We start from the raw sequence: 72,089 nt of genomic DNA on the forward strand, positions 1-72,089 counted from the left end.
TGACCTTAAAAGCTAGAAAATTCATCTAAAAAAATCAAAATTGGTCTTTGGTAATTTTATGTTTGATTCGTCATCTTCAGGTCTGTATATAAAAAATTCAGTTTTATACTTTAATATATTTATATACAATTTAAGATATTTTAAAATATATATATTATATATATTATTTTAGATTTATAAAAGCACTGACGAGGTCTTTGACCGAAACTTAGTTTGCAAAATAAATTTTTGAAAGAATAAATATATTACTTCTCCTCCAGCAGTTGAGATCTCTCTATTTGTTTTCTTAAAACCAAAACATATAATATATATATTAACATATTTTAAATATATAACTTAATATATTTTACTAAGACTTTCCTTGACAACTTTGAAAAAATACTAGTGTGCACAAACTTCGTGTTTTAATGGTTAAATGTTATAGTTTTTACAATTTCAATAGTTGCTTATTTAGTAGTTAAATGTTTGTTTGGTTTGTTCACAAAAAATGACCAATACTTTATTTCATTTGATTATTTAATTCAAATTACATGAAATAAAAACGTTATTTAAAAAAGTTTCACTAAGCATAGTTATATAATTTTGTGACATATAATTTTTATGTTCAACAATTCTTTCATATAAAATCTTAATAAGAGCTTCGAAAATACTTGAAGAATAAGTATTTTTTTCTATGAGTAACAATCTATTAAAACAGACATTATTTACTGTACGCACTCTGACATATACTGAATAACAGTTTAAGAACCGGTGTAGTAATTTTAGAAAAGTGTAAATTTACTATATTAAACTTTGATAATCTTCTATGGTAATAAAATTATCTGCCTATTAAAATAAAAAAATGGTAGTTTGACTTATAGTTAGTTTTAAATAGAGATATAACAGTATAGTATTTCAACAAACTAGTTGCAGAAGTTTTGAAAGAAACTACTAGTTCATTTGTCTGCGTTACAGACCGTACTATTTTGAAGCGATGTATTACTATTGAACATTATTATTTTTAAAGTTGTTTTAATTGTGAAAAATTAAATTTATTTTATTATTTTAATTAAGTACCACAAATATTTTTGGTAGTTTAATTAAGTTTTAATTTAAATAAAACTTAAGCATAAGTAAAACAATAAAATTTAAAGCAAAAACAAACTTTAAAATAAAAGAAGTTTCTTTGCTTTAAAGTTTATTGTTTTACATAGAATATTAAAGTTTTATTGCGAAATTTTCGTTTTTTCTTGTCTAAACTGTTGGACAAAAATATTTTTATTTTTTAGATTTTTTTTTGTTTAAATAAACACTTGAAATTTGTAATGCATTAGATTTTCAAACAAAGTAACCTCTTCTGTTTAAAAATATATTAACAGTAAAAATTTTTCTATTCTTCTTTTTAATTGTGCAACACAGTTTTTTTGTTTTAAACATAATTTTTGTTTTAAATATTCAAAACTAACTCGCTAAAATTTTGATAATAAAGATCCTAATGAAACAGGTTCGTTTAAATATATAAAAAATATTGCACAGTAATTGCTTTATTTAACTGCAAGTGTGTTGAATAAAGTAAGTAATGCGCAAGTTGTTGTTTTTAGTTTCAATTTTATTTTACAAACTTAAAATAGAATAAACGCTTGAAGAACTAGTCATGTTTTTTAATAAACTAAATAAAACTTTAAACTAAAAATCAGCGTTATTAAATAAAAAAAGCTAAAACAGTTGATAATTAAAACACGAAGTTTGTACGTACTAGTATTTTTTAACGTTATCATGAAAAAGTTTAAGTAAAATATACGCCTGAATTTCTAAACTACAGACCTTGAGAAAGAGGCCCATATTACTTCTAAAGATTAATTTTGGCAATAATAGTAGTTTCTGACAAAAAAAATCAAGACAAAATTGACGTATTTAAAAAAACAAATGAATATATTTTTGAAACTTTAGGGCTTAGACCTTTAAGAACTAGAAAAAGCAATTTATTTACGTTGTTAGTTTTTTTATTAAAGAAATAATGTACTGAGTATTCGGCGGCTACTAAACCAAATTCTAAATCATGTGCAATGAACTGTAAGAAAAAAACTTTGAAAATTCTATTTTAAACGAAAAAAAAAAAAAAAAAAATTCAAAAATAATTGCTAAACATATAGTTAAAATATACATACTATTGGTGATATAAGGTACAAATTGGTTTTTAAACTTCATAAATTCCAATAAATGAAATGAATTATGTGTACATATTAGAAACAGTATTTATTACGGCCATCATTAAAAAAGTTAAGATACTTTGCTCAATCAATAATAAATAATGAACTTAACCACTCGACCATCAACAACAGTATCCTCAACAGTATCACCTCAACTTTGTTGATGATGACCGTAATAAATACTGGTTAAAACTGATAAAACGAGCGTTGACTAAAATCTCACTATATGCTGACAATATCTGAGACGTTGGGATGTGAACGATTTGGCTGCGTCAATTTTTTGAACTTTACCCACAAACTGTCGCTTCAATGCATATGTATTTAAGCCACTTGGTTTAGGTATCAACAGCGGTTTCTCTCGACTATGCCTATCTAATGAGTCCTAATAAGGACGAAACCGGTTGTAGCTTGTCTTGGGTACAGTTGTTGATGGTCGAGTGAAATACACTAAATCGTAGTACCGTAACAACCATTGAAAAACAGTAAACTGCTTAAATAAAAAAAGTAACCAAGTATTTCTAAAGGTTACGTTATAGAAAAAAATTAATAGTTTTAATTTAACACGGTAGTTTAGTTATTAATCTTATTAAACAATAGTAAAATTCTGTATCATGAATATATACATACCGTATATTTTTATTCTTTTAAGAAAAAACTAGTTTACTTGATAACCATTTTAAGAGCCTAAATATTTTTTACTAATTAAAGTATCTATTTAATGAATATTTGACTTAGTATTTTGTTTTTCAGGGATTGGAAAGCGTTGGAAACAGCAAATAACAACTTTTAAAACTTAATTTCTTACTTAGCGATTCTACGGCATTGCTTCGTAAAAATTTCAAAACCTTAACACAGTATATAAACTTCACTTATCAAAGTATTTGATACATCAAACAAACTTTTGCATTAAAATAACAAATAATTTATTTTTTGTTGCAAACAGTTTTAGTGTTAACGATTTGGCTGCGTCAATTTTATTTTTTTAGTTGTGTTTTCAGTTAAAAGTATCTCAAGCTAAAACTTAAATATACAGTACTAAAGTTCTTGAAAATTTTAAATATACAATTTAATTATTCACATTTTAAACAATCTCTGTGTCTTAAAAATGTATTTTTTATGTGTGTATTGAAGATATGATTTTTGATGTATATAAGTCTAAAAGTACATGAAAATTTTAATTTATTTTATTGGTACTTAAAATAAAACTATCATTTATAAACTCTGATAAACATTGTATAATTTCAAAAGTATTAGTAACTGTTTTAATTTTTTGTGGAAAAAGCTTAAAATTTTTCAAACTATAATATAATTTTATGTTTAGATAAAAACTCGGTTTATAAATAAAGTTTATTAAAAGTTGAATTCCATCAGAAAAAGTAAATTTATTGAACACGATAAAAAGGCTCAAAACTTTAGAACAAAGGACCTGGTGTATAACAAATGACTTGAAGATTTTTTTAAGTATAATCAAGCTATTTATTTTAGCTTTTAGAACCAGTTATAAAGTTTTTTAACTCTAAAAGGTGTCAGATAAAACTATAACTTTTATTTGTTAGTTCAAAAATTATTTTTTGTTATTTTCTTAGAATAAAAGTTTACTGAAAGTATTAAACAAGTTTATAAAGTATATTAAGCTTTGTATTTGTTTTTTTAAATTAAGTGTATACATATATATATATATATATATAGATTATAAAAAGCTCTTAAGTAAATATTTTTTTATTTTTACTTTATTCATATAGTTTGAAAACAACTTGATAAAATCAAGCTCCAACAATTTTTTTCATTATCCAGCTTGGAGAGGAGTATATAAACAGCACAAGCAGAGCTAATATAATGACGATGATAATGATTTTGATTATTAGCCACTTATATCTTGCACAAATAAGGTACCTCAACGACTTCAATGGATTCATAAACCACACAAAAGATGTGTCTGGTCGACTGTTTAGTATAAATACATAAATATTTAGCGATATCTAAAACAAATCACATAAAAATATACATCTTGGCATTTTCATCGTTGTAAAGTTAAAAAAAAAAATCAATGTTAGTTGAAGTTTGTTCACTATGATAATTGTACTAAGTTTTTATTCGAGCTTAAAATTATTCGATAAAAAGTAAAGGTATTATCTACCTATTTAAAACTATAGGAAATCTTTAAAATTTAGATATGTTTTTAACCCTAAGCTATTTTATCAAAAGATACAAACTTTGGTTTTTCTAATGGATCTGGCTCATCTCTACCTAGCCCGGCTGGATTTTTTTCAGCATCTTCTACTGTCAGTAAAGAGATTTCCGCTTCAACTTTACCCTAAATAAAACATATATAGAATTTATTTATCTCATTATAGTTTATATTTTTTTTTGTTTATAATTGAAATATTTAAAAGTTCTTTAGTAACATTGATATTAGTATTTTTTTTCCTATGGTAAAAAGTCTGATAAAATAATTCGTATATCTCATTTACAACAAAAATTTAATTTTTAAAACTTTTATAAAAATCAAGTTTAAAGTTCTTAGTAGGAGTTTTAACTTTTCAACAGTTTTAGAACTAACCTGAAACTTTAATGAAAATTAAATTCTATGAATTTAAAATCAGTAGTTGATAAACTTAAGTGATTAAAGTTCGCTTTTTGTTTTATGCTAGTATAAAGATAAAAAACATACTGTTATTTCGAGTTCATCGTGTTCATTTTTAGAAGTAAATGGCCACCAGCCTTTTATTCGTCTTTGTTTAAACAATGAAATCATCGGAACATTTGAAGATAAATCATCTTCCTCTGAAGCTAAGTTTAGTGTGCATTTATTCGAGCTTTTAGCTCCTCGTGGAAACCTTGTAAGGTCTAATGTAAGGGATCCTATAATACAAAATACTATTTAGAAATTTTATTACACATTACTAGAAAAAAATAAGTATAGTAAACTTACTCCTCAAAAAAAAAAGCATTTTGCTACTAGTATTTAAATCTATATTTTATTTAAAAGTTTTTGGATTTTAAACTTTTAACCAGGTGACTTAAATTTTTTTGTTAGCTTTTTTAAAGTATATAGCTGGTATAAGTTCATGAATTTTGTTTTGGAAAAATGATAAATATTATATACTAAAACCGAAGTAAATTGTTATAAATTACCTAGTGTTTAGTTAAAAAATAATTACATGTTGAATTTTATTTTACAAATTGTTTAAAACCTAGAAAATCATCAGCTGAAAAATGATCAGCATCCCAAACTTGTAAGTTTAGTCTTGGCGGCACTTTAAACTCTGTTTCATCCCAAGAAAATACAGATTCCTGTAAATATTTAGGTTGATCCATCGATTTATTTAAAAAAATTATTTTTTTTTTCAAATAAAACATGCATATAGAAAAAATTTGGACAAGAAATATATGAATAAATACAATAAAATTAAGTATTATAACTTGCTTTTTTTGTAATAACGCATTTTTCTTCTGCAATAAGATAGTCAAACGGAAATATAAATCTCCAATTAAAATTTCCTTCGCCGGTCAAAGACCTGTAATGTATGTCCGTCTCTTGTTTGTCATCTCCGAGTAACCATCTTTTTTATTTGTATTTTTATTTTTTTTGCAAAAATACTATGTAAAAAAGGTAAAATTCTGCAGGTATTCAGTATTAGGTATTAGTTGATTTTATTTTTTTACAGTTTTGCCCATTTTTAAATTAGTCGATTATGACCAGAATTTTTGTTCAATTTAAACAATGAACATTTTAAGCGGTTTGTTTAGCTTTACAGTTCTACAAACTTTTATCACGATTAAATACTAAGCCTCATAAAGTACTTCTTACTTTAAGTCTAAATAATATTTTACTTGTTTGTTCTTTGTAAAAGTAAGTAAGTTTTTTCTTAAATCAACCACGCTTACAATTATTTTTTAAAATTTAACAGTAAACAATTTAGAGCTGATTTATATTTCTCACGCTGTCTGTTTAGATTGCATATAGAAACCGAAACACTATTTTTACAACCCTAAAGTCAAGCTAGCTTTTACTTGCGTTTCACAGTTAAAGCTAAATTTTCGTATAACTTCTTTGCCAGCTTCGATACAATTAGTAATCTTTTATTTAAATTTTAAAGACATTATTAAGCTTAACATCTCTATGAAAAAATATAGTTAATAAATTCAATTTCTTTGTTTTAGTAATTTTTTAATATCCAGCACTTAAAAGTTTCAACTGAACTTTGAGTATAGCTGGTATATAAATGAAGAAGAAAGCTAAGAATAGCCCAAAAATCAATTTCAAAACAAATGCTTTATGACAGAATAAATATATATATATACATTTTTAAATGTTTAAAGAAAAAACCAGGACAGGTTATGGAGAAACGCATACACTTCAAAAGTAAAATAGAAATAACATAAAATTTAAGGTGTTTTTTGTCAAAAAAGTTATATAGTGATAGCTTTCGGGGAAAAGATGTATTTCATTTAGAACAAGCAAAACTTAGCTTATCGTTAGAGTTTAAAAACATAATTTTTCGAATTTTATATATGATCTTAACAAAAAGTGGGAGAACTACTAATTTCAAATTACCGTTAAGGTTTTATTAAGTTGAACAAAAACTGTAAGCGTAATTTATTAGAAAAAAAAAGTTTTATCATTAATAAATAAGTAAAAGTTTAACTTGACTTAAAACTGCAAAATATGTTTTTTTTTTTGAGTTTTTTATTCAGTCATAATAGAAAGTCTGTTAGCTACAAAACTTAACAATCAGATTAATGTGTTTAATTTTTTGAATTAAATAAGGTGTTTTTACGTATCTAATAATTCAAAAACTAAAAACAATTTATCAAAAAAATAATCTTCAGATAAAAAAAGGTACTTAAATTAATGAGACTACTTTTGTTTAATTTTGTTTTCGGAATTTAAGTATATTATTTTTACCTAAAAAAAAGTTCTTGTAAACATAATTGTAGCCTAATTTTGCAAACGATTCAAAAAGCTTACCATTTTCATTGGTTAATTGAAAAGTTTTTACTGTTTATTTTAAACCAAGGCTTCAAAAAATCATTTTCATTATCGCTTCCTTGGCAGTGAATAAAAAAACACAATCGCCCCCTTTACTAGGTATCTCTTCTTTAGTAGTTAATTATTGATTTACATTTTTTCCTCTTGCTAGTTATTTCACTCTTATAGTTTAAATCGCCCTTAAGAGGCGATATATGTAATAAAAGAAACCCTAATATTAACGTTAACTAAAAATTTTAAAAACTCGATTTAAGAATTTAGTGATAGTTAAGTTTATAGTAATACTCAACTTATGATTACGAGCTAGAATAAAAACTATTGCTACAACATATATTGTAAAAAAACAAGCTGTAAAACTGTAAATAAATTTGATAATATCTACATAATACAGACTAAAACTTTTAAACTACTTTTAAACGGTACATTACATAAGTACTTAAGTAAACTATTATATCTTTCACCCTTTTACGTAGATATCTGATGCCTTATCTCCAGTAAAAAAATCATCATCTTGTAATACAACATCATCCGTGTTCCAAATAATTACTCTTAGTTGAAAACTGCAGTTTATTGTAAATAACAGTAATGTTTTAACATGTGTTGTAAACTTGTAATTTATTTATAAACTTCAAGATTTTTAATATAGTTTTACCTATTTAAATTACCTATATGTAACAATATTTTAGCATCTTTATTTTTATAATATGATAAAAGCATTTTTTATAAAACACATTGACTTGTCAGTAGCTAAATCAAATTAACTCGCATATAACAGTTTTTCACAACTTTAAAAGCAAGTATTGTAGGAAATTATAACTTAATTGATTAGGTTTTCAGGTTTTTAACTAGATGTTAACTAAAAAATAAAATATAAAAAAATTATGATAAAATCCAAATGTTGACTTGAATATTTTTCTTTCAGAACACAATGTATTACCTTTTAGGTTTTCTTGGAGATATATCTACAGGAGGACCTGGTGGTGGCATATCCATTGGAAACATGTCAACCCAAACCTCAACTCTACCCTTTTATTTTCAACCATTTAAATCATTTTATTTGAAGTAAACTATAAAAAATGAAATATATTTATGTATAATTACATCTAAAACATCTAAGTAAAAAAATATTTATATATTGATAATGTTTATTTTTCAAATTACGAACTTGTTCTATACCAGGCTTTTCTGGAGAATACAGAGATCTGGTTTCAACATGTTCAGGAACCAATTCAGCTCCAAATTTTGGAATTTCAGACCAACTTCTCAGAGCTATTAAAGCTACATGCTCATCAGTTGGCTTTTTGTGTCCTGTGATCGTCATAATTTAGACAAAAGTAGGTTGTTTAAAATATTAAAATAAAGTTATGTAAATAAGATTGTTGTCGACGAAATATTTTAAACTAAACATCTTTTTAAAAAAGAGATTTAAGAACTTCAAAAGATATAAACAATATGCGTTAAAAAAAAGGATAATACGAATATTTTGAGTTCGATAGTAGTGAAAACTGACCGTTTTCATCTTCAAGTTCAACTGGGCCCGTAAATATTTTTTTACCAACTCTTACTTTTCCTGGTGTAAAGTGTGGACCGTCTATTTTCATGTCCTTACACAGTTTTTGAAGAATGTGAGAAGGTTTCATAGGATCTCTCCACTGATTGTACCCATGACTAAAATTAATTTAAAAAATCTTGAGTTAAAATAACAAACTTTTTGTTCTAAATGACTATGTTAAATACATAATACTGTATGTGCTTTGTAGGGTGCACTGGTGCATCTATAGATTAGTTTAACTTTTTGTGCATGAAAAATCATATAAAAAACAGAACGAAGAATATTAACTTCATAGCTTTTACTACCGTCCCGCAAATTACATTTTATGAAAACCACCCCTATGTAAATTGTATGGGATCTTAAATATTCGACCTTTAAGTTTTTGGCAGAAATTTTTTGTATATGTAGCAATCATCACAAAAACACATTATACGCGTTTTAAAACGGTTTGAAAAAAGTCTTTTGGATGCACTTCTTGATTTTCTCAAAAATACTTAAAATTAGCGAAAAATGATAAAAAAGTACAGAAAATTAAAAACAATCCTCTCTTAAACTATTTTTAAATTGTCTTAAAAAGCGTAGAATTTTTTTTGTAATGATACATGTACAAAAATTTTCAGCCAAAAGCTTGAAGGTCGAATTTTTAAAGTCCCATACAATTCACATAGGAGTGGTTTTCAGAAAAATGTAATTAGCGGGACGGTGGTAAAAGCCAGGAAGTTGATATTTTTTGTACTGTCTTTAAATATGATTTTCCACGCACAAAAAGTTAAACTAAGCTTAACTTCGCAGTCAAGGCAACAGATGAACCTTTATATGCAGTGCAAAGTGTATTGCTGTTTGATTTAAGGCGAAATATGTTTGTAAACCTTTAAATGATAGTATGGAGTACTATACATAGATATTAACTTAAAGTTAAATTTTATATAGCAAGTAAGTTCAAAAAAAAAATTCTATAACAACTAAGTTGTAAAATGATCAGCTTACATAGCGTATTTTTCAGCAATGCCGCATGTTGGTCTATGTTTGCTGTAGAATCGATTTTCAAGATCAATTTTAGTTTCTCCAATAAGATCGTCTGCACTCAATAAGTCCCAATCAAATATTTGTATATTCAGAACACTTTCCATGGGAAACGTTGCTTCAAAATCAAAAGCTCTGAAATAAACTTCTTAAATCTGTGTATTATAAAAATTTAATCAACAGTACTCACTTTCCAAAAATAGGATTTAGCTGTTTTGAAATATAGTTTTCTTTATCGCTTATTTTGTTTCCACCAAGACTTACTACGACGTAAGGGTCGGCCTTTCCGTTTGGATCAGTCGGGTGCAAATCAGTAGCTCTGACAATGTAAACACGAACGAGTACGTGTATAGGTTCATTTGAAGGAAGCCCCTGTTAGTTTTTATGTAAAAATATACTCGTAATAAAGTTAAGAAAAAATAAGTAAAGCAACATCACAGATAAAACAATCTTGAGAAAATAATTGCTTTGAGGTTAAGAACGTTTTAACAAATTGAGCTTTAGTTATAAATTCAATTACAAAAAATGCATAAAAACACTTTTTAAGTTATATTTCAAATTAACTAGCACATTAAAAACACTAATCAGCTACAAACTTTAAACATTCCGTATTGAGGGTCCGGCTGTTCCACATTGCCGGGAAGAGGATGTCGGTAGATCTTAAACGCCCCTTTGAACGTTCCTACGATGCGTTTTAAATCTGAAAGCTCGTCAGCCATCTCTTCACGTTTTCCCCGATATAAGTCAAACGTGTGCAAAAGATCAGTAAAGCTTGAAAAATCTGATGTTTTTTCCAGCTCCGTATCGTATATCTTAGTTTTATTTAAAAAATAAACGTGTTTTGTAATTATATGATTTTAAGTTTAGTTAAAATGCATAAATTTATAAAACTTATATTGAAATTATTATATTATAAATCAAATATATTCTGAGATTTTCTTTTGATACAACAGTAAGTTAAGTTTTAAGTTTTATTTATGTCAACCTTTAGTTCATCGATATGCTCCTTTTGTTTTTTTATTTTCTGAATAGGAGCTGCAAAATTCTTTTTAGCTTTTAGGACTGCACCCATTGCTCCGGTAAGAAATTTTTTTCCATACTTTTTATCTTTTTGTGCTTTAAAGTATTTAAATTTTTTTACCATAGGTTTTAGTATTTTATAGACATATAGATAGAAACCTACTTATCCTAAATACCCTTAAAAAAACTAAAAAAAGCACTAAAATTAGTAATTAGTACTAGTAACAGACTTTGTTAGTCTATCAAAACTAATGTTTGTTGTTACCTGTATATCAAAAATTAAATTACCATTTATTGGATACTTTTGATTTTCATTTGTTATAATCCCGAGTTCATTTTCGACACCACAATCTTCATTATAAACTGCTTGAAGTTTTTCTTCTTCTTGTCTTTTTTTTTCCTATAAGAACAAATCGAAACAAAGATAATTTGCTGCTTTGTTAATGTTATCTTAGTTTTTATAATTCTTCATACTTTTGTATATTTAGTTGAATCTCGAACTGTTTTTAATTAAAAGATGCTAAAACTCATTCTATTAAACTTTGCAGAACGATCATGTGATAAATCTTTTAAAAATAAACCTTTGCGATTTAATTAACTGTTTTTAATTTGTTTTGTTTAAAAAAATTTGTAAACTAGTAGTTGGTTATATCTAAAGTAAGACCTTAGTACGATACTTCGACGATACTTTAAATGTCTTTAAAAAATTTGTGAAATTTTATCGAACCTTTAATTTCAAACTTATAACTTTAACTAAAACAAGCACAAAAACAGTTATATTTGTTAATTTACTTCTGCTAGAGTTTCGACCGAAGCAAAATATTTACTCCACCAGTCAAGAGCCGTTTCGTCTAGCGCATTATTTTCTTTCTCACCGTTTGTCGCAGGTATATTCTCTTTTCCATTTTCACCTAACTTTTTCACAAATTTGATTAGTTTATGTAAAAAAAATAATATAGAAAAATCTAAAAAAATAGTTTTATATACTAGCGCTATGTTTGCCTTATAGAAATACCTGACAGACAAAACATAATTTTGCGAACTTTTCTTCTTTTTCACTAGATATTTAAAATTTTTTCAATTAACTTGTTTTAAAAATAATTATTTTGAACTAAAATTATAAAACACAACAATTGTTTATTTTTTTTATTAAATATTTTTATAACCCGTGTTCCAAAAAACACTTAGTGCAGTGTACCTATCTGTTCAACAACTAAACAAAAAAATTGCAAAATTTCCGATAAATATGCAATAAAAAGTCCGTTACTTTACTCTGAATACTACTATTTAGAAGCTTAAAAAAGAACCTTTAATAATACAGTTTTATATTCTTTATAAGCTAAAGTTTAAACTTTCTTACTATAACCTGTGTTTTCTATACAAGTTTCGTTTGATTAAGTACTCTAAAACTTGTAAACTAAAAAGTATGCCTTTGAACTAAAAAGTCTACAAACTTTAATTTCAAATTCTGAAAAAAAACTGTATGCTCATTACAATTTTTAAATTATCAAAAGTTTTGGTGGTACCATTTAGGACCTTTAAAAACAATCTATAAAAGTGTAGAGAATTATGAAACATAAGTTAAAAAAATAATGTTTTATAATAATTTCAATAGATGTAAACTAAACTGTTTAAATAAAGTAGTCGTAACTTTTATTCTCTATAAAATATTGTTTCGTAAACATGTTATTGAAAAGGGATAAGGGAACATAAAGAAAATAAAAATTGAGTTATTTACAGCTATCTATTTTTTAATAAAATAAATATATTTTCAGTTTATACTGTTAAGTATAAGTATATAGATAAATATTAAATATTAATATACAAAATCAAAGTTTTTAATATAATTACATTTTTATTTTGTAGTTAAACTCCTGTTTTATCAAAATACTACTAACAAAAATGTATAAAGTTAAAAACAACTAAAATACGACAGTTAAAACTCTTATAAGTTTTCTAAAATTCCATATCTTCAAATTCAATTTAAAGTTCAAAAAAATGCTCATGAGGTCTAATTAGAAAGATTTTTACGGTAATTTGTTTTTATTTTCTTAAAAAATATAGTTTATTTTTACTAGATTAGTTCATTTAAATAAATTTTAGTTTTCTTTCTTTTAGCGATACCTCAAAAAGATTAAACCTGATAAAGTTTTTTTTTCCAAGGTTGTATTAGACTATTATTAATAAAAAATTATAATTAAAATATATAGTTCACAATAGCTCAGAATTTCAAATGAATGACTTTGAATTATCAGTAGTTAATTGTTGTGCAACAATTTTATAAACATTTTAAAATATACGCTAACATGGTTGTCGTAAATGTCTCGATTTTTGCTTTCTCGACCTTTTCATTTGAAATATTATACTTGAAACATGTTATAAAAGTACGGTAGTTATTTTTATGGAGAAAAAAGAAACCTATTTATATATCAATTATCAATCCAACATCTTTTTCATAGAATCTAGTTTAAAGTATTAAATTTAAGGCTAAAAAATTTAAACAATTAAAAAAAAAAAAAATAACATACTGTAGTTAAGTCAACTTTCGTATCATTAGAAGCAAATGTAGTCTGATCAATCATTTCAATAACTACATCGTTGTTCTTTTCAGTTGCATTGTTTTTTAATACTGAAATAATTTTTAGAGTTAAACAATTATTAAAAACAAACTTACATAACACCCTTAAAAAAATTGTGAACGATTAAAAAAATCTAATTTTTTGGTTTAAGTTTAATGTTTAACATAATCAATAAAATCTATGTCTAGAATACTTACAAATCAAGAGTTTTATTTGTAAAAAACTGAAATATAAGTTAATTATATAAGTTTATAACCTAGATGTAATTTTGAGTGACTCTAAATTAAATATAAATTGCTTACAATAATTATTAAACTTGTTTATTAATTCACTAAAAACTATGTTTATATAGATTAAAAAAAGTAAAGGTTTTTTAAATTAGAGAGAAAAGGTAAAAAATAATTTTCAAGTAAAGAACAATTCATTATACAACATGAAAAAATATAATTTGAAGATATAAAAAGGAAAACTTTAAGAAATTTTTGATTTATTATTTTATCTAAGCAAATTATAGATATAATTAAGGCTTTTAAAATTATTGAAAAAATTAGATATACTTTAAATAATTAAAAAAATAGTTGCTCAATTTTAGCTGTTAATGATAATTAAAGGTGATTTCTTTGCAAATAGTAAATACTCTAGTTCGTTTTTTGTTATACTTCATTGTGCTACTTAAAAAATTTTTGATTTAGCGTATATTAAAATGATGATGATGTTAGTCTTTTAACAGTAAAAGATAAAGTCACCAAAGTGAAACATCATAAGCAACTGTTGTCAGAAACACATTAAAAAATTTCAGCTTTAAGTTTTGTAAAATTCCAATTTTTTGGTTTTTATCTAGATTTTAACTTTAAAAAGTAAAAAAAAATATAGCAAGTTTAGATAGACTGCACAAGCTTAAAAAAAGTTTTAGTCAAGAAGAAAATTTTACATCAAGTATTATATTTCTTTATTATAAAACTGATAAAATAAAAGTTAAAACTGCTTCACTAACCTGATAGTCCATCTGTGAAGACTTTACATGCAGCTGATGACAAATAGTATTAAAATTATTAAGATTTAATGAATAATGATAATGATTACAATAATAAAATCACGCTCATGAACTATAAATTTTTATAGTTATTAATTTAGTCAATAAATTGTAAGCCAGTGATTCTCAAAAGTTTTAAAAGCTGTGAACAGCAAATAAAAAAAATTGGTGCGCACTAGATAGTTTAGGAAAAGCTTTAATCAAACAAAAATACTCTTTTGCATTATATTTTTGTTTTATATACTAAAGTATAATAAGATTTTTTACAAATCATCATCAATCATAATTTAAAAAAAAAGGTGTAGTGTTTTAGTAATTTAGATATAACTTTATTAATTACTAAAATATATGTGCACAGGTGCTCACTTTGAGAAATACAGTTCAAGTTATACTGTATTAGTTGAAGTTTCAAATTTAAAGATGATTAGTTATCTAGCTATGCATTCTCATTAGGTTTTACAACTATCTTGCTAAAATTTAAAAGCATGCATTAAGTTGAATCTTAATTGTTGATGTATATTTTGGAATTAATAAAAAGCAATGATAAAGATTAGTTTAAGCCAGGGATCGGCGAACTGCTGTTTACATGCGACCTATAAAAGGTAAAAGTGCGGCCCCGAGAGTGTTTTTATTATAAGTGAGATGCGGCCCGTGTAAGGTAAAACTGCGGCACACAAAAGGTTAAATGCGGCCCGCAAGCAAGAAGTATTTTGAAACTTATACTAGAGATATTCGGGATCTAAAATGTATAGTAAAAAAAGGTCGCATATACAATTTTCGGGACATTTAAAACTTACACTGTATATTTTAAGGAATAAAATTTTCGAGACTTATCTTAGATACTCTGGGATTTGAAATAAAGAGCAAGAAAGTCGTATATAAGATTGACGGGAGATTAAAAAACGGTGACGTTGTAACTAAAACTGCAACTGCAATCTGCGCAAACCGAATGCCTGCCGACCCCTGATCCAAGCAAAAATAAAAACAAATAAAGGAAAATAGGCAAAAAATATTCTTTCATTTATACTTTAATTAAAACATGTGTAAGTTAAAATACTAACTTCATTGTAGTTATTAAAAAACTAAAATTAGAAATAAAGTCTTAATGACAAAAAACAAATCACAATGATAAAAAGTTTAATGTTAGTAACAGTGGGATAATAATTATACTTTAGATATTGAAATTTATAATAGCATTAAAAGAAATGACAATACTCAATAAAACGAAAAAAAAAACGTTTGTAATAACTTAAATTTGTCTAAAAATTTAAAGAGTTTGAGTTACGTAAATAGAAACAGTTTTAAAAGCATTAGTAGTACTATTACTTGAACTTGTCAGCTCGCATAGTTATAATTACGCGAATAAATTCGTTAAGTAACAAAGCACAAAACATAATAAATATTTGAAGTTTCCGTTAAAAAATAAACAACCAAAAATGGAATTTGTGCCTGAATCGACCTCTTTATGTTGTAGTTTAGCGTTTTTATAATATAATTTTATAATATATAATATTAGTTTATTTTGTATTTTTGAATTATAATACTTCTATTGATACTAGTTTATATCTTAATTAGCTTTTAATATAGTGTTATTTTGTTGATTTTAGGTTTATTTTAGATTACAAGTGATACGTATTAAAACAATTTTTCTTTGCATATCTTTTCTACGACATCATTTACACAGACTTTGTTGAGCTGTTTATATTTTAAGTGCAGCGAAACGCTCGTAGTCTTATTAAACAATTTTTTTAAGTATTAACTGTTATAGCTTTAAAAGCTAATCAATTATAATAAGTTTTGATAGTATTGAAATATTTATACTCCTGAATTAAAAAAAAAACATTTTATATATTTTTTTGAGTATAAAAATCTTTAAATTTTGTTTTGTATACTTATAATAATTTTTCAGCCTTTTATTAAAAAATATTAATCTTTTAAGACAGGCTTGAATCTTTATCCGGTTAAACTGTAAAGTTAATATCTAAACAGTTACAAAAGCAAATCTAACATAAGCAGGCTATCTGTTATTAAACAGTAAAACTAAATAACTATGACAATTTTTAATTGCCAAGGCCGATATATTGCTTATTTAGAAACATAAAAACTTATTAGATTTCTAAGGATGTATAATGCAGGCAAATTTTTTGAAACTTTATATAAAATATTTCTTATCAAGCATATTACATATTAATACTTAAGAATAAACAAGTCCAAAATTATAAAATTTAATAAAAATTAAATTTTTAAATATTTTACCACAATCTTTTTTTTAATTGTTTATTTTTTATGCTTTTCAATAGTTGGTCAAACTGATAGTATCAATGTACATGTCTAAACAGCCAACTTTTCAGTTATTTCCTGATTTAAATCTAACCTAACTCTTACCTTTTGTGTAACGACGTAAGAGCTTTAAGCGACTAGGTTCATCTTGCAAATTAAATAAGTTATATTTTATTTTAATTATACTACATAATACACAAAAAAAAAACACCTTAAAAAAGATAAACATAATTTGTTTTATAATAGCACCTGAAAAAGTTTTCCATAAGAATTTATTTATTTGTTTTTTGTAAAAAAAAATTATATTAGTTTATAAAAGTAGTGCCTTCGATAGACATTATCAAGACTCTAGTGTTTCAGTACTTTTAAACAAATAATATAACTAAGTAGAAAAAGACTTGTATCCATAAAAAGAAGAAACCTTTACTCAAAAATGACTTCAAGTACATAAAATCATTCCAACTATACTTATAAGTCGAAGTTTTTTAAAACCTATTTTTTCCATCAGAAATCAGAACTTAATTGTGCTCTAATCAAAAAAACAAAAGATCTTTTTTTTCCCCGAGAATAGCTATTTTTACACTTTAGTATTGTGAGTTGCTATCAGTTGAATCAAGTAAAATATTCAGACTACCCTTAGTAATACTGTATTTAAGAAACAATCGTACTCACTAAAAAAAAAAAAACAACAAGAACACGTATTATTCCTAAACTTAGTCTAAAGGTAAAGATAAAATTTTTCGAAAAATTATAACTTTGTAGTTTTTTTTTATTTTGTCATGTTAAATCTGGTAAATACAACTATATTAATATATATAATAAGAGAGGTTTAAAATTTGCTTAGATAACAGGTTACCAGTTTTTGATAAATTTATAAACGTAAACTCTACAAAAAAAATGCTTTGATGAATGCTATAGAAGGATCTTTAATAACTAAAAACAGTTTGGTAACATCATATGCAACAGTTTTTGTTTTTTATCTAATTTGTCTTTAATTTACTAAATATGAAAATTTAACTGGTAATAAAAAAACTTACGAGAGTAAGTCCTAATTGTACCAAATTGTAACTATAAAATAAGTTTAAAAATTAAAAATAATTGTTTGTTTTAATTTCATTAACTTTTATTGCGCGTACAATTTTTATAAAAATTAATTTTAATGTTTGCTGTTTCAAAGTAAGTTTCTTGACAAGAAAAATATTAGTTATATCTAAAAATGATATTAAGTTTCTTTAAATCGTAACTATTTTAATCGTAAATATAAACAAATACTTTGTATAAAATATTCTAAAACTAAGAAATATTTAGTCAAAAAGTGGTTTAAACATTTTAATTATAAGTTAAAAAATAAAATTTAAATTTTGTACGCGCGATTTTTTTCTAATTAATTTTTTTTTTGAATTACAAATAAAAACCCTAATCTAATTAAAAAAGCATGAGTATGAAAAATTCTAAGAAGTCAAGTTTTAATTATTTTAAGTTATATTTGTATGATTTCAACTTTCAATTTTAAAAATAAGTTAGAAAAAATCAAGTAACAAAATTTAAAAAATCGTTAATGATGGTTTTTACTAAAAAAAAAAGCTGTTTGAATAAAATAAATGAATATTTCTACATATTTTACAGATTAAGTTTATTTTAACTTTATTTAAGACAAAAAAAATTATAAAACGAAATGAAAGTATTGTACCGTTTTAACCTAACTGCGGCTCTTTAGACCTTTGATTTCGTTGTAAAATAATCTTTTTTGAAAAAGTTTAAACTTAAAGCTTTGTTTTCGAAATACCTTTAGCTTTTCAAAACATAGTATGTTAATGTAAAATGTAAAATAACTTAAACAGACTGATAAGTCATTTTTAAGTTTTATTTTCGAAAGTTGAGACTTTGTTTATAACTAAAATTTCGGTTGTTTAAACTTTATCTAGTACTAAAGGTATAAAATTAGCAACTTTATGTAATAAACTATAGGTTTTTAAAGTGAAGCTTTAATTGTTAAAGATATTCTTGGTAATGAAAGTACAGTATATATTGAAAGTTTATTAAACACTCCACATTTACGTATCTGTATAAAAAATTGTGCCTGGGGAGAATCTTTACTTGCAATATTTTACATAGTTCTCAAAACATACGCATTTAAAAATTAAATACCAAAAAATTTTTAGAAGCCTAAAAATCCCACAAGAAATTAGTTTTATATGATATTCGAATAGTTTTCATTTCAATTAGAGAATTTCTGAAGCAAAAAAAAATTGTCAGTATCTATTACCCTGTTTCGATTACACCAATGGCCATATAAAAGGAATTTCTTTCCATTTTAAATTAATAATTTTAAATTAGAGCTTACTTTGTTTTTCTACTTTGTTTTTAGTTTTGAAAGAATATTTCTAATACTTAAAACTATTTAACTAACTTCCAAATAAAAAAGACCAAGTAGTAAACTAAACAAAGTTAATAACTTTTATTTGCTTCCTTTGCCATAAAATATATTTTAGTTAGTTTCTTATTTTTAAGGATCAAAAAACTCAGGGCATCAAGCCTGGAGCCATCCGTGGTAATAACACTTCTATAAATAAAAAACTTAAGCGTATATTACTACTAAGTTAAATATAGCTAATTTTAGTATTATAATATCATATTTACTTTTTTAATTATACTTTAGTTCTCACCTGTAAACATCTTTGACTTGTCAGGTGGCCTATAAACAAATTTGCTAATATTACTGATTATATGAGTACCTATCAAAGAAGTTCGACCAAAAGCTCTACAATCAACAGCTGTAATGCTAATTGGTGGACACCAGTATTCTATTTCTGGCAAATCAACATCCTATATTTTAAATAGCTTTAAGATAGTTAAAACGGTATCTGAATAAGTTTTTAAAAAGTGTAAACTAGCAAAAATAATTATCATAGTATAAAGTACATATATTTTTTTTCAAGAAAGTTATTGAACTATGTTTTAAAGCTTTTTGACTTAAAAATTAAGTCTGATTTATGTTATCTAGTGTTCTTTAAACATTATTAATTTAAATCTTAATATTTTAAGGATTAGCTACTTAATTTATTGATGTTGATACTGTGTAAAAGTATAAGCAGGTTATAAAAAAAGTTTGAGGTTTAAATTTGTCTTTTGGCTGGTTTTCAATAAGGTTATTTGTCATTAGTTGTACTAATAGCACTAATCAACCTAAAACAATCAAAATGTATAGCTTATAAGTATTAGAAAAAAAAACAATATTAATAAATGCAAAAAATCATTTACAAATTTTTAAATGAAATGTAAAGCAACACAAACAAGTTGTTTTAAGTTTAATATACTATGAATATTTTTTAGTAAAATTACTTAAGATATAAACTACATAACAAAAGTATAAAATAAAAAAAAAGTAATGAAAACTTATAAATTTTCTTGATTACAAATTTTATAAAAAGTTTAGAAAAGACAGTTTAGATAAGTTGTTATGAACGGTTTACGATTAAAATATTTAAATTGATAGACCTATAAAATATTCTTTTGAAAGAAAAAAGTTTTAAGTTAATGAAAGCTTATATGATAAAAGCTAATCAAAGTTAGAACAATCAATGTTAAAAATCACAACTTAAACACGATTTGAAAATAAAATTTTTATATAAGGATATAAAAGTTTCAATTGTTATATAGTTTTATGGAGGCTGTGAGAAATTAAGTTTAAGAATTAGGAATTAAATTTACAGTATTGTACTTTTTAGAACTTAGAACTAAATACAAGTAAAATAATTGACGTAGTAAATTCAATATGAAACTATTTTCACAGAAAGACAACAAAACAAAGATACTTCTAGATAGCTGCTATATTCTAGAAAATAATATACAGTAAATAACTTTGTTTCAATCAGCAATATGTCTGATTAAAATTTAAACGTTTAAAACAATTTTATTTAATTTTTTTTTGACCTTAGTTGATGATTAAATGTTTTTCAGTTTTAAAACTATTTTAGTTAGCAAAATATAAATTTATGATTTTACTTATCAAAGTAACCTCAATAAATTTTACAGGATCATTGAAGTTAGGATTCTTTTTGTAATTACTGATTATACTAGAAGAAATGCACCTGCCTGCTATTTCAATATCAACTCTTGGACGATCAACAGAAATTAGCTGAATTCTTTTCAAATCTCTAAGACCCCAAAACAGAACCTAATAAAATAGTTTTACTTACAACTTTATTGAACATATATCCACATCTTCAACAAAGTTATATATATATATACTCAATAATAAAAAAGTTTATTTCAAGATGTTAAACTCGAGTCCTTTGTTATTAATAAAGCCCTTAGGGTGGGCTCAGTGTGAAAAATTTAATTTATCAAGTTAAAAAACTTAATTCTATATATACTCATTATTGAACAAAAAAAAAAAGTTCTAAAACCTGCTGTACGAAAAAACCTTTTGGTTATTAGATCGTACACCACATGGATACCTTAAACGTCTTGTCCAGGACATTATAATATAAGTAATATGAATATTATAAACAATTGTCAAAAAGTTTTAACTTAATAAAAATAATAGATAACTAGTATTTATTTTTTTATTTTCAAAAATATATCTTACGAATAATTTCAAAATACAAAGAGTTATTAAACTGAAACAAGAAGTTAAGCATACAAAGTTTCTTAATCTTTTGTTTCATGAATGTAAGTAAAACTTTAAGATTTAAAACTAATTGTTTATTAATAAATAATGTTTCAATTAGTTATGTAAAATAAAGTTTAATATTATTACCTAAAAAAAGTTATTTATAACTTTTATTAACTTAGAACTTTTTGACAATTGTTTATAATATTCATATTACTTATATTATATTGTCTATAACTATTCGAAATTGTCGTACAAATAAGTTTAGTTTCAGATATATAAATAAAAAATTTAACTATTTCTGTAACACACATTTATATTAATAAATTTTAAGTAAACTTCATAAGTCTGAAGTTTTTACATGGTTTCTAAGCGGCTTAAATTCTAAAAATAAAAAGTAAGATACTTTAAGTATAAGGAAGGGTTTTTGTTTTTTTATAAAGTTGCTTATTAAGTAAAACTCTATAAATACTACTACAGATATTGTAGATAAAATTATGTTAACGAGAATATTATTATCCTAACATTGATAACAGTAATATATTTTTTGAAAAGATGAATGTTTGTCTTTTTAAAAATTTTCTGATTAGTTTGAAAAATAAAAAAAAAGTGTATTGAGTAGAATCAACAGGTAACTTGAAAAAAATCGTTTAATATTATATATCTTTAAATGAGCCAAAACCCCAGCATGTTACCTAAAAAAAAATAAGCTAGAATATTTTTTTTCCTAAATAATTTAATCTAAACCAAACAATGTTTACACATTTAAACAAAAATTATTGACTTGAAAAAAAAAACAACAGAAAGTCTATAAACTAAAAGCAATTCATAATAAAAAATCTAATAAAACTTAATTATTTAACAGCTTTTAATTAAAGTCTTTTATTAGCTTTTTGCTTAATTGAGAATATTTGTATGTATTAAAACACTAAGTTCATAACGTTTTTATAATTATAATTTTTACAATAGAAAAAGTTTATTGAGAAACAGTTTCAAAATATTTGTACGGTAAACCATAAATATTTTATGAAAAAACTGATTAAAAATAAAAGAATCAAAACATTTATTTACGTAAACTAAGTTTACTAATATTTTGTTAGATTTATTTACTTAAAACAAGTATATAAAAACTATTTGTAATTTTATTTTTTTTACCGTACAACTAGTTTTTAGATGAATATACAAAACCTTTTTTGTATAAAACTTATTTTACCATACTACAACAACATATAACTATTCACAGTATAAGTTTTATCTTTGAAAAAAAATATCCAAAAAAAAAACTACTATAAAGACAAGCATACTACTCGAAATAGTTACTGTTAATTGTAAAAAAATGAAAAAGTTCGAACAATTGTAAGCTTTTATATCTTATACGATATAAAATTTAAATTAATAAAGCTTTGGATTTTTGTAAAAATTTTTTTATAACAATAAATATCACAGCTAGTACAAAATATACTAAATAAGTGTTAAAGTTTTAATTAAGAACTGTAAGAATTTAAGTTTAAACACTATCTGTGGTAATTTCTAATCGTTAAACGTAAAACTTTACACATTGTTTTAAGGCAGCTTTGAAATTGTCAATTAAGTAGTAATATTTCAGTATCGATAAGTCATTTCAAGACTTTAGTATTAAACGCTACCCAAATACTAAAAAATTGTCAACTTTTGTTTACTTTTTACATACCATTCAGTAATCATTGAAAAGAGCTGTTGCGGTGGTCAGATAACCTTTTTAAAATCAAAGTTTAAAAAATAATTGAAATAATTTTATTTAATTATTAATTTATTATTAATTATTAATTAAGAATCAATTAAAAAGATATTCGACAAATTTAAAATAAATTGCTTTAGTCGTATCAATTTTAACTAATTCAGGAAAATTTTAAAAAATTGTTAAACTGATAAAATAGTTAACTTTAAAATTGTTGTGGTTAATACAGCTCATAAAAATTTATAAAAGTCGTTGAGGTTACAATTTATTAATGCTTAAACATTTATAGTTTAAGTATTTTTTTCTGCTGAATGACTACTTAAAGTTAAATGTATAGATAGAAAAAATTTAGCTAACTAAGACTGAAAGTTTTAAAACAAAGTTATGTGGCTTAAGCATGATGTCTAAATCATTGGTGGTTTATTGAAAGAGTGCTCGGTCATTTTTCATATAAAGGGAATGAATACATCAAGTAGTTTTAAATGTATAAAATAGCTAATATGTTGTAGTGCCGCGAGGTAAACCTTACTCCAAGCAATGACTTTAAAAAGCTAATAAACATCAGAAGAAGATCAATTTATAATTCAATATATGTATTGTCATTGGTACAAAGTTGAGAAAAATTTAATGTTTTTTTTTATAGAAGCTGAGTATTAGTTGAAAAATATTTAAGCCAGTATATATGTATAAATTAGATGATTTATTGATCATAGATAGTTTGGAAATCAAATTATATCAAAGTTAATAAATATTTAGATTATAAGGAATTATATAAATAAACATAATAGATACAAAACAAATTTTAAATTTAACTAAATAAAAACACTTTATTGTCAATTTTTCGATTGCAAAGTTCTAGCTTATTTAAAAATTTTAAAAATATTTTAATATAACTAGGTCAAAAGCTATTTCAATTTTTTAAAATTATCCATTATATTAAAATAAATATTTCATTTAATTATTATTTATAAAGTTAGCGAAGTACATGCAAACAAAAAGAACTTGAATGTAAAAAGACTTTAATCGGTAAAATTGATCATTTTAATTCTATTACTTTATAGTTGATTTAATATTTTTTACGTTGGCTATTATCTAACTCATTTAGTTTTATTAACTACATATTAGTTTTAGAATAGTTTTATAGTAAGACATTTTTATGTTACTTAAGTAAAACGTTATTCTTAGTTAATTTAGTTGAAAAAGGATTATAAAGCTTGTTCTATAAAATAATATGCTGAGTTATTTTACTATTAAGTTACTTTTGACATTAAGTAAAATACTTAATCTAAGTATTTTAAGTATTTTCTTAAAGAAAGTGCTGACCTAATCAAAACCAAGTTTAATTGCAACGTAACGAAAAATATAAAATATTAAAAAGTACTAAAATAAAAACTTGCTACCATTAAGTTTTGTGACCGTATATTGAACAATAAAAGTAAAAACAGCCGCATCGATTGTTAATATGACGATTGTTAACTTATACCAGTATAATATGTACTAAACACAGAATTAAAAAATAAAAAGTATTGCTTTTTTTTATTAGTAATGCAAAATAGAATAGAGTTATATTTGGTATAAATGTCAAAGTATTTCTCATAATATAAGTAACTTTAAAAACCTTGTGATCAAACTATGCTGCTTAATTAACATAGTTCAAAAACATTTTTACAGTCTATCGACTTTTTGATTTGGGTTTAAAGCTTGGGCTTAAATAAATAAGACTTATTGAAAATAATTTTTACTGTTACAGCATATAACAGCTGATTTTCTTTATTAAAAACTCAAACAATTATATAAAAAAAGCGTTTCACAAAGTAATTTAAAAAAAGCTAGTACTTCAATTATACAGCTATTAATAATTATACATTTATAATTGTATAATAAATGGTAGACTACGAATCTGTTAAGTTATAACAAACATTTACAGAAATAAAAAAAAGCATTAATAAGAGTTGAAATTAGATTTTTGTTTTTCGAACAAGCTGTTTACTATAAATTTTAACAACTCTCTTTATACTATTAAAAGAGAGAACGGTACATTTAATTAAGTCATTCAATAAAATATTTTTTTTAGCTTATGAAACTAACTAATTTCTTTGTAACCAGAAATGAAAGAAAACAACTCGAAAAAGTTTTCTTCAAAAAGTATGTGTATTAAACCAAGTCAACTTATTTTAGTATATTTGACTATAGTAAACATACACGAAGTAGAAACAAATCATCTCCAACAAAATGATGCTGGTTTTAACGAATGTTTAAAGTTATGTTCATTGTCACATAAATTTTATTATTACGAACAAAGATGCAACTTGTGTTTGGGTTATTACAGCAAGAACTTGGGTCCATTTTTAAAAGATTCATTGTTAAATTTTTTCAGCAGCAACAAATGTTGCCTTATTGACAAAAGTTTTTATAGAGTGAGTTTATAAATGAATTGTAAACTTGTACAAAATGTTGTATACAATAAAAGTTGTTGGAAATTTTGTTTTATTTTTTTTTAATCTTATAATTTTTTTCATTTATTTTAGCTTGGTTACACATAATATCTAAAAACATATAACTTAAATAAATGTTTTGCATCTATATTACACTAGTTACTATATGGAATAATGTTAAGCTTTAAACTTTCAGATACCATTACAAAATAAAGTAGCTAAAACTTAAATAACTAAATTAATTTAAGTACAACTATAACTAATTATCTTATATGTAAAGTACTTTAAAAATTTTTATAACTAAAGATGTAGATAAAGTCGGTAACTTTGTTTGTGAATTTTTGTGTTAGCATAATTTTCGTTTTAAAAGCTTGGTCTTTTTCGTATATCATGTTCTTCTAATATAAACAAAATAGATTATAAACAATAATATTTTTTTTAGCTGAAAGAATTTGCTAATATAGCTTTAATCTTAAGAGGCTACAAAAAATGGGATCAACAAAATCATAAAAACGAAAATTGTCAAGAAAGTACCATAGATGAGTATAGCAATTCTTTTCTCAAAAGTTTAGCAATAGAAAACTGCAGAAACTTAGGATTTCAAAGCAATCATAACCAAGAAATAAAAAGTGATGCTATCATAAATGAAAGAAGTAAAATTGTTTTAGACATAAGTACAAATTCTAGATTTATTGATGAAAATGAAGTTAACAAATTAAAGCAAGAATTGTTTGATGAACATAGAAGTTCTACAAGTAGAATTAGCAATGAAAACAGTATGAGGCTCTGTCAAGTAAATCACAAGGTAAGAATTTTTAACAGTTATTAAATTAAATACTAAAATCGTTAAGTTATCATATATTTATGTTACAAAAAATTTTTGAAAAAAAACTTAAAACATGTTTGCTTGGTTGTCTTTTATCCTTAATAAATTGATAACTTAATATAAGTAATAGTTCTGAAAAATTAAAATCTATTTAGAAAACTAAAAGCATTGTATGTGTTTAACATATTAAAGTAACATTTTGATTTTGTATATGCTTTAATGAATAAAATATGTTGGTATAATTCCAAACTTTAAAGCTAGAACTTATTGTTTCAAAAAACATCAAATTTTAAAAACGGCAGTTTTTATTTCTCGTTGAACCTAAAGAAACACTTTACTTTAATTCATTACTTCATTAATCTTTGTTTTTTTGGAAATTTAGAACAAGCTTAAAAACCTCAAAAAGTAATGAGAATGTAACTATACCTATAGAAACATAATTAAACAAGTAAAAATATAAAACGGATGTTTAAGCCTTAGTAAAACAACTACTACAATCTTATATCATTTACTTATAGTACATTTATTTATATAACTTTGTTTTTATAAAACTAAGTCGTATGAAAAAAATAAGTTTACATGAATTAAAACCAAAAGTTAGTTAATTCAAAAGCTCAAAATAGGAAATTGGTAAAAAAGTAATAGATTAGAAATTTATTAAAAGCTGCTATGTTTTTATTTGTAGCAGGCTACGAAACATGTATGTGTAATAAAAAATATACATAACTCTCAAAACTATTTAATAACTAATAAAAAAAAACTAGAAGGTGTTGTTGACCTTTAACTATTTTCTATTGTTCAGTTTTATATGGAAAGAAAAATGGAAGCTTCTAATGTTTTAGTAAATTCTTCATTTAAAATAGTAGACAATTGAAATAATTTTTTTGTGTTCTGTTTTGATAAATACATAGAGTTACATCATACAAGGAAACTTAAAAAACTATAAAATTTTTCAATTAAGGGTATCGATAAGGTACGTAATGTACGCACTAAGTACCAAAAATAAGTGGGATAAGAACAATTGAATAAAAAAGTTTTTATGAAACAACTGAAGTTAAATAAACAAAACATGTTAATATGATAGAAAATATAATACATTTAAAGAAAAAATATCATAATAAGATGTAGAAAAAAACGTATTTATGTTAAAATTAAATAAGGTAAGAAGAAGATACTAGCTAATATTTGTTGTTAAAAGGATACAATTTTTTTCAAACTCATGTAACATATGGTACGCACTTTTACTTAGGTTCAAGGTGCTCTTTTTTAAAAATAGATTCAAAATTTTGAAATGTTTTAGATTTTAGAATAATTGTCTCTTTATATTCGTGTGAAAATAAAATAATTTTAAGTAGATGATTTTTTTGGTGCCAAGTTAAAAAAAAATCATAATTTACGTTAAGGTAACAACGCCATCCGAAGCTCAACATTACAGTGGACTTTCTGTTAAGTTGTTTACTAAGGAGTCTACCGGCAAAATATTGCGTCAATACTTTTATGAAACACCATGTGAAAGGGATGAGCCTATGATCAATACTTATCCTAAAGCTAAATGCAAAACAGTAAAGTCTATGCATAAAGCTTTGTTTTTTATTGATGAGCTTCAATACAACAATAGGAAACCAAAGTATAAAAAACTTTGCAGACGCTATGAGAATACTAAAAATTTTTTATGCGATGATTGGATTTATTTGCAAGGTTCATGTGCTCTTTTTGTTGAGGGATAGAATAATTGTAATTAGCTTATAAACAGCTAAAAACAATAGCATTCCAGTACTTTTTTGCAAATTTATTAATTTTCTAAAATTTATACTGCCTTAATTAGATGTCATCAGTTAAGCCTTTTAAAATCTAGCGCTTGTGTATGCTATGTATTCACTCAAAAACTATTTTGCGATTTATGTAAGAAATAAGTTAGCATTTTAAAGCGCTCGATTTTGAGAAACTTCATTTATAACCATTTTGCTTTTAAGATAAATCACAATTAGCTGTGAAATTGCAGCCAAATGGCAACTACGCTGCCATTAATACATTTTTTCTGTTTAATGCTGTATTTGTAAAACATGTATTTAATTTGCACAAACACCTTAAATTATATTTCATGGCATAAATATATTTTTTAAATTTATATACAAAAGTAAAAAGTCAAAGTGCGTACTATTTAATTGTAAATTAGTTTTAATCGTATCTTAGGTTTACCTAAGATTTAATTGAAAACTAACGAAGCAAATGTAATGTAATCTTTTTAAAAATTAAAAGTGAATTATCAATGTTTTTTTATTGTACTTAAGTTTGCTACAAAAAACTAAATTGTTTTGAATTGAAGTCATACTTAAAAGTTTATGTTAGAATATAATATGAGTACAAACTTTATTTACTATATCTGACTTTAGTAATAAAGTTATTTCTTTATTTTTAAAATAATGATTAAAACAATTGAAAGCTTTTCGAAATTCAAAGACTGCTTTACTTTTTTTAGAAAAAATAGGTAGAAACTTTAAACCAGTATTAATTTATAAGTAGGTTTATAAAATTATTATCAACATACTAAATTTCTTTATAACAATAAATTAACAAAATGAAAAACTTTTTATTTTGCTTTTAGATCTAGTTTACTTAGCGACTCTTTTTAAAAAAAACTGCAAATGTCTTTTTAAATTTGTATTTCGGTTAAAACGTATTTTTGTGCAGATGTGCAGTTTTTATTTATGTCTTTTTTAACTTAAACTGTATAATGATAATTTGTCATCTATAAATACAGATACAGATAAACTTTGGAATTATAATAAATTATGAACTAGTTTTTTTTTCTCGAAGCTTGTGCTTCATGTATTTCTTTTAAATTACAATTTTTTTTAAAGTTTTTAATGTAAAATAAAAAGCATGTTTATGATTCTTAATTATTTTAAAAGCTATCAATAAGTAAAAACACAAATTAAAATAGTTCAGTGATGGTATAGAATTTTTAGTTAGGGTTCGCAACAGTTGCAGATTTAAAAATAATAACTGTCATAAAGTTTTACTTTAATTTTTTGCAAGTATGTACTTAACTAAAGTTAATCACATTAACTATGTTTTACCGTAATTGCTACCTATAAAAAAATAAAAATTTTAATCGAGAGTCTAGAGCAACTGCTTGCTACTTGTTCTAAAATTAGATTTTATCTATGTTTTTGGTTTTACATACACGCGTTATTATAATCATAGTTATTTTTACTTGAATATATAATACGTTACGCCAACTAAACCGGTAACTTCAATGATTAACAAAAAGATAAGTAATTGGTTTATAAAAAATACGTAATTTTTTAATTAAATAACATTATATCTAGATGATTGGTACAAAATTTGTTACATAAAAATTTGTGTATTAAAATTTCAAAGAAATAAAATGTTAGATCATTCCTAAACTAATTATTATATTAGTTTAATATATGCAATTTTATTGTATTGTGTAGTATATATTAAGCTGTACTGTAAAGTAAAATATTTTATAAAAATAATGCTTTTAAAAAATTAAAAACATATTTTTTTTAATAATAGTTTTCAAACGATAGTTTTTACATTTTCTATATTTACCTTATTTTTTACAATAACCAGTTTTTATTTACCAGCTTAAGAACACTTATCAAAAAAAAAATTAAACGAGTTATAGAAATAAAGTTATTTATGATTAAAATTAAGAAAAAAAGCATTTAAGTTTGAAAAGTTTGAAAAGTATCATAAGTACAAGCAAAACTGTATAAAATAATTTAAATTGGTAATATAACTGGTTTGTCTTTTTATATTTGCAAAACTACTATAATCACATATACAATAGACATCATTATCTAAAAAAAGTGTTTATCTACTTATCTTGATAGTCTATAAGATATTTAAAATATTCTAAGAAGTCACAAGATATGCTTAATGCTTGTAAAAAAAATTTTTTAACAAAAAAAACAAGTTTTGAAATTAACATAGAATTGCTGTAAATTACAATATTTTAGAATGATAAAATAATAAAAAATATATCTATCAAGTAGTTAAAGAAAACGTCCACAACGAGATATATTTAATTTCTTGTTGAAATATTTTAAAGTTTATTAGTTTATGAAATAAACTTTTACACTAAAAGTAAACTACCTAATAATTTTATAAATTGTATTTAAACAAGATTTGTTTAGCTTTAAATTAGACAATTTATCACATATCAAATATATTTCCAAAACGGTCCAGGGCACAACTAGTTCGATAGCTTTTTTAATAGATTTAACACCTTAAGCAGAGTTATTATATTAAAAAAATAATCAATTTTTTAGTCTGATACTTTTTAGTTAACTTTTAGTACTAATTGAAAACTCAGACTAATTATTTTATAAAAAAAAAAAAAATATTAAAAAATTTAATAAAAAATCCTTGACACATTCCACAAAATTCAATTTACAAACTAGAGACTATTAATTGAAATAACCAATTAAAAAATAAATTTAAAACTTTGACACTCGATACACTTTTTCGCAAAATTAATTCATAGTTATTTAATTTTATCATTTTTCAGTCGTGAGTTGTCTTGTAAATCATTAAGCCATAAAATTAACAACTAAAAAAACAAAGTCTTTTAAAAATTTTAATAAACTAATACATCTAGAAAGAACATCCATTACTGAGAAATTTTTAATGGGAGTTTATAACGTATTCACGGTTAGACTTATAAATATTTTATATGTCGAAAATTTTAGTCTGTCATTCAAAAATTACTAAAAGTTTTCTGTCACATTCTAAGTAAAAAATCTAAAATTAACAACTAAATTTATTTTAATACAACATAACTTCTAATAAGCTTTTAGTTGACTAATTCAAAAGTATAGATTATTAATAAATGTCTATACCGCTCAAATTAACTTAATAAACAGTTCTATAGCCAAAACTAACCTTTTAAATACAATTAAAAAATTTTTATTTTAAAACTATAAACTATTGAAATTTTGTTAGAATAAAACAATATTAAGTTTGTTTCTTTTTGTTTCAAAGATAAGCTAAGTCAGTTTTATGAAACAATAGTACCTTAGCTTAATTTTCTGAATTCATACTGATCTATAACTTAAACATCATAACAGTAACAAATTTCATTTAAAAAAATCACAAATTTAAAAGAAAAAAATATGGTTGTATAAAATTTTAGTCTATAAGCTCAATTAAAATTGAACAAGTGTTTGAAAGTTCATATTCAATAAAAAAAAACATACTTCGACAAATAAGTAGTATGAAGTAAACAACTATCTTTTACTTATTTACAAAAAGTACCTTCGTTGTATTAAAAATGTAGTATATCAGAAATAAAACACTTAGTATTAAATTACTTAAAAATTGTAATTGCTAAGATTTTAAAGTGTTGTGTTCCAAACATATATATATATGTTTATAATAAAAATATTATAAGCAATCTATTTTTTGACGTAAGTCTGTAATAAAAACTAAACCTAATATAACTTTTTGATAAAGCTTGATTACTTACTAGTGACTTCGTGCGGTCTAATTTTAAATTAACAAACCTCTACTCTATGTTTTGCTAGTATTGGTCGTATTCCTCTTGGAACTGTAAACTTGTGACCTTGTGATGTTTTTATTGATTCAGTTATTTTTGATGACTCATTCAAATCAACTCCAACTTTGATCTAAATTGTTTCACATCTAAAATCTTTTTTTAAACCATTTGTTTAAAGAATTACTTTAGATACTACTTAATTATTGGATAACTTAAATTCTACAAAAAATATTAAAAAATTAAAATTTTACTTTTGGTTTGTTGTATGTTAGTCTTTAATTATGTTAATTCAAGTAGTTCATGCGCAGCGCATTCTTATTTTTGGTTTTAAATAGTTTTATATCACTCTACAAGTTTTTAATCGAGAAATAAATAACTAACTTAAAAAACAGTTTAAAGTTCATCTTATATTTAATATAAGTTACTGGCATGTCATTATGACAACTACTAATTAAAAACATATGAGATATTATGACAAACTTATTTAATCTGAGATTTAAAGCTTAGCTTACTTTGACAATAAACATTTTATATAATTTTTAGTAACAGTGTTTCTTTATGTTAGTAACAAAATAATTTTAAATTTGTTATCTATACTTTTATTTTTCTCTGCATAACTATAACTAAAACAATTAAAAATGTACTAAACTTTTTAAGCAAAAACCTGTTAAATAAACATTTTATGTTTTGTTTTATCAGTTCAGATTAAACAATAAGTAAATGATACACACTTATAATTTATCTGTTATGGTTTTAAAGTTTAGTAACGATAAATAGATAGAGGTCTCTAAATAACTATTTATTTTCTTTCTAAAATAAAGCATTTTTGTTTAGCTACTCTGAAGAAGCTTTACTCTAAAAAAAGAAAAGGTTAACAAATAAATAAAACCAAAACAACAAAATTTAAAATTAGGAAAAACTAGATTTATATAATATTATATAAAACACTCTGTAAAAAATCCAAACATACTATAAGTCAATTAAAGAAAAATTAAAATTTACATTCGATTTAAAGCTTTGCTTTGTTTTATGGGTTTCAAAAATAGGTTTAATTTTTAATTTAAACAAGTAAATTCTTAAATATTTAATATTAATTTAGCAAATAATATATTAGGCCACAACTGAAAACTACTTTAAATAATTTTTTCTTAAGTGTTTAGTAAATAAACTATAGTTGTAGCAAAACTGTTGTGTCAAAAATAAAACGTCGTTTATTGAACAATGGCAGATATAATTAACTTACTTCAAAATAGTTATAACTTTTTTGTACTAGTATGTTAGTTTTAAAATTTGTAAGTACAATTTGAAGTTAATACGTAATCAATACTATTAAAGCTGAAAATATTTACAAACAGCAATAATAAAAAGGTTAGTGATTTTGAGTAAAATCAGACATTGTTAGTTGACATATATGTTAAAACATTGTAAGCGTACTACATATATTTTTTAGTATTTATGTTTTCCACAACAAGCATTGAAGTTTTTCGCCTAGATACAAAGTAGAAAAATATCATGTTTTTTGTTTTTTCTGGCAATATAAAAGTTTAACTTATTGTTAGTATTAAGTTTACTAAACAACAAAAAAAAGCGCTCAAAATTATTAGTCCTAGGACTTAGTGTAAGAAGAATCCTTTTAGTTATCGTTTTGTACACCACTTGGATACAGTTTTCCGTTTTATCCAGGACAAAATAAAAGTTATGAACGAACAAGTAATAGATAAAACTAAAAAAAAAAAGCTATAGAAATAAGTTTAATATTAAAGCTTTTAAAGTGCAAGTAAAAAAATTACAAGGGTTAGTTAATCTTTTATTAGTCACGGGTCGGATAAAGTAGACAAAGTCTTTTTTGAGTCCAGTAAGCTCGATAATTATTTTGTGGGGCTAAATTTAGGGAATTTATCAGATACAAAAGAACATAAAAAATGAAAGTTTTAATGAAACTGTTATTAACTTGATACTATTGCCTCCTTCAACTAAGTTAAAATCATATTTCTAAATACCAATGAAAAAAAATGGTTTGTTTTGCACTAGCTGTTCTAATTTAAAGATCGGCCCGCGAGCCAAAGCGTGCTGACCATAGTTTAAATGGACGATTACTTTGTAGTCATCTAATCGCAATGCCTGATATTAACCGTGTACTTTTTCTCAAATAGTGAATCTAAAGTTAGGTTCCTTAGGCCTAGAACAAGAACACAAAACTGTTTTACATGACGGTAGCTTTTTTCATGCACCCTTTCAGCTAACTTACCTCGTAAGAACCAACTAACGACCGCTTTTTTGCTTCTTTCCACAGTCGCAGCAATAAGTCATCCATTTCGCGCTGACTGTAAGGAATCTGATAACGTCAAGGTCACCATAAGGTCATAAGTGTGACAAGTGCATATAAGTGTAGACTAATTTAAAAGCAACTTTTTTCAAATTTTCTAATATATGTTGTTTATTGAACGACAAAAAAAAAACGCTCAAAAGGCTGGTGTACAAAAAACTTTTCGGTTATCGAGTCATACACCAGAACAGCTTAACTTCATGCCCAGGACTATCAGTAAATAGATAATCCTACCACGATAAAAATGAATTCATTGTTTTTTTGTTTTATAAGCAAACATTATTTTTTACCAGCTGTTAAAATCACTCATTATAACTAGTTTTTGTTTTTATAGAAACCTAATTAATTTATGCTTTTAATCTTTCATCAAATATAAAAAACCTTTTATATTTAATGTTATAAAAACTTAACAAATTTAAACTTTGTTTATACATTTCTTATGATTTAGTCTTGAGTCAAACACTTAAAATGATAAAATTATTCTAAAGTTCCAAGAATAACTTTTTCAATATGTTTATATTTTTCTAAACTTATAGTGTTAACTGTAGACTGTAGGAGACTGATAATAATTTAAATATAAAACATTGAAAACACTTATGTTATTTTGTACGTAAATTGATTGAACTTACTTGCAAAAGCTCAAAAGATGCAAGAATTTCTCCTGCTTTATTTGTTCCTCTATAAGTTTGAAACCAATCAAGTTTTGGCGGAAACTTTGGAAGTTCATATGGTTCGTCATGCATTTTAACTACAGGTTTTGCTACTGCTCTTCCAATAAACTCATCTTTACCCTAAACATATTTTATTTAATTGATTTTATGTCATTAGTTTAGTACTCATATTATTACACGTAAATACCGTAAAGTAACTCTATATTTAAAATATATAAAACGTAAAGAATTTAAAAAAAAACGTATAACTAAGCATCTTTTAATAACTTTTCTATAAAGATAAAACTTACATTGTTTTGTGAAAAAATATACCTTAGTTAACAATTCAAAACTAACAACAGTGTCTCTATCAAAAATTTCAACAATTATCATTGGAGGATCTTCTCTTAGCTCATCTGCTCTCCCAAATAATGTTATGTTTGGGATAATTAAAGTTTGATCCCAGGTTGGATTTAATGTCTCATCAATTACCTTAAAAATAATAACTTTCTAAGACTTCAATATTTTCATTCTACATTCTTAAACTGATTTTAAGTTAAATAAACTTATTATACTCAAAACTTTTAAACATCTTAAATAGTAAAAATTGCTTAGTTATCTATCGTAAAAGTCAGGGGTTTATCTTTTTAAACTGAATATAATCAAGTAAGGAACTAGTTTTGTACCAATACAAATAACAAAAGTTCAGTCGAAATTTAACTTTTGTTTAATATACTTTAACGCTCTCTATATACTTTGAAATTGCAGACTATGTTGAATAAGTTGATTACATACTATAACAGTTATTTTTTCTTTGTTTTTATAATTCATCTCGTAGAATAAACTAAAACAACTTTAAATAAAATAGATAATAAATGTCTCAAAAAGTTTGAACAACTTGTTGTTAGCAATACATTCGTGTTTTTACAGTAGTTTGATTTAAATTATATATGTAAAATTTACCTGTGTTACGTCACAATGAGTGGAAAATATTACTTTTGCAAAAGGATCAGATAAACCACTATCATCTGAGGCTATAAGACCTCTACCTTGGTACAAATGGGCTCTTAATTCAAACTGTTGCCGATCTGCTTACAAGCAATAACAATGATAAGAATGAAGCATAATTTTTAGTTTTGTTAATTCAATTCTGACAATATAGTTTGGTTTTTAATTAAGATCATAAACAATTAAACCTAGAGTTTTTTCAATTCGTGCTTTAAATAAAGTTAAAATATTTTTTGTTTAAATTTCATTAAACAGTTCTAAAACCAAGTCTATCTTTAAACTTATTAACCTTCATAACGTAAGTACATTGGTGGAGAGTTTTGTTGTGAACCTGTTTTTATGATTTCATAACCATTTGGCAATCCACACATATAATCACGTTTATTTTTGCTCAATCCTAACCATAAATACATTTCAATTTTTGCTTGAATTGTCCAACCATGTGTTCCAAGCCGCTTTTTCCCAGGAAGCTTAACGAGTAACAATTTGAAGTTTTTTACATACGTAAGTAATCTAAATAAACATTTATAAACTTGATAAAAACTATCAATTACTAAACTCTAACATTTTTATATAAAAATTTGAGACAACAATTCATTTTGCAGTATATTTTATTTTTGTTAACTAAAAATTTTTCAATCTACCCTTTTCAATAGTTTTTGTAGATAACTAATTATTTTATTAATAACTAATAACTAATTGATAACTAATTATATCAGTTTTAACTATTGAAAAGGGTAGATTGAAAAATTTTTAGTTAACAAAAATAAAATATACTGCAAAATGAATTGTTGTCTCAAATTTTTATATAAAGTTAGTACCGAAAAGAAATTATCTAACATTTTTCGTAACTAGAACAAAAATTTAAAGTATTCAATTTAACTTTATACATTACAAATGTATCTGTTAGAGTTTTACTTTAAGAAACAGTGTTTGTATTTTAGCGCAATGCTTTCCACTTTCTTCTGCACACACAGAATGGAGAATATCCCTAGCTGTTATTCTACTATATGCAACACGCCTCCTCCCAGACAACATCCATACAAATATATCAGGAAGAGAATGCTGAGGCTGTTAATATATTACAATATTAAAATACATTGCTTTTATTAAAAACATTTCAAACTATAAAAAATATTCTTTTTTAACTAATGATAAAGCCATAGCTAAACTGAACTACGAATTTTACTATATTCTAGTCTGTTTAAATACAGCAATCACATTTAATACAAAAATTATGTAGTAATATCTAAAAAAATTAAATATAAAGTAATCACTTACATCTTCTAGAATACTTCGAAGTCTATTTAATATGGCTTTTAATTTAACAAGCTTTTCTTTGTATGTGCTCATTTTCAGCCTTTTTTTGACTTTTTTGACTTCATTAGCCACTCCATCCTTTATATTAATTATTTCATTTAAAGTATAAACCTTTTAGTTATTTTAGAATTCTAAATAATCAAAAAGTTAAAGTAATCTACGACTATCTTTCTAATAATAATCAAGTATCGAATAATGCAGTTATTTTACAAACTTAATTATTTCATACTAATCATATTATTTTATTTAAAAAACTATTACAGCTGATGTAAGATAATATACTCTAATTCGCCTAAAACTTACAATCTCTCGTAAACAGATTTTATGTCTCTCTTTATCTAGTTTAGTCCTACCAGCTTGTGGTCCACCAGTACCTTTAACTAGCCTTGAATAGCCCTGACAACCGTTTATTAGTTCTTCTGCCACCCCTCTTAATCTACGATCAGGGCGGCTTTCGTTTAATTTTATCATCTCTTGTACATCTTGTATACCTTCATCCTAAAAAAATCTTTAAATGTTAAAAAATAATTACTTTCATTTCTAAATCAATTAAAATTCAGTTTAAAAAAATTATACTTAACATAACCTATACCTATATTTTAAAACACCTAGAAGAAGCGTGAATTTATTGTAGATCGTAGCTTGCTTTTTTAAGAGATAAAAAGTAAAACATTTTGGTTTGTATGAACTTATATTGTTTTCTAGCAGTACGAAAACTTTTATTAATTTTGTCTGTGTACTTTTTAAATATACCATTTAAAAGTGCTGCCGTTAGAAACATAATATCTTGTGATATTAATAAGTTTGAGCTAATAGTAATAATAACAGTAAAACTCTTGTTTTTATAAAAAAGTCATATTAAAAATAAATAGATCACTTTTGCCTACTCTCAAATTTTAAGTTATCGCATAAAAAATGAAAAAGAAATAATTTAGTGATTGAACTTAAAGATACAAACGATATAGAATGTATATAAGTAAATGACTGTCTTTGCGAGTACTTCTTTAAAATGAGTTAACAATTACACAAGTTATTTAAAAAAGCTATATATTGTAATTTTCTTTTTTTATAAAGACTATTAAACTTATTTTTGTAATTCTATTAACTTAAATTTTCAACATAAATCATTTTAGTGCCAAGATTAATAATGTTTTGAACATTTTTTTTAAAATATAAAAGCTTAATTTGTTTTATAGAACGTAAAAAAAGTCTAAATTTAAAGCTATAAATTGTAAAACCCGAACTTTGTAGCATCTAACGATTTTGTTATTAGTTCAAAGATATTAATTTTTTAAAGTTTTGAAAATATTTTTCTAAAATAAAAATTTACTGCATACCAATTTGTCAACAATCTTTTGAATAATGTTTGAGTTATAAAGTCTTCTTTTGTGGTCATGCCAGTAACTTGTTAAATAGACACAAGGTTTTTGCTCTAAAAATGGCATGTGATAATAATACCTGTTTGTAGTTTATTACGTTAGTAAGTTAATAAACATCTACTATATATATAAACATTTCATAAAATAGCGAATATTAAAAAAAATCAAGGGCTAAAAACTATTAACAAAACTAATACTGATGAACATTCTTATAATGCTATTGTATCTAACTTGTCATGAGTAACTGGCTTTGCAGGAGGAGTAATAGTACGCATGTTGGGATTTTTAAATGTTTGTTTATCTTTTAACAAAGCCTGGTCTTCTTCATCAAGTGAGTCATCAGACTCAGCTTCTTCACTACTCGAATTTCGATTTCTTCGGTTGCTCACATTAGCTCCGTCGATACCATTTCCAAAATTACCTAATTTAGATATTTAGTAAATAAGTTAAAGTTATATTTTTTGACTAATACAAGGCTCAAGTAATTGAAAAATGAATTTGTTTTGTTAAATTTTGTAATATATTTGTTATACTAATAACATTAACAGTCATAAAAGTATTCACCATTATAACTACTTTGTGGTAAAGAGAATTCTTTATAAATTAAACACACTTCGAAAATTCACTTTTAAGTTATAAAAGTAACAACACGCTTTTAATGGAAGAGTTATTTTTAGTGAAAATATGAAATTTTATGATGATATAAACAATTTTTTGCAATTTTTTTTTGTCTTTAAGAAATGTTCTAAGGACCTCTTTTTATTTATTTATAGTTTAATACTTTTTACTATAAAAACTATACGTTAAATTATTGTCGGTCTTAAATTTCCAAGATATATAACAAAAGAGGTAAGCTGAATAAAGCTAAAGCATAAATCGATATAAAAACTCAATATGTGAAATGCTTTAATAACTTTAATTAAGACTACACATTAGTCATACAGTCAAAGATTGTTAGAGACTTTTCATGGTCTTAGGAATCGGTTAAAATATTATCAAAACAGATAGGTAACATAACTTTACTATACTAGACTAAAAATGGTAACTAATTTAGCCATACTTAGATTTTTACGCAAAAGATCATTTGAAAAATATTTGTTTTTAAATGAAATAACGCCTTTATTTACAGTGATGTTATTTTAACAAATATCTGTAAAGGAGTATTCAGACTAAATTTCAAGTCCATAATTTTAGGTTTAATTACTAAATAAGAAAACTGCTTCGAAAAACTAAGTTATGTAAGTTAGAGGTAATAAAGTATTAACAACTAATACTTTCTACTAAAATACATATTTAACTTGAAATGCCTTAAATTTCCTTTCAAAGACTATTTTATAAACTTTTCCTAATTATGTAAAATAAATAACTTCTACAACAGAAACTAACAGGTAATATTGTTCGATTAACCCAATCTTGTCAAGGAACTTAAAGAAAGAGTAAATAACGTTTTAATCTAATAAATCGTTTAAGTAGCATTTAGTTCAGTTTTTTAATAAAAAAAGTAAATATACACGATTAATAAAACCTAATTCATAAAAACAAAATTTTAAGTACTAGGTATGTATGTATACTTATAACTAATCTGGAAATATTATATCTATGTAATCAAAATAATAGCTATTGATTAAGTAAACAGTTCAAAAAGTAACAAAATTGTCCATAAAATCATAACAATTTCCTGTTTACTTAAAACATTTTAAGTTGAATACAAACATTAAGTCTCAAGAATAAACTATAAAATCAAAATTAATTAATCGTTTTTAATTTTTTAAAACAAAATTTACTAATGTAGTTCAAGCAAGTTTGCAAACAAACATTCTTAAAGAGTTAAAAATATTTACATAAAAAAATTTTAACTTTATTAAGTTAGAACAATTTTAAAAATCTAAAAGTTTACCAAAAACTGCACAAACTAACCCATACTGACTTCAAAAGATATAGACTTTTCAGCAATGACCGGAGATATCATGTTTGCTTCAAGAATGCTTCCAAACAAATAAAACTCTTCCATTTTACCTGCTCCAAGCTATAAAAAGTAGTTTTAAACATAACTTTAGTTACTCACAAAACAGTTTTATTTTAATCTAAAAACAAACTTCAGATAAATGAGTTATGTTTTCTAATTCTACGTCAGAGGATCCTTGTAGTTCACTTGAGTTTACGTCTACAAGTTCAACTGAAAGAGCAAGTAGTAGTCTACCCCTAAATTAGAAAGCTACTGTTACAAAGCTTTTTAAAACGATTAATAAAAGAGAAAAATAAAAACAGGTGTTCTAAAAAGCTAAAAAAATCCTTATATTTTTCTAGTTTTTATTTTCAAAAAATAAACAGTTGTTTTGATTATTTTATATGTTTAAATTCCTATGCACAAAAAAGAGTGATGGGTTTTAACTAAAAGAATTAATAAAACTTTAAATCAAAACGTAATGTAATATTTTAAACAAACAGTATCGGGTTTACTTAACACTTCTACTATTTAGCGTAAAACACAGTAATACTTTGTGAATTTAATATAACTAATTAAATTTTTCTCATTTTCAGTGTACTTAAACAGTTTTGATACTAATTATTTCTAGAAATAATATTCACCTAAAAGCAACACCTTCACCAAGGCCATTGTTAAGGTCGCTTAGCTCATTTACCATTGTGTATACTCTGGGAGAGCCGTACATGTTTATGTATGAAGGCCCAAATGTTGGTAAAAAACCTTAAAAAAATCATAGTCAAGCAAAAATGATGTGTTTAAATAATTTAATGATTAAAAATAATTTATACTACACCAAAACCCTTATCTTTACATAGTTTAAAAAATTTTTGTATCAATTTAGCATTATTATTTAAAAACTAATAAATAAAAATAAAGTATCAACAAAAAAAAAAATTGCAGTACTTTTATAAGGTTATTGGTTAATTAAAGCAACTAATTACTTTGTTCGTATATTATTTTTCAGTTTGTCATAAATTTAGACAAATGTTATTTTTTTTTACAGTATGAACATCTTAATTTATTATAAACTGTGTATATCTTTATGAATAATTTATTTTTAAGATTTAATACTCGACTTAACTTTGTTGAAGTCAATACATAGCTGTAACAATATGCTTTTTTTTAATCTATGAAAAAACGTTTTGTTTATTAAAAAGTAATTAGTTTATACAAAACGTCAACTAAATCATAGACAGTTGCAAACATTAATAAACACAAACAAACATAAAACGGGTATTACCGAAATTGGCTACTTGTTGAACACGTTCCAAAAAGTGAGCATTTGAAATAAATTAATTTAGATTTTATGAAAATTAAGAGTTGTTTAATCATTATTGATGAATAATGTTTATATTTGAATACTTATAACTAAGAATTTAAAAAAAAATCCTTTTAAATATATAAGAAAGGTGAAGAAAGGTTATTATTATTATATTAAAGGTTATTTTTAGATATAAGTATTTAAAAAATCTAATTTTTTTATTGAATGAATTTGCTAAATTGTTTATGTATTTTTAGTTTTTTATGTGCTTTAACCTCGGTCACCACTATTAGAAATTTGATCTAGCTCGATAAAAGTTGTTCCAATAACCGTATTGTTTAAATTATCCTTGTCTCTAATTTGTATTTTTATTCTACGGCATAGTGGTGGAAACAGTTCAGTAAAAGTTATTTGCTCATCCCAACAAGGCTCATAACTATTTTTCTTAACCGAAGTTCGACCCTTAAAAAACGGTTAATTTCTGGATAAGGTTTCTTATTTATAAAATAGTTATAAGTTTCTTTACCACTTCAATTTGATTCACTTAAAGTAAGAATACTTTTGAAATGTTTTAAAAATCTGAAACGATCAATTTATTGTTCAAATTGTGTTAAACTGATCATTTAAAATGCTGTTGGCTAGTACATGTAAAGATAATGATAAAACGTTGAATAAAACTTAGATTTAAAAAAGTTTACATGTAATATTAAATTACGAATGACTTTTTTGATATAACACAAAGTATAGAAGTTTTGAACAAATAGTTAAAAAAAAGTCTAAATGTAATCAAGTAATCTAAAATTAAATCATTGAAAATATAAATAGTAAAAAAAAAATATAAACTATTTAAACTGTTAAAAAAACCATTTTTAAAATAAGAATTTCAGATAAAGAGAGTACACAAGGAATAATACATTACTAGTTTCGTATCGGACGGTGTAACAAGTGTTAAAGAGAAGTTTCTATAAAATATTGATTAGTCTTCTACATTTGAAATTTACTTGTTAAAAACCAGATTAGTATTCTACGGATTGAAACTTTTAATGCTCTATATTTTGAAAAACCTAAGTGTAAGTTTTGAATGTATTTTTTAAGAGATTTATTATTAAACAAAAAAAATCTATAAAACAAAATAGTCATAAGTAATAATAAAAAAAATTAGAGAATGTATTTTTAAGCCGTTTATTTTTTAGATAAAAAATTTTAAATAGCAATTGTTAAAGTACAAAATGCATTTTGCTTTTTAAAAACATTTGCTATTATATTTCTATTGAACCTAAAATAAAAACTACAACTAACTAATTAGTATATTTATTTTTACAAATACCAATAGTTTCTAAGTAAAATATTTTACAAAAGTTTTTATAACAACGAAAAATAGTTCTATCATACAGTTGTCAAATTGTACGATAAAAAAAAACTTAGAAACAATAAAATAATATTTCAAATTAAAATCCTCTTACGCTGTTAACTTTTTTTTCTGAAAGTACTTTGAGTTTAGATTTTCTAATAAGATTTATGTATTTCTAAATGTAATAATTATCAACTACTTGAACTCGCTGAACGTCATAAATTGTCTAGCAATAAATCAAAATATAGTTTAAAAAAGATTAATAATAAACTAAGCATAGTTATTAGCTAAAAAACAAACTTTTAAATTTATTTATTTACAACTGTTAGTAAAACGTTTAAAATTTTGTTGTTTTAAAACTTTCAGAGCTTAAGTTTATAAAGATTTCAACTTTTTTAATGTTTGCATCAATATTATTGAAAATCTTATTAGAAAAAAGAGAAGAACTAGTTACGGCTATTTACTATTTTAAAGATATTCAACCGTAAAGGAAAGCTATTTAATTTAAGTGAGAAATGTTCAAGAACTCATTCACAGTTCACAGTTTAACAACCGAAATTGATGTTTAATAAAATAATGAAAACTTTTTTCTTAGTTTTCTTCAAAATTATATACCAGTTTTACTAAATATCTGGTTTTCTAAACATAAATATTGTATAAATTATTTTTTTTTTTTTAACCAACTTAGTTATATTATTGGCAAACCTTTTGCCCACAAAATGATATTTCCACAAATGGATCTACTAAATCCCTTCTTTCCCCTTGCAAAACTGTTTTTAGTTTTTCTGCGATAGAAGTGTTCATTTTTGGTAGTCCCTCTGCCTTGTATATGCGAAATATAAATCTTGCACGCTGCCTCTCCGGTTGGACTCCTTCAGGAAGGAGCAAATTGCTGTTTTTAAGCGTTTTGAAGTTATGATTTACTAACTAACAATCCTTGTAAAGTAAATTACATTTTCAAAAAAAAAAAAACTATAAAAAGTCAAGTACTATGAAAGTTATTAAAGATCAAGTACTTTTAATTATTGTAAAATAATAGAGTGCTCTGAAAACCAAGGGTAAATTACAAGCATAACATATTTTATTTAACTTCGTCGAAGTGATACTAAGAAAAACATTAATTCATATACATAAAAAGAAGTTTAACTTCTATTTATTTTTAATTAATAAACTTTTAGTATAAAGAAGGTGTTTTAATTATTTTTTTTATTCTACCAATATAAATTGAAACTAATTGTTTCTAAAATCTTTTCTAAGTCTTTTGTTAAAAAAAATATTTTTTTTTTAACCTTCTAAAGTTTTATTTGAGTATACAGTATCGTGTATTTATCATAATAATTCAATACAGTATATTTTTATAAGAGTAAAAGAAATATTACACTTAAAAATTTAGGAGGATAGGAATAATCTTCTTAAAATTTTCTAGTATATTTGATTACACTTGAACAAAAATTTTTTATGAAATAATGTCTTACCGTTATAGGTAACTGATAAAGTTGTAAAACTAGTTAAGAAAAATCAATATCTAACAGAAATATAAAGTACACTTATTTCTGATTATTAGCTATAGACTGTTACTGACAAAGCTATTAACACTTTTTTTTTCCTTAAAAAATGCAGGCGGAGTTTTTTGGTATAGTTAGTTTAAATTTCATTTCAGTAATGGTTTTAAATATTTTCTCAAGAAATTTTTTTATCGCATTCGCTGTAATTTATCAAGTTTTAAGACCTTTTTAAGATTCTTAGTTTATTATGACTTCCCCATCATGAAATAAAAATGTCATGTTTATAAACATTTTTTTTTGTTTAGCTATGTTTACAACTTAATAAGCAAAATAATTTCAAAAGTTTTTTTTATATCAGAATATATATACGGTAAAATTAAAAAATCTTTTGTCAATCATTGAAATCTACTACGATCTACTATGATTTTTAAGAACGAAATTAAAAGATTTTAACATGTAGCGCTAACGTCTCGTAACGACGTATTCCTTTTTTATTTCTTGCAGCTTTGATCAAGAAGTCAAAATAAAACTACGTGTTGTTACCTAAACTTATTTATGAAACGAAGTAAAGTTTAGCGTAAATATAAATAAATATTTTTTCTACTAGTTTAACCTTAAACGTGTTAAATAGCATTTTCTAAACGTACAGGTTCAAAAAAAAAAAACAAGTTAAAAAATAACCACTACAGTGATCGGAAAGTTACTTTAAGGGGTACGTACCCGCATGAGGTATGAATTAAGTTCTGTAAGTTAGTAAAATCAAAAATGTTTTGAAAAAATAATCATGATATTCTACAAGATGAACAAGGCTGAATAAAAGAATTCGTGATATTTTTAACATGATTGATGGTAAGCAGAATTTTTTTTAAAGCATAGTAGCACTAAAATAAACTTTATTAGTTAATTGTAACTAAAATAAGTTAAGTTTATTTTGTTTTTAATACCAAATTTTAGTTTTTTTAACAATTGTAATCTAAATTTAACGCTAAATATGTTATATTATTTTTACAGTTATATTTCATCTGTTTTTGTTTGTTTTTTTATATCTAAAGGTAAATTAGACACTAGTATTGATCTGTTATTGTTGAACACAGAAAAAAAACCTTAAAAATTCCTTTCTCGATTCTAAGCGTAAGGATATTTTTACTTTAATTTTTTTAAGAAAACAGTTTTCTGATAACGGCTGTTCGCATTGTGTTTTTAATTAGATACTTTTCTCACTGAAACATGCATGTAGTATTGTACTTAAAAACATCAAGTTATTTGATTTTGATTGAGCTGAATTTTTTTTTTTTTAATCAAAGATATAAACAGGCGTAAGTATATTTTTACAACAGTTATCTAATTTTATTTGAATTAACGACAAGCATTAAATTTATAAGATATTTTCCACTCTCACCTTCTAACTATATCTACTAACTAGCTATCTAGTATGATAGTTTTTTTATCTTTAATTCTTAAAAAATATTTTTTTAATGAATACGATACACATTTTCGAAAATTACGTCATATTTCATACATATTACGACAAAAGAAGATTTAAAGCAGTGAAAAAGTATCAATTTTTGGAAAGAAGACCTGACGATATTTTCCTTTGATATTAGACTAATATATTTTTGTTGATTATTAACTAAAAATTTTATCAACAAAGTAGCCATGTCATCTATTTAAACTTTAAGACACTAAAAACATTAAGAAAACTTATCGCTGCTGAAGTTTTCACTTTTAAATGTGTGCTGTACATCATTAAAATAATTAGAAACATGCAATGTAAGACTTTAAGAAAACTCAAAAATTTTTAAAGAATAAAAGTTATCCAAGTTTTCTAAAAGTAGTATTTAAAAAAAAATTGGTTCTTATAGTTTTCTGTTAGGCTTTGAGCGTTTAAGTATAAATATGAAACAAATGACCATATGTACCGAGAAAAAAAAACTACATCTGATAAGTAAATACATATTTTATGTTTGTTGAAAAATATGTCAAACAATATTTTAAGTTTTTCTTATAGACATTTGTTTAAATAATTTTATTTTCAATTAAATATTATTTAGAGTTTTACGTTTTGTTTTTACAGTGCAAGCTGTATGTTTTCCATTGTTTGTATCATCGTTTTATATTATGAATGTCTTATAATGTTATTTAGAGTTAGCATCTACAAAAACTATGTTTTCTATTTGATCTGCAAAATTAGATTTTTTTTGAATGCTTATTATTATAAATTCAGCATATTAAAAAATAATTTTTAAATAGTTGAAAATTATTTATTACTTCTTTAGTTTTTGTTTGTTAATACTTTGTTTTTGTACATATTTTTCATCAAAATTATTTTTATAAATCTTTTAAGTAGTTGGAATTTAATCTAGTTTTGTCATATCAATAATGTGAAAAATCTTTAAAACTCAAAAAAAAACATAAATCATCATAATCTTTAAAAAACCATTACCTACAATACTTTTCATTTTTGCTAAAAAGCAAAAAAAAAACACTATTCTCCTTAAAAAAAAGTATTGTGTTTTTAAAAGATTCGTTGAAATTGAATGATAAAAATCTTAGGTATGTATTCACTTACAAAGATTTTAAAGCTTAGCTATACAACAATAAAATAGTAAACAACTGTAATTATTTTAAATGATTCAAACTTTCAAGAGCCTATTGAATTTTGAGTATAAATTTCATTTACTTACTTTAAAGACGTTTCTTAATCTCTTTTGATATACAATTATTTATTTTTATAGAACTTGATTATTGTTAGAATAAAAAGCTATTAAACAATTAACAAACTTTTCTATGTCATCACTATTTTCATCATTAATTTTAGGTATCTTAATATTATCACCTTTTCCGACTACAGACATATCAACCTGAAATTGTTTTTTTGCAAAAATCGAATATTTGAAAACAAAAAAAAAAACTTCAGTTACATCTATGAAAATATGAAAAAAAAAATATTATACATATTATATTAAATACAACAGAAAACTACTTAAAAATTGAAGTACAGACTAAACTTTAGTAAATAAATTATTAATAAAGTTGCTTATCGTGAGTTTTATACAAAAATTAAAAATAGTATACAATTATTTCAAAATACATAATATTATTATCATTTTTTTAATTAAGCTAAGAGACTATATAAAATAAGGTTAAGAACTTTTTTCAAACACTTTTTAGCTTATATGCAAGCTTTATTGAAAAATAAGCATTTTTGACGTTAAGTAACGAAAATTTATTTCATTAAAAATTTATAAGTTTTTAAAACACAGACACTGTATGACAATATTTGACGAACTTGATTATTGTTCTGCCTTTACTTTATTTTGTGTTAGAATTATTTATATGAAAGAATTATAGAAAACTAGGGTATTGTTTAATTTTTTATTCTATTCAGTACTTTAGTGTAAGTGTATAAAAATATAAAACCATTGCAACTTTTTTTGTAATTTTCAACATTGTGTAATGTACATTTTTTCTGTTATTAAATTAGTTTCATAGACTTCTAACAAATATTTGGTTATATTTTGATTTGAAATACGCTTAAATTATTTTTCGACCTTTAGATATCCTTTTGGACCAGTCATTAAGTCACAAGGGTCAGTCAGTACTGCCCATTTGTGAAAGAATCCATGGTCTTGATTAGCGTAGATTGTACCAAGATCTATTTTAAATTTTCCAACTAATGTACCGCTCCTAATTAGATTTCGTGAGTGAAGCACCTTTAAGAAAATAGAAAGTTACTTTAAAATTATCAAAAATTTCAAAGTTTCATAATACTTAACATTGGTGTTTTAGTATCAACAATTAGTATCTTTATGTTTCTAGATTTAACTTTAGAAAAAACCGCGAACTATATTAATAAAAATATATACAGTCAACATTTATCAAGAATTTTAGTCAAAAGTGTAAAAATAGTATTTAATTCATTCATAACTGGTTATCAAATCACAAACTAAAACTTTCGAACAAATATAAGTTTATAAACTTTTTACAACTACGTAAAATTGTTCTATGGATGAAGAGACGAAAAGTTATTAGTTTAATAAGCTCATTATTTAATTAGACATAAAGTGAAAGTTTATAAATCCTTAGTCTTAAAAAGGCATTTTACTTTACTTACAGTTAAGGTAAGGATTTTGTCAAAAATTATTTGTTTTGGGGAAGTGTAGTCAAACACAAAGACTTCACTGTAATAAGGACAGTTAGTCGACTCCTTTTGCGTCGTATACTTTTTATCATCTCCTACCTGTACCATGACAACCGGATCTAAGTTAGTTCCACTAAGTTGTCTGCCTTCGATAACAGTTATTGAGACCTGGTTTGTATGTTTAAAATTTTTTTAAAGTACGTATAAGTCAAATGAAAGTGTATTGTCGTAAGAGTTATACACATATTCAAATGTTGTTTAAATTTCTTTTTAAGTTTAAGAATATCTTTCAGGCTGCAATAATATCACGAATAGTCTATTTTCAAAGTTACTTTTATATAAATATTTAATTTTAAGTTTTTGTAGAAAAAACATAAAAGCGGAAAATTGTGTTAACTTAAAATCAATTACCTGAAAGTCTTGAGCTTTCATTGACGAGAAATCTACTTTCATGTCTGGTTTAGATCTGTAAAACATATGTATTTTTATTAAACTTACGTAAAATTAAATTAAATGAGCAAGGATAAGTTTAGATTGGTTTAATCCAAGTAAAAAATAGTTTAGATAAAGCGCTTCAAACTTGTAATAAATAAATACATTTTATCATAATCTTTGAAATCAGCTTTGTTTAACTTAAAAACTTTACATGACCATTTTTAGTCCTATATTGAAACTTTTTATAATTTTATACATCGCAACTTTAATGATCTGCCAGTTTTTACTTTATTTTACCGTTTATTAGTTACTGGAGTATCAATGATAGTCATCGACGCCATGGAAATTTTGTCGTCTCCATCTGCCGTCATTGGATCGATTATTAGCCGTGGCTCTCTCGATTTTAAATTAATATCATTTCGATCTACAAATTAATACAAATAATAAAACAACCACAAATAGTTGAACTCAAAATTTTTATATTGATAAGTTTGTACTGAGATTTCAAAAACCACTCAACATTTTTAAATAGATAAATTGATATATAAATTTGCTTTTATTTATTTATGTTAAAACTTTCTAACTGTCTTACAAAAGTACTTTGTACAACCTTGCAATACTTTTGTATTTTCAAATATCAAATCATCGCTACTTGTAGCTAAAGGACGTTGTTTTTTAGCTAGCCCGACTACACCAAGTATTCCTTTTTGTTTTCTGTAAGTATTTGTTTCATTTTAATCAAATGACTAAAATATTAAAATTTTATACAAAATATATTTCGTTAAAAAATATTCTTAACAGCATAATAGTTTTTAGTTACTTATACTATAAATAACTTTAAGCACTAAAAAAATTACCATTTTTAAAATTGTTACTTAACTCATTTATTTGCATTAAGCTTTTTAGTTTTAATCTAGTATTTTTAATCCATAAGAATGTCTTAAAATCTTCATTTCAGACTTAAAGGAAAAAGGTTTAAAATTTTATCAAAAATTTATTTAGAATTTATTTTACTACATTAAAAGCATACTTCAAGTAATAACATTAGTGTTAGTTAATATATTTTTAACTATTAGCAAATTTTTGTCTAGCCAACATTTATTTCGTATAAATTTTAGTGTTTTAGTTTTGGTTTATTTATTCACTTCACCTTAACCAATAAAAACTTATTTTTTACTATAAACTCTCATGAAATAAAAGTTAAAAATATTTTCATGATTTATTTTGAAATGCAAAACAAAAGAAAGCCTATAGGTAGTTTTGAATTGAAACGTAAATCATTTTTTAGAAAATGAATAAATAAATAGTTTATGCTAGAACCGATTTTCTGTGTTGTTAAAACTAAAATTCCAATAATGAAAGTTTGACGAGTTTAGATAAGCTTGATTACATATTTAACACTAGTTATAAATAGTTTAAAAGCAACAAAAAGAAAATTGAGCTTTCTTTTTAGTTTCGGTATTAAAAAAAAGAATATTTCTTTTATAAAAAGATATACATTGATCAAAAGCATAAACAGTTGTTAAGTTGTGTATACATGAGCAAGTAAGTTTTACACTCCAATTATTTGTTTTCATGCTAACATTTTTCCCCACAATTACCATGCTAACCAACCCTCGACATTTTTGTTTTGATAACAAAGTACAACTATCATGGTAGTGATCATTTGCAAATCTTTTCATATTATGATAACTTTTTGACGAATTTTTTGCTTCTTTTTGATGTAGTGCGTTATAAGCTAGCTTTTTGAACCTATTAATGGCTCTTGGTGGACCACTTTGAGTGCTGAGATCGCTGCTTCCTGATCGATGTCTATGAGAGCTTATCAGAGGTGCAGTCGCATCACTTAAGCACCGTACAATACATTTAATCAAAAAATTACACGCAACAAAAGCTAAAGTACATTAAAAAGCTTTTTACCGTTTAAATACAGCTTTTATTTTAGTTGTAGATTGTTGAACTTTAATGAAGATAAATATTGTGTTATTATTTAATTTATAACAAAATTTTACATTTTGTTTACAAATTTTACATAACTGGCATATTTTATTGCAAAGTGTATAGAGTTTATAAACAGTTTAGAGATAATTTTTATTTTTCTGTTTTTAAAAGCAACCAAAATACATTTCTGTAGTAAAAATGTTTTGAGGCTAAAATTATTTATGCTATACGAGTATAATAAAACTTTTATTGTATTTATTTTATGTTTAGTTAGATAAAAAAATAACCTTGAACTGCTGTTTGATGAATGATAGGCAAGAGAAGTAGTTTCAAACGATTGTACTTCTGTTAAAGGACTATTAAGATCAAACTCGTTTAGTTTCCAATTACCAACTGTGCCATCAGGAGCTAGATACTTTATATTCAGGTTTATTATTATCTGCAAATTTATTTTACTAAAATCTAGCATCATTTTTAACTTAAACTTAACTGAATGCAAATATACTTATCGATAATTATCAAACTTAATTAACTTTTAGAGCAGTGTTGTTGTTATCGAGAAAAGATTCTTCAATTGAAACTTCACCTAGTTTAATTACTTGCTGCAAAATCATTTTAAATGTCCCCAATAACCTGTAACATAAATTCCTTTTGTATGATAATATTTTCTAAGCTCGTAGCAGTTTTAATGAATGTTATTTAACCTAAGATCTCGAATAAAAACTAATTAAATTATCAAAAGTCATAATATTACAAAAGCAAATTAAATAAACATTGAATATCGATATGTTTTGTAGCTGTTTAGCTTAAATAATAAACAACTTCAAAGTAGTTTAAAGATATATATATATATATATATATGGAACTAAAATCATTTAAAATCGTCTTTAGCTGTTAGTTATTCAAAACGTAGTGTGTTTACAAAGTTTGAAATGTATTTACTGTGTAACTTACACCGAAAAAAAAACTTAAGTAAATTAAAAACTTTTATCATTTGTTTAAGACATATTATAACTAAAATTGTATTTTAGAGACTACTAACTAAATAATAATTGAATAAGATATATAAGTATTAAAAACTCATGTTCATATTTTTGTTATAAAGGTGTAAGAACTAGGTAGAAGATTTTAAGCTTTTGAAGTTTAAAGAACAAGTTCTCTGTTTAATAAAGTCTTTAATAAATTATTTTTCAATCAAAAAGTAAATGTTAATTTTTAACCTTCAGCAATATAACAGAAATGGCGTTTTTAAAAAACTGTTACCTGTTTGAAAACACCTTGTTATATGTGTATAATGAAATATCGATCATTTCATTTCCTTCTACATTACTTGCCAAAGGCCATTGAAATATCTGCAAGAATATATTTAATGAACTTTTGTTTTACTAATACTTATTTTATTTTGATTTACTTATTGATAATTTTAATTAGCCTTATTTAACCCTTTAAAATCAAATAAATAAAACGCGATAAAAGCTGCTCTTCTTTTTTGTTTTATTTGAATTATTTATTTAGTTGAATTTAGCAACTTAAAGTTAGTTTAATATTTTGAAAAAGGTCAAAAGATTGCTAGTTTACTCGGTTTTACAAAGTTTGATTAAATCATAAAACTATAAAATTTAAGCATACGAGAAACTAACAAGCACTAATTTTTGTTATTTCTGACTTTTAAAAAATACTCTAAAAATACTAGTTTAAATATAAATATCTTTTAAACAAGTTTTTTTAATTTTTTTTTTTACAAAGTTACAAATAGTTGTAAAAAACATTGATTCTTAGTACAATTGATTAAACAAAAGACAGAGAAACTATTTAACAACTACTCATTTTAAAACTCAAAACTTCCTAAATAAATTGCACAGTATACAGTATAAAGTACAGTAATCACCCTCATGAATATATACCTTTTTAAACACAACCTAAAAATGCATACCTAAATTTACGTCTATATGAAAAAAACTATAAAAAAAAACTTTTTCAACTAAAAGTTACGTACTTAACAAGAAGTGCGTACTCATGAGAAAGATTACTTAAAATTTTATCTAAAAGGTTTCTTCGGTTTTCTTATTTTAACGATAAAAAATTGAGCTTAATCATGTTATTTTTTTACTTAAATGAGATATTACTATCAAAAAACAAGCTAAACTTAATAACTAATCAAAAATGTTTTACATACATTATAAACATTTTGTACAACTTTATCATCATGTCTAAAAGTTTTGTAATAATAAAATATTTAAGTAACATATGCAATAGATAATAAATTGTCGTAGTAATAAAACTAAAAATATGGACAGTAGAGTGATTTATGACGTTAGTAATTAAACTTGATAAAAAAAACCATAAGCACTGTTTATTGGTTTAAAGATTAAATACAATGTAAATTAATACAGGAATACACACCACATATCAATTGTAAAAAGTTATTTCAAAACTATTTTTGTTTAATACTTTAAGCAAAGTAACAAATAAGTCAAATACCTCATTGAAATCAACTTTATCTTCATATTCTTCAATTGTTCTCGTTGTATATGTTAAATCTACGTTGTGATTTATTTTTACTACTAACATCATACTGCTTTTTTATGTATCTTAGCTTTGATTAATTTTGGTAACTAATGTAACTAAAGCTGGTTGAATCAAGAATAAAACAAATATTAATAAATTTTAATTACTCTGAGTATGACCATAAAGTTATCGAAACTAAAAACCATACAAAAGAAACTTGTAAAAAACTAAACTAGACTTAAGTTTATTTTTTAATAATTGTTTAACGGAATTTAAACCTGTTTTTAAAAACATTGTTGTTTGTTTTTTTTTAAGTTAATTTTGATAAAAAGTAGATAAACAAAACTTTAAAACAATCTTTACTATTATTTAAAAATATGCTAAAATAAAAATTTATGCTTAGTTAATGTTTAAGCTGTATAACTTGTATTTTAAGTTGATCTACAATGTACTTTTCGATTTACAATATAAATATTTCTTAAAGATATGGATTTTAAAATTTGATATTTGGTGTTAAAATCAAGTTTAATCAAATTCCTACCATTTTAGTTCTGTGTTGAACGATGAAATGTTCTGGTTCTTATTGAAAATACATGAAAAATATTTCTTACTTAAAGCTAAGATTTTATGGTTTAATACTTACTTTAACTATAAAAATAAAATTATAAATAAATAACGAACTTTAATTGTTCAAAAAATGTGCAACACAATATTTGTAGTTCTATGTAATTAATACTTGATATGTACAAACTGATATTGCTAAAAGACCTTCATATATATATTTATGAAATTCACTATTGTTTACTTTTAAAAACTTTAGAACATATAGAAATATACAACTTTTACTTAACTTTAGTAATTACAAAAAAAAAGACATACTTTTGTTGAACTCACTTATTAATTTTAAAATGCTGATACTTAGGTTGAATTTGCTTAGCAAGATAAAAAATTTATATTATTTTGATTTTTTCAACGTATTTGTATAAATGAGAAAACATTATCGAAAGAAGAATTTTGTCATCTCTTTAAAATAAATTTAAATTCAAAATGTCTTTGTTGAAAAGTAAACTTTTGTCATCCATAGTAAAAGTTACTTTTGCATATAGTTTGCTATGTTAATAAGTTGGTCAATAAAAATATGTTTTTATTAATTAAATAACATTTCCTAAATAAAACCACTGGAGTTAATTTTGAGATATTTTATTTAAATGGTTATAAAACGTCGTTAAAAGTGCTTTTGAAAAACTTATTAATATATATTTTCAAAACTCTAATTTTAAATTATAACAAAAATTTTTTGTGTTATAAACATTACTTTATTAAAAAAATACATATTTGGATTTTTAAGAATTAAATTTAGTTATGATAGTAATTAATGTCTAGTTAAAAAAAAATTTTGTATTCAGCAAAGTTGCAAATTTCAAGATAGTTTTTTTATAACGATTAATTAATTTTAAAATTTTGTTCAATTGTTGCAAACTTTTGAAGTCGAAAGTATGCAATAGTCACAATTATTGTACTTATGTAGTGAAGTAAATTTTAATATGAAAAATAAGTTTAATGCTTTTGAATTAACGTCGACATCGAATTGAAGCGTTACTTCTAACAGTTTATTGAAATTTACTGTGTTATTGTACGTAAATTAAAAAAGTTAATGCAAATATCAGGTATTTTTGTATTATATATATAATTTTTTTCTTGTATTTAAAGAAATAAGGTGAAAAAATTGTAAGAATATTAATTTTATAGTAAAGTATTAACGAAAAACAAATTATACAAGACAAGTGTTAAAAATAGTATACTGAATTATTCTATTTGTAAGTAAACAACACAAAGAATAGCTAGGGTGGAATTTTTATCGTCGGGCTTTCTCAAAGTCATGTTTGTTCTAAAAATTTATCATTTGATGGGTACAAAATTGTTTATAGTTTGACCGAAAAAGCATATATTTTCACTAAATATAATTCATAACAATTACATTTTTAATGATCTACTTTAAATATAAAGTAAAAAATACAAACTTTTTTCCTAACACATAATTGTTCAAAATATTTTAATTATTTTATAATTATACTTTAATAAGCTTCGTTCAACAAAAGCTTATAAATAATATTTTAGTTTGAATATTAGTAGACATGTTTTTATGTTTTTTACATTACGCCTTATAAAAAAGTAAATAATAACCAGTAAGATTTATTTTTTTAATGTAGCGATAATTGTAATTCAAATAAAAGTGTCATTGCTTTTCTTGCGTAATAGAAAAGTATAAGTAATGTTTTATTATCTGCTGAATACAATATTTCTAACTTAACAAAAACAGCATAAGACGTTTTTTTATATTTATAATATAAAATAACTCCGAAGAAATTTAAAGTGTTTGCTAAGAGGGTTTAATTTTGGAAGGAAAATATCAAAATATTAAGGAGACAGAGAGTTTGAGTTATTAGTTAATAACTCAAACTTTTAGCAAAGTATTTATTTTTAACTTTAGTTAAGCAAAACAATAATTAAAATTTTGAGTTGCCGTATGCAAAAAGTATAAAAGAAAGAATTAAAATTTTGATAGTATTAAAACTTTAGCCTAAGGTAAAAATATCGTAAAACAGTAATAGTGCTCAATCAAAATATACTTTTAATTATTAAAAGTATTATTGTTTATTATTCTTTTACAGCTGTTAACTATCACATGAAACTAACCTCGAAATTTTATGCGACAATTTTTTCCACCTTTTCCTTTCAAACCGGCAACAAAATTTATTTTAACTTCAAGAGACATACGTAGTCGTAATTTACCTTAAAAAATAAATATTTCCTATCATACTAAAAATACAATATTAACTAGGTTTAAATTTGATTTTATGGTTTTTAAGGTAAGTAACACGTGTTTAAACTTAAATTAACAAAATAGAATGTTTTCAAAAACATAAAGATTTAACTTTTTTTGTTACTACAGCTTAAATTTTAACTAAAGAATATAAAATGTTTTTATTGCTTCGTCGGATTATAAGCTGTTTGCATTTTTTCTTCGATTTATATTTTCTCATAAACTTTCTTTTCTTACCTTACTCTCTGTTCAAGCAAAAAATCATAGTTTCGAATTGCTTATCTTTAAAATAATTTATTTTTTATATAAGCATATAAATACCTTTTTTCCAAAACATATTGTGATTTTTTTAAGTTTTATTAGTTAACACGATGATTAGAGCCAAGTTTATCGATATAATTTTTTTTTTTAATTTTAATATTACCATAAATTTGTGATTATAACTAAGTAAATTTTTCAAAAATTGAAATCAAGTTGGTAAAGACTCTTACCTACTTACCTTTGTTTACACTTGAATTAAAAACCAGCTAACGATACTAGCTCTTTAGAGACCATGTATAAAGTCGATAAAAATAGTATATTTTTAGAATTTATTTTATTGTAACGGAAACTTAAGTGTCATTTAATTTATCTAATGCTTTAAATTAGTTTATAGAAACACTATAACATGTAAAACTTAGTTATGTGTTTGTTTATTTCATATACCAGTTGTTCATTAAAGGTTAATGCTTCAGTTTTATGCGAAAATTCATTATTTGCATTTTTTTTCGTATAACATTAATGATATCTTTTTTAATTGTTTAGCCACATTCTTTTTTTAACCACACCTGAATTTTAATATAATTCTTATTGTAAATGATTTTTTACTTAAGTTATTTTTTTCGAAAAAAATTAAAAAACTTTTAATACAAACTAATAGTATATCGTTAAACATTTTTCCAAAGAAAAGTATCAATAATATGTTTTCAAGTGCGTTTACACAACTAATGCGGAACAATATTAAGTCTTTTAAACGATATATTTTGTAAGTATATCAAATTGAATGTTTAAAAATTTTTTAAAAATATAGATAATAATTTTATTAAAATAATGCATTTTATGTAAAAACAAATTGTACAGTAATCTTCCTTTATTGTACCAAAATATGTTTCTATGTGTTAACGAATCAACACACTTCAACTGGGTTCTGTAAAAAATCATTACTGTAATGAAAGAATAGAAGCATAGAATAAAGTGGGTGTATACATGTTTTTCATTAAAATAAAATAATTTCTACAGATAATAGTTAATAAATTAGTTAATAAATAGTTAAAACATCCAAAAAAAGCATTTTATGAATGCTTTTTACATTATATAAAAATTCCATAAAGAAATAGAATTTTGGTTAACTTATTCAAACTTAAAGTATTTATTTTATTATATGTTTTGGTTTTAAGAAAACAAATGAGAGATCTCAACTACTGGAGGAGAAATAATGAATTTATTCTTTCAAGATTTTTTTTTACAAACTAAGTTTCGGTCAAAGACCTCGTCAGTGTTTAAATAATTCTAAACATTTTTATTTTATTTATATCTATTTATTTGTTATATATTTTTATTTTATTTATAAATGTATTATACATTCTATAATATTTTTAAAACTATTTCATGCATTTTAGTATTAAAAGTATTAGTCCTTTTCTTACAACTATAGTTACCATAGTATATTTTTAAAGTAGCTAAGTTTTTGATTATAAGACAGTTTAAAAATACATTTAATGAGTTTTTCTAAAACTTCAGTTTAGCTTTTACTTTACAATTTTTTTTTACTGATTTAATTACGTTGTTTAAAGATTAAAACAAACTTTAATTGGAAAATGTTTAACCTTTAATTTATATAGTTTTAAATTAGTAGCTTTACTCTTTTTTTTTTAATTCTTTAGTTAGAATTTTATTATTTTGTACCTCTATACAGTATATGTTTATTTTAACTTTTAGTTTAAGCTTTATTTTACATAAAAAAAAAGGATTTTAAAACTTAAATTAATATTGTTGACAACTTTTAATGCAAACAGCTTTAGACTAATGTTTATAAAGTTAATAAAATTAAAACTTAGCAGCTTAAAACTAAATAATTTACTTTGCATAGCTCTGTCTAGTAAAAGTTAGTGTTAAAGTAAAGTTTTCACCAATTAATAAACTTACTTGTAATTTTTTTTTTAACAACTTATGATTGTTATTTAAAACAATACTTTTTAAAAATTAATTGGCAACTGGAATTTTCAGCTTTAGATAAGGCTTTGAACTTTTTTTAATGTACATATGAAAAATACTTGATTCAAGTAAAATAAAATTATTTAGATGTATAGAAATCACGACAACTCTTTTGTCTCAATTTTAATCAACTTAAACATATCAAATTTAGTTGACGGACTGCTTTAAGTACTGTTAGTAAATAGTTTAGTACAGATCAACAAAAACATCAGCGAAAGTCTACAGAGCCTAAGCCTGGACTTTCGTATGCCGTAAAACAAGCTCAAGTTTAACATAAGGTTTGTTCATACCGATTCGATCATCAGACTACAAGCCTTCAGTAGACTGAGACCAGTATCGTCCTTATTAGAACTCATCAGTCAGTCACAACTGAAAAACTTGCAGTCATCAATCTACAAACGGTTTATCATGCTTTCACATGAAGCAAATTAGTTTAGCACAGCGTACAAATTTAGAACATGCATTAAATTTTGATGTCCCTGTTATTTTGTTTTAAAAACACATACAACCAGACTTGGTAAAAACCAGTTTTAAAAGTGTTAAAAAATATCCGGTAATAGGATTCAAATTGTTACTTTAAATAATTTATATTCTACTGCCAGGGATTTGTTAATACTAAACACAGTGCTTTTACCAATTCAGCACGCTTCTGCTTGAAATAAAGGTTTTTTAAATTTGGTGATTCTAACAACATACTTTTGGTACTTAAAACGTCGTGTTTATTACATGGAGATCTAAAACTTTACAAATTTTTTGTTTTATTACTATTAGATTTAATGTGACTTTTTTTATTGCCCACAAGCATTTTTAATAGGTCTTATAAAATTTTTCGATGTTTTTTTTCATTAAGTAATACAGACATTTTAATTCAGTTTCCACCTATAAAAGCTTACATAAATATACCTTTTGTATACTTTATACATGTTGTAATTACTTACAACAACTTAATAGTAACTATTTATGGTTGTATAACTAAAAACAATTTTAAAATTGTTAATTTTAAATGTTAAAATCTTTAAATCTTAAAATATACATTTAGTTGCTATATTAAACAATACAAATTTAATCTTAGAAAATATTTTTTAGTACATTTTGCACAGAGTACAAGTTTTACACACAATAAACTTTTCGACTGAATTTTTTTAATGTAGCTTTAAAGGTCTATAAAACTAAAATCTACAGTTTTGACCAAAATTTTAAAGTTAATCTTTTGATAAATAGTTAAAATTTATTTATAAAATATACAAAAATATTATAAGAAAACATATATAAGTTTTAATAACACAAAAATAAAATAAAGATAAATAAAGTTTAGTGTTAACAACATAAGTGAACTCAATACATTATACCTTCACAAAAGCGTTAAGATTCGGTACAAAAGTATTGCTTTAATTAAGTTTAAGCTACTAATTTTAATAATTCGCTAAAATGAGAACAACTCTAATATTAGTACTTTTTATGACGTGTAATCTAAAGATATTAAATTATCAATTTATACAGTAATAATGACAAGACGACTAATTAAAAAACTAAAAAAAAACTAAAAAAAAAATATTTGCGTTATATATACATTAAACAAATGTTATAAATGAAATCATTTCACAAAAAAAAATGTAATACAGAAGATTAAACAGTTTATTAAATTTTTAGTTTCATTTAGAACATACTATTGTAACAACTTAAACTAAAGTAAAATTTTAAATACTGATTTTTAAAGTAACTCTAATTATACAGCTAAGAAAAAGTTATATTTTTGTGGTTTTTTGTAATATGATATAAATTAACAGTTTGATTATATTAATACGTAAATATTAAAAAAAAAAATTAAACACCAAAAATATTTTTTAAACTATTTTTTATAGAAATATATTAAAAAAACAACTAGAAAATAACTATTAGTCGAAAAAATGTACTATAGTATATTCAGAATTCTCAATTTCGTTTGTAGTATTTGAAAAAAGTCTATAGTATGTACTTACTGTTTTAATTTACCTATCACCTTAAATCAAGAACTTTGTATGTGCAAATTAGTTTGCATCTTAAAACAAAAGTTCATCTATTATACAGGCGTGTTTTCTTTAACTAATTAAAAATATATCTAATTTCGTCGCTGTAAATGAGGAAATTTTAAATACAAATTTTTTCTGATTATCAAAATGAAGAAATAGATCAAAAACCAAAAAAGAACTAGTTAGTTTTAAAACACATAGTATCTGTCCCGAATAAGATATTAAACTATCTTCATAGTTGGATAGTGGTGTATGACTTTATAACTGAAAGTTTTTTTGTACACTAGTTCCTTTGATCAAAGCTTTAAGCGTTTTATATTTGTTCAATTAACAATATTATATCTTAAAATATATTATTAACAAGTTTATAGTATTTTTTGAATAGAAATAGTATTAAACTAAATGTTTTTTTTAAGAGCTGTCAAAACAATCACAGTTTAAGACTTAACAAACAACTTGTTTTCTTTGAATAAAAGTCAATAGTTCCAAAGTATTTTGTATTCGGAACTTAAAAAAAAAACTTTTTAATTCGTTGAAATTTTTAGTAAAATTTATAAGCATTAACAGTTTTAAAGATTACGACGATACAAGTTATGTATAGTTTTTAGGTTAAGTTTTGCTAAATTTTAAAATGTACAAAACTCAAATGTTTTTATAAATATTGTGTTAAAAAGAAATTCAAGGAATTTTTGAGAGATTTTTTTTTAGTCAGTCTGAATCTGATTTTTTTTTTATTATAAACTAATTAGTGTACGATTTTTGGCAAGAATACGACACAATAACTCTAATGTTTTGATTTTTTGTTTTATTTGCCTTAAAGAATATTGTTTAGTAGAAATTAGAAGGTTTTTAAATATTTATGTTGTGTGTACTTTTTTTAAGCTGTGTAGGTTAGTTAAAGTTTTGATCAAGCTACGTCCCTGATTACTCCTGTTAAAAATTTTAAAAGCTAAGTTTTAATAAAATACAATACTGCCACTTAGTGGTTGATGCCGAGAGCTTGTTTAAGTAAATTACTACAACACAACTTGTTACAAACAATTATCCCAACAAAATTTTTGTCTTAAGTTGTTAACTATCTTGGTTTCAATTTTACATTTCAACTATTACAGTTCAAATCTCTTTATTAAGACCTCTACTAATCTAAGTAATTATTTATACAAAAAACATCTTTAAACATAATTTACTCAAATTAATCTATTTAAAAAGACTTCTTTTTTTAGACAATTAGTGTGTATAGTTCACCTTATAGTGTCAACATAAAATTATAAAAATAAAAACTGAAATCTCTGTGAGAATAAAACCATGTTATTGCTACAGTATTTACATTGCAATAAAAATAATTCAAACTAAGTTAAGTGTTTTTTATAATTGTTTAACTTTTATTTAATATTACGTTAAGTACTTTTTTGTAGTTTTATCTAAAAAACTATATGCAAGTGCTTTAGTTACTTAAAGTTATTTTTATACAAACCACTTTTAATATGAACATTAAATTAACCATACTTAAGATTTTTAAATTTAAACTACACATTTTTTTACCATCAAAAACAAAAATGAAAGTTTTGTTATGTCCAACAAAAATAGTATTCGTCTAAAAGATAGTTTAGAATTTTGAAGAACAGTCAGAATGCAGTACTGAGTAGGAGTACTTTTTTGTCAATGTTACTACACTTATAATTAGGAAAATCAGTATAAATGTTGTTGAAGACCTTTTTAAAAATATTTATAGTCTGCAGTCCATTCATTTAGTATACATGACATAAAAAAATCTTTTTTTTGTATTTATTTTTTGTTTTCATAAACAAGTTTTTGTTGTGACATAGAAATTTTTTAATAGACCAACTTAAGTTTAAACATTTATTTTTATTAGGTCTTCAAAAGTACATTTATAAATTTTCATAGTTAATTAGATATTGTATTGTCAAAAACAAGGGTCTTAGCTAAAACCATTTTTGTTGTAATGTAATTACTACTTAATGCATTGACTTTAAAGAAGTTGATTGAGAAAGGTCTTCAATAGCACAAATACAATGTTTTATATCTTTATGTGCAGTAACGTTTCAAAAATAAGTTTCTTATTTAGTGCTGCACTTTGACTGTCCTTAACTATACTTTAAAATTCTACTAATAAGTATGCAGGTAGTTTTTCAAAAAAAAAAAAAACTATACAATATTTAACCTAAAATTTAAATAATTGTTATTGTTTTGATAGCAATGTTTCTAATTTATTGGTTTCTTAATCATAATTAAGTTGTTAGTTTTTTTGTAACATACAGTTACTTTTTATCCTTATTCACAACTAACAACTGCTGCTTTACAATTTAAACTAACGTTCAGTTAAACACTACTCTACATGGTTAAAAAAAATCAATTATTTTGCTAAAACTATTGAATTTTTGTTTTATAATTGCTGAATAAATTATATTAATGTTGCTTATTCTTAGTTTTACCTACCTGTATGCTTGTAATTATTAAGACTAATGTCAATGTTAAAATAAAGTAGTTTTTTTTCTATATATTTCTTTAAGTGCATTTTTTTTGCATTTTATTTATTATTTTATATGTGCTTCAGGAAATGCTTTTAATTTCTTTTATTACTATTATTATACACCTAACCTATGTACTACTGGAGTCCAATTTTCTAAGTTAAAATAAAATTTCTTGCTAAACTTTTTTTAACCAGTCTAAGTAATTTAAAATTAAATAATACAAACTTGTTTGAATTAGTCTAGTTCTAAAAATAGCACTTAAATTTTTTGTATTGACTAAGTTATATTATTTTATAAAGTCCACACTTTAGTATTATAAAAAATTATAAGTTTATTAAAAGTGATTTTTTGAAAAGTAGAAGTTTAGTAATATGTGGACATATTTTCTTAAATCTTTTTTTCTTGCAAACTTATAAAAGACCAATATAACTACTTTTTTTGTTTGTTTAATTTTAAACTAATTTATAAGATATATTGAAGTTAAAATAAAATATGATTAAAAGTTAATAGTTATCAAGTTCAAGTCAAAAAAATCAATAAAATGCTTGATGATGAACTTTCTTTGGTTTTTTCAACAAAAAGTTTTCAGAAAATTATTACGTCAATTAGTACCAAGGTAGTTTATTTTAATTCCTGGTTGTTAACTAAAAACTAATACAATTGTAATAATAAGTATAATTTGTTTGTGTATATTTTTACATTTAGTTGTTAGTAGTAAAAACGTTTATTTTAAAAGTTCTTTGAGTCAAAGTTTATCTTTAAATTAAACTAGTATTATACAATTTTACTTTTTTAATGTATCTGGTTGTTGTGCAATGTTTATTTTGTTAGATATGAATGATTACATAGCAGATAAATGTTTTAACATAATTATGAAGTATTAAATTATTTTAGATAACACACTTAATGTTAACCTCACAAGAAAAGATGTCTTTTAACCAAGATAGACCGAAAGGAAATGTTACAAAAAGACTAATAATTCTTGCTAAGGAAATTGTTACATTTTCTAAAGATATATCTCATGTAAGTGCTTTGGGCATATTAAGTTTGTAGTTCTCATAAACTTAGTTAAAAAAAATGTATTTACCTTTTGATTAGTCATGTAAACACAACAAACTAATTTAAAATAGATGTTCGATAAGAAAAAAATAAATTTATCTTTTAGTATAAAAAATAAATTGAAACTTTATTGAAAAAACTGCCTTAAAGATGTCTAAAAGATTCAAAAAAATTATATGCTATTGTAGACCTTTAACAAAATAGCAAAAAAGAAGTATTTTCATGATTTATCTGCAGTCCAAGAAGTTGATGAAGCTACCCAAAATTTAATAACTTCTGCTCAAAATATGCTAATGTGTTCTCAGGTAGTTTAATTTTTATATTAAGTTCAAGTATATATCTATCATCAATACAATTTGTTAAAAAGTATGTTACATTAATTTTTATTACATTTCACTTTTTGTAAGTTTATTTTAAAACATAGTTGATGTAATTATTTTTCTTTACTTTTTTTAAAGTTATAAACATACATGCAGTACGTTTTATTAATGTTAAGCAAACTTAAGTATATTTAAGTCAAACTAAAAGGTTATGTAATGAACAACCACACTAAAATCCATAATTAAATTCAAACTTAACTTATACTAAATGCTGATATTAAATAATACTTATGATTAAATAATGCTCCCCCTTTGCTGCTCATGGCACCCTAAATTTCTGTAATTGCCCCCCAAGGGGCTCACTTTGGGAAACCATGATTTAGAACATAACACAATTTTACTGTTTCAAATAGTATCAATTCACAAAAAATTACTTAAAATAAATACACTCTTAAAAGTTTGTATACATTTTATCAGTTTTTAAAACAAGTATATTAGTTTTTCATGGCGTTTATGTGGTAAAAAATTGTTTACATATATTATTTAAACTTGATAAAACTATTATAAATGTTATTACTGCATTTTTAATTTGAGAACTATACCTAGAAGTATTTCCAAAAGTTAAAAATATGTATAGATGCTCTCTTCTTTGGAAAATTCAAAAGATCAATTAGAGTTTGAAAAAGATACATTTTCTGATTTTGTATCATCAGCTTCAAAAGTTTATCAGGTTAATTTTACAAGTTTTCTTACATTTTGTTTTATACTTCTAAGTTTAAGTTTCTTTATTTAATGTTTTTTTTTTGTTTTACTGTGTAGATTTTTTTAAATTCATATAATTTTATAATAAAAGTAGTTGATTAGTTGTTTAACTACAGAAAGTTTATTTTATATACTTTATACCTAAAATTACTATTTACAATCATATTTAATTAATAAGTTTTTTTGGAATTTTTGTTTGTTTTAATAACAAGGTTTTCTTACCTTTAGTATAGTTTTTTGACCATTTTTTTTGAATAGTCTTATTCATAATAGCTTTAAGCTTTTTGTTCAGTTTTTAATAGTTTTTGTTATCTGTTTAAATATAGTTTATAAATTAAAGCTTAGCCTTAATGTCTCCAAAAATGTTATTTGATTTTCAGAATTTTTTAAACTCAGGATCTCATTAATCTCAATGATTAATTGAGTGAAACATTGTTTAATGAATAAATTCGTGAATTAATTATTTTGAAAGTTTATAGTGAAGAGAAAGCATTTTTTAATCAAATACTTCTTATTTCACTAAAGTTTTAGACAAAATAAATATTGTAGAAAATGTTACTTAAACTAGTTTAGTTTTTAGTTTTGTTAATAAAAATAATATGTTTTGTTAGAGTTTCACTGAGTAACGTTTAATGAACTCTTACCAATATTTCGGATATTTTCAGCAATGCTAAGATGCATTGCACGACCTTCAACAATAGTTTACAATAAAATCTTTGACTGGTTTGATATTACACTATAACTTATCAGGCAAATATTGAATCCACAATTAGCTATTTTAGTCTAACTAAAAGGAATTCTGTACAAAAAGTTGTATACTCTCTCAGAAACTGTCGTTGATAATAGTGCAGTTCAGTCTAGTAGTAATTGTATGATTGTTAATGCAGGGTTTATGCATGTCAAGCTAAATCAGGCCAATCTGTTTTTTTTTTTTTTGGAAAAATTGGTAGAGTGTCAGTTTTTGTCAGTTAAAATGTTGAAAACTCCTGAATGTCAATTTTCGTCAATTCAAATGCTTAAAAGTTTCAGAATTTTTTTGAGTATATTATTAAGTTGTGGTTTTGTTTCTAAACAAGTAGTTGGCTTTTAAAGACAAAATGTCAACACAAATGCATGAAAATTATTTGAATTTTCAAAATAAATTTATAAATAATTTTTATATTGTCTTAAGTAGATTATATAAAGATGTTAATTTTTTTCTAAGTAAACCTAAAGTTTTTGAAGGCTAGATGTTCTTTTGCAAAGAAGGGAGTATATCTATCAGTGGGAGGGAATTATCGGAAAGTAAATGTATCAGTGTTGATGTAATTAAGGTTATTAAGAAGATTAAATAATGAGTGACCGAGCACTCTAAAAGATAAATGTTGAATATATCTGTAGTAGTTGCACAACAATTTAAGTTTGAAAAACTTAAAGTTTTATGATATTTTTCAGGGACCATAACTTTGAAAATAAATTGAAATATTACTACTACTTAAGTGATCAAATGAGTGTAAAATATTGTCTAACATTAACATTGATAATATAACCTTTGAGTTTTGTACAATTTTGCTGCGTTGAGTTTTTTGCTTTTCCTCATAGTTCCTCATAGGGATGTTTCAGTTTCTAAGTACTGAATCCCGTTTAGTTAGATTAAAACAGAGAGTATTCCAACTATGCCTGCCTGAAGAGTTCTAATAAGAACAATACTGGTCAAAGATTTTATGTTGAAAACTTTTGGTTATGATCGTGAGTTTCAGTCTAGTGCATAGTATTTGTTTTACTTATAGCACTAAAATTAGTAAACATTTAATTTTGTTTAAGGTCACTTTTGATATTAATTGTTAGGGTTGTTTTAAGAAAAATATAATTTAAAAAGTTGTGAAACGGACTTGTTAATGTTCGTTTATAATAATACGATTTATGAATTATCCCCAAAATATGTTTATACATGTTATATACATTATAAAAAAAAGTGTTTTTTTATTAAAAATAATTTGGCAGCAACGTTGGTTTAATTTTTCATAAGCTTTTTTTGTACATTTTTTGTACATTTAAGTTGCTAGTAAGAATCTTTAAACTGTATAAATATTTTCATAGATTAAAAAAGTTAAAGTCTGATTATTTACAACTAATATTTATAGAGTTTCACAATTCTTCTATTATGCATGGAAAACGCAGAAACAAGGTGTATAATAAAGCTAGCACAAAAAACTCAGCAACAAACAGTTAAACTTAACACATCTGACTCTTTTAATTCTTTTAAAAGTCAGTTAGTTGTTAATCACTAAAGTGCATTTATTTTCAATCAATTAAAACTATTAGTTTTGTTTTTAGAGTCTTACTAAAAAATAAAAATGTTGTTTGATAATATTTTAGTTATTTTATTAAAAAACAATAAGTTTGTTTAAATTATGTAGGGCAGTTAGAAGCATTTACTCAAATTTCAAGTCATTTTTACAACAAGATGAACATCAGGTGTACTGACTTGCTGGACTCAGGAGTTAAGGCCAAAATGTGTAGAAATCTTAATCAGTTTAAACACTCAATTTCTGTTTTAATAAACTCTTTCACAATTTCATTGAAATATCCCTCCAACGAGGAAGCGCAAAGCAGTAAAGATTTTGCGTACAACCGAGTAAGTAGCACTTATTTTTAGAGTTTTGATTAACAAAAAGCAAAGATCTTTTATTCATTACTCACATACTATTTTTTTGCTATTTAAATCGTGGTTGTTAAGTATACTTCGTGGTATAAATGTGTATGTGAAAGCTAAAAGCAACAAAACTTTAACTTTAACTTTTTTAAAAACTATATAATTACAACTAACCCTCTACCAACTAACCATATTACATACACAGTTTTATTGCTTTATATTAATATATTTTTCTCTTTGAATATTAATTAACTTGATATAGGTGAAAACTTTATTAGTATTACAATCCAGGCATCACAAACCTAATCAACTATATGGTGATGTTCTGTATTAGTGGTCGGCAAACTATGGGCCGCATTCAAAATTTTGTTTCAACTTATTTAGTATAACTTTGTTTTCAAAACAAAATTTTAATGTTTCACTGCTAACTTTTTAAGACAGTCTGTCACCAATTTTTTTTCTTGTTTTAAAAAATTAGTAAAAATACATTTTTTAAGCACATTTAAATCGTTCCTCTTTCGACCTGCCGACTCCGGATGTATATGTTTTCCTTACAGCTTACCATTTAAAACTATAAAACATGTAACGCCCCTCCATAAACTAAGTATTTTTGTAAACATATATTTATAGTTTATTTTTAAGTAATTTTGAAGTTAGTTAGTTATATGTTTTTACATTGGACGTTATAAACATGTTACTGAAAAAAAAAAAATAATTGAGTTATATCTGTACTTTAACACTTTTTGAAATCTTTTGATATTACAGTATCTCCCAAAAAAGTTATTTATAATTTTTTTTTATACCTCAACTTGTTATTCTTTTAAATTTTCAAAATTAAAAAATGTTGACAACGTATAGATTTTAAATTAAAAGGAAGATACTTTTTAGTTTACCTTTTAGTAATTGTTTAATAAATTTATCACGTATTTCAATACAAATGATTTTAAACCAAAATTAGTAAACTGTATTTTTTGTAGTTTTGTTTTTAACTTTATTATTATTTTTGTTTAAATTGTTTTTTTACGTAATTTGTTACCTAATTTTTTTACGATTTCTTTATAAGTTTACTGCTTCTTTTTATATTTAAGTTTAGCTAAGAGCAAGTTTGATGGGCGCTGATTAAAAATACTGGTAAGATAATTATAAAATATAGAAAACAGAAGTATTCAATGCTCATAATTGTAAATAAAACTAGTACTGTAAATGTTATTCGGTATTTATATTTCTGTAAACTTTTATAACATCAGATAACCAACTCAGTCAACTGTCTCATTAAACTTCTCCAAACACGCTGTTTTTCTGACGATTTACCAAAAAAATCATTCCCAGGTTTGTATTTTCAAATGACATCATCTATTGAAAGAGTGTTGTCTATTGGGAGGAGGAGTAATTTAGATAATGGAATTGAAATGATGACAAAATTACACTTACTTCTTCATTTTTTTTTGAAACTAATCACAGTTTTAAAGACAAAGTTAGTTACAAATTTTGATTTTTTTTTAAATTAATTTTGGTTTTTTAGTACAGTATAAAAATATATGATAATGTTCAACTTTTTTATCAAGAAATTAATAAAGTTTAACCCAGTTGTTATTTAGCAAATAGAAGCAAAACTTTTTTCAAATAAATGTGAATTTCTTAGAACCAACTGCAAAGCGACCATAAACTTTGCTCAAAATTTGATCGAAGACATCAAAATCCTGCTTGATCATTCTAGTAAGTTGTCAGCTATAGACCAATCAAATAACCAAAAACAGCATTTGAACGATTCAGAAATGGATCGCTACTGTCGAGAAACGAGAACGCATTTGAAAAATCTATTTAGTAACGCAAAGCTTATTGTTATGTCGTACTTTATTGAAGTTTTCACTGTTACAACTCAACCGCTTGATTACATTAAGTCTACTTTTGGTACTAAGAAAAAAAAACTTGCTTTAGAGGTATTTTGTATTAATTGTATTTTAAATGAAAAAAATATAATTCTTTAATGTTTTTATTCAGCAGTAAATGTGTAATGTTAATATTAGTTTTAGAAAATACTAGATTTTTAGACAAACTAATTTCTGAGTTAGAGTTGCCACATACTTAGGCTTCTCGGCATAACTCAGGGTATCTGAATTTTAAAAGCTCAGCCTAACTCATTTTGTTTGATCATTTTATAATCAAAAATCGGACTAGTATGGATATTTCTTAAATCTCAAGCTAGTTTTTTTGACTTCAACTTTAGATTGTTTTTAAGTCGTTTTATTATTAGTTTGGTGTATTTAGGTGTTTTAGATTGATAAAAAAAATTTCAGCTTGGCTCAGTTTTTTATAATTTCTCATAAACTCAGGTTAGCTTGATATAACTCACTCTAGTTTTTGGTCATTCATGCCTCAAAAAGTGGCAATCTTGCTGGGTACATTAGTCAATATTCATTAATCTTTAATATTAATGGCATTATTAAATCTTAAATTTATTAAGTCAATAAAAGCTCGTTTTTCAGAAATGAGCACCAATTAAAAGCTATACTTTTAGGACTTTAAAGAGTTATAATGCAAAATATTAAAATGTTATTTGCTAAAAGTTAATGATAAAAAGTTTTATTGCACTTTAACGTTATAAATTATTAACGCTTAAGATTTCCGTCAAAAATAGATTGAATAGACTTCTTTTAGTTGTACAGTTTTAAGTTTTGTTGCTTTAAGATAGTTTTTTATCGTATTTTTAAGCCTGTCTGCAAACTTTTTTCACTGTAAAACTACTTAGATAAGTACAGTATTGTTTTCCAATATTAGTAAATAAACTATTGTTAGTCTTTTGAATAAAATTTAAACTTTAAAGTGGTGTTTTTAAGTATATAAATCCAAGCTAATAAAATAAAGGCATTCTCAAAACACGCTGGCAATATTGCTGAAGTATGTAAATTTGTTGAAAACTTTTGTGAAAGCTCTGAAAATAAAGATGAAATTCGATTCTCACTTAACTCTTTACTAAAAATATCTTCTGCTATTGGTAAAAATTTAAACGAAGAAGTAAAGATCAATGAAGTTTTTGGACAAAATTGGATTGATGTACTTGATAAACTGTTTGAAGATTGTATTGTTGGTTTTGACTTAATAACACTAATAGGATTGGTTAATGAAAACTTTACAAGGTTTGTTTTGTTAAGTATATAAAGACTTTATTTGTACTTGTTACTTATTAAACAAAAGTTATTATATAAATATTATACTTTTATTTAAAACAGAATTAAAACAGATTTTAATGATTTTATATCTTTTTCAACATAATAAGTGTTTGTAGCGTTAAACTTGAATATATATTTATTAAAACTTAAACATACGCAGATATTTTGCGAGCGTACAAAAAAGTCTTGTAGATTTGGATGAAAGTTTACTGACTACCAGTGTGATAAAAATGATTGGTACCTGTAGTCTGCTGACTAGAATTTCTAAACGAGAAATAAAAGTTTCGACTGATGTTAACAAGCGCACAACGTTGCTTGGTGCCGTAAAAACGGTAGATAATGTGCGTATTTTGTTTGTTTGATCTCTTTTATTCTACCAACCGGTTGTTACGCGGTTGTTTATTGTTAAATAACCGACTTTTTATATTCTTTATCGCTAAATTTTAGAAATAAGTTTTTCGAAGTTATTATTTGTGTATTGCTTTTTTAAGTATTTGTTTTTTACTTGTATTTATTTTTCACTCCACTTGTTTTTTATATCTAGGCAATAGTTGTGACACTTGGTACTAGTAACTACTTGTTAAATGACACTGGTCAGCTAAACTCCCACGACGATTTTCTAAAATCGTGTTTAGTGTTGAAAGAAAAAGTAAATTTTCTAAAAAATATACTATTAGATTTTGATAAAATTGATGTTAAGTTGAATGAATACAACCACAGCATACGAGATTTTAGGTTGGTGTAAAGTATGTTAAAACGTATAGCTGTAAATTGATTGCTTTAATATTCTAATTTTTTAATTTAATATTTTAGGAAGATCTGCAATTAAATATTGGTGTACAGTTTTATATTGAGCAAGATTTTTTTGTTAACGACAGTTATTGTTTATAAAAAAACTTTGTTTACATCTACAGTCAAAAAATTAAGTTTTGTTTAATGATTAAAAGCAAAAGTATAACTATGA

General features: G+C 23.9%; 3 protein-coding genes across 4 annotated transcripts in view; 2 read left to right on the forward strand and 1 right to left on the reverse strand.

The window, feature by feature from the left end:
• Nucleotides 1–3,952: 3,952 nt before the first annotated feature.
• LOC145837708 (otoferlin-like) lies at nt 3,953–56,377 on the reverse strand. The gene is made up of 46 exons (XM_082945135.1): nt 56,299–56,377; nt 53,575–53,633; nt 52,357–52,445; nt 51,627–51,726; nt 51,381–51,532; nt 49,763–49,866; nt 49,450–49,576; nt 49,129–49,183; nt 48,691–48,885; nt 48,128–48,289; nt 47,358–47,437; nt 43,777–43,963; nt 41,996–42,182; nt 41,062–41,179; nt 40,569–40,674; nt 40,390–40,498; nt 38,704–38,893; nt 38,431–38,551; nt 37,397–37,591; nt 37,055–37,171; nt 36,692–36,844; nt 36,063–36,243; nt 35,729–35,853; nt 35,123–35,257; nt 34,745–34,906; nt 34,038–34,124; nt 31,797–31,919; nt 20,688–20,846; nt 19,336–19,495; nt 14,351–14,383; nt 13,306–13,406; nt 11,570–11,692; nt 11,066–11,177; nt 10,743–10,873; nt 10,354–10,569; nt 9,948–10,129; nt 9,722–9,892; nt 8,693–8,850; nt 8,348–8,490; nt 8,120–8,208; nt 7,644–7,742; nt 5,617–5,752; nt 5,384–5,483; nt 4,861–5,051; nt 4,403–4,503; nt 3,953–4,133 (listed from the first exon to the last, which is right to left on the reverse strand). Exons 1-46 carry the CDS (start codon nt 56,375–56,377, stop codon nt 3,953–3,955), a joined length of 6,084 nt encoding a protein of 2,027 aa, XP_082801261.1.
• LOC145843969 (uncharacterized) lies at nt 25,081–28,752 on the forward strand. Its single transcript, XM_082951269.1, has 3 exons — nt 25,081–25,418; nt 25,879–26,241; nt 27,666–28,752. The coding sequence occupies exons 1-3, from the start codon at nt 25,110–25,112 to the stop codon at nt 27,987–27,989; spliced, it is 996 nt and encodes a 331-aa protein (XP_082807395.1). The 5' UTR covers nt 25,081–25,109; the 3' UTR covers nt 27,990–28,752.
• A 7,310-nt stretch (nt 56,378–63,687) lies between the features above and the next one.
• The window catches only part of LOC145830906 (uncharacterized), a 21,323-nt gene continuing 12,921 nt past the window's right edge, over nt 63,688–72,089 (forward strand). For both annotated transcript variants that reach the window (XM_082938300.1, XM_082938301.1), the window contains exons 1-11: nt 63,688–63,795; nt 64,074–64,202; nt 64,427–64,543; nt 65,196–65,288; nt 67,444–67,567; nt 67,720–67,937; nt 69,203–69,429; nt 69,598–69,895; nt 70,821–71,092; nt 71,286–71,466; nt 71,670–71,860. In XM_082938300.1, the coding sequence (XP_082794426.1) occupies nt 63,721–63,795; nt 64,074–64,202; nt 64,427–64,543; nt 65,196–65,288; nt 67,444–67,567; nt 67,720–67,937; nt 69,203–69,429; nt 69,598–69,895; nt 70,821–71,092; nt 71,286–71,466; nt 71,670–71,860 (1,925 nt within the window). In that variant the 5' untranslated portion in view covers nt 63,688–63,720. The remainder of the gene's footprint in view (nt 63,796–64,073; nt 64,203–64,426; nt 64,544–65,195; nt 65,289–67,443; nt 67,568–67,719; nt 67,938–69,202; nt 69,430–69,597; nt 69,896–70,820; nt 71,093–71,285; nt 71,467–71,669; nt 71,861–72,089) is intronic.

This window comes from Thalia democratica, chromosome 1 (genome assembly GCF_965202585.1).
Source record: "Thalia democratica chromosome 1, ktThaDemo2.hap1.1, whole genome shotgun sequence".
Lineage (NCBI taxonomy): Eukaryota > Metazoa > Chordata > Thaliacea > Salpida > Salpidae > Thalia > Thalia democratica.

What these genes read in the sequence shown, in the direction of transcription:
- LOC145843969 (XM_082951269.1), top strand. Translation starts at nt 25,110, where the DNA reads ATGAAAGAAAACAACTCGAAAAAGTTTTCTTCAAAAAGTATGTGTATT. An exon ending in TTGACAAAAGTTTTTATAGA is followed by an intron (nt 25,419 to 25,878) that starts GTGAGTTTATAA and finishes TATTTTTTTTAG; the next exon opens with CTGAAAGAATTTGCTAATAT. An exon ending in TCTGTCAAGTAAATCACAAG is followed by an intron (nt 26,242 to 27,665) that starts GTAAGAATTTTT and finishes ATTTACGTTAAG; the next exon opens with GTAACAACGCCATCCGAAGC.
- LOC145837708 (XM_082945135.1), bottom strand. Translation starts at nt 56,377, where the DNA reads ATGTCTCTTGAAGTTAAAATAAATTTTGTTGCCGGTTTGAAAGGAAAA. An exon ending in TTTTTGATAGAGACACTGTT is followed by an intron (nt 34,907 to 35,122) that starts GTTAGTTTTGAA and finishes AAATATGTTTAG; the next exon opens with GGTAAAGATGAGTTTATTGG. An exon ending in CATCTTTTGAGCTTTTGCAA is followed by an intron (nt 34,125 to 34,744) that starts GTAAGTTCAATC and finishes TGACGTTATCAG; the next exon opens with ATTCCTTACAGTCAGCGCGA.